The 72089-nt window shown below is 35.0% G+C and overlaps 3 protein-coding genes and 1 non-coding gene across 4 annotated transcripts; 1 reads left to right on the forward strand and 3 right to left on the reverse strand.

Moving 5' to 3' along the window:
• Nucleotides 1-17402: 17402 nt before the first annotated feature.
• Nucleotides 17403-17506, reverse strand: LOC112096523. The gene has a single exon (XR_002904426.1). It is a non-coding gene; the product is annotated as a small nucleolar RNA R71 (small nucleolar RNA).
• A 9262-nt stretch (nucleotides 17507-26768) lies between these two features.
• Nucleotides 26769-29244, reverse strand: LOC112096411. The gene is made up of 4 exons (XM_024179836.1): nucleotides 29071-29244; nucleotides 28390-28992; nucleotides 27010-27990; nucleotides 26769-26825 (listed from the first exon to the last, which is right to left on the reverse strand). The coding sequence occupies exons 1-4, from the start codon at nucleotides 29242-29244 to the stop codon at nucleotides 26769-26771; spliced, it is 1815 nt and encodes a 604-aa protein (XP_024035604.1).
• Nucleotides 29245-43558: 14314 nt separating this feature from the next.
• On the forward strand, nucleotides 43559-47931 carry LOC18035636 (methyl-CpG-binding domain protein 4-like protein). Its single transcript, XM_006423863.2, has 3 exons — nucleotides 43559-44665; nucleotides 47228-47424; nucleotides 47551-47931. Exons 1-3 carry the CDS (start codon nucleotides 43661-43663, stop codon nucleotides 47666-47668), a joined length of 1320 nt encoding a protein of 439 aa, XP_006423926.1. The 5' UTR covers nucleotides 43559-43660; the 3' UTR covers nucleotides 47669-47931.
• Nucleotides 47932-62227: 14296 nt separating this feature from the next.
• LOC112096412 (probable transcription factor At1g61730) lies at nucleotides 62228-62887 on the reverse strand. The gene has a single exon (XM_024179837.1). It carries the CDS (start codon nucleotides 62885-62887, stop codon nucleotides 62228-62230), a length of 660 nt encoding a protein of 219 aa, XP_024035605.1.
• Nucleotides 62888-72089: the final 9202 nt, after the last annotated feature.

The raw sequence follows: 72089 nt of genomic DNA on the forward strand, positions 1-72089 counted from the left end.
TGTTAGAAATCATCTCACCCTCCCTTAACGACAAATAAAAGAATGCAGATATCATTTACCCCTTATGTTGTTCAAAAATGAGATTACAACTAACAAAACTTAAGGAGATTTACAATGATAAAAATGTTAATGATTGCAAAAAATGTTAAGCTTCAAATTCATCCTTATTCCCTTCAACGACAAATATACCCTTAAAATAACTAAGAACCGTGTGTTATAGCCTTTAATTCTACCCAATTAGGCATAAAGCCTCACTTAAGTCATAAAATTGACCTCATTTAGTCTTGTGGTCTTGTCTCACTAGTGTCTGTATATGAATAAAAAAATAGCTCAAAAGTTAACCCTAAACCTTTTTAATAGTAAATTTACTGCTACAAAGACCCTAAATTATGTCTTATAGCTTTTTTTCCGTGGCCCAAACAGTCATAAAAGTTCTACTGAGCCAATTTGCTCCACATAGTCTCATTTCGCAAGTGTCTATGCCTCCCAAAGATTTTTGTGACAATCTAACACATTCTCTGTAACTTTTGAGAATATTTTCAGAAAATATTAGAAAATTATTATTTCGCTTTATAAATATTGCTTTATAAATACCTATTAAAAATTTATTTGGGCCTTGGAATCAACTCTCGCTTGATCTAATGGCCTTGTCTCACCATTGCTTATGTACATGCAAAAAATCAGCTTAAAATGTAAACCCCAACCCTTTTAACGATGAATACACCCTAAAATGGCCTAAACTATGTGCTATAGCACTCAGTTTTAGGCCCAAATGGATCTAAAAACTTACCTCAGTCGTAGAATTGATTCCTATTTGATCACCAATTTCTATTTATGTGCAAGTAATCAGCATTCAACCCCAACCAAATATACTCCTAAAAAGGCTAAAAACCTTATGGTACAACCTTTGGTTTTAGGTCCCAATTGTGCATAAAACCTCACTCTAGCCTCAAAATAGACTCTCATTTGATCATGTGGTCTCATTTAGCCAATTTCCAATACATGCAAAATATTAGCTTGAAATTTTTAAAATTCAACCATAAATCGCTTCTACCATGAATAAGCCCTTGAAAAGACCATAAAATATGTGCTATCACTTTTGGTTCTAGGCTCAAATGGTCTTATAAGCTCTCTTGGGCCTTCATAATCAACTTCTATTTATTCATCTGGTCTCATTTCGCTAGTGCCTTACCTGCCAAAGAGTTTCAAGCATCCAACAAGTTCTTGATAATCTTCATGAATTGTTTTGAAAATTATTGAGAAATAATTCTTGCGCTCTCGTAAAAACGTTGTAAAACCTTACCCGAGCATCAAAATCAACTTTTATTTGATTCTGCAGTCTTGTCAACCAACATTTACGTGTGTACAAAAAATCTGCCCAAAATTCAACACTCAGCCTCTTCAAATGCGAATACACTTCTAAAAGGCCTAGAACCATGGCTGTAGGCTTTAGTTTTGGGCCCAAATTACGCAAAACGACACTGAGCCTCAGAATTGGCTCCTATTTGATATTATGCTTTATCTCGCCAATTTCTACGTACGCGTAAAAGGTAAACCTAAAAGCAACCCTCAACTCCTTCAATGGAAAAAATGCCCTTAAAAAGGCCTAAAATAATGGATTATAGCCTTTGGTTCTGGGCTTAAATGGCTACTAAACCTTACTTTGGGCCTTACAATCAATTCTAAATTAATCTCGTGGTCTTGTCTTGCCAATGTCTATGCCTTCCAGAGAGTTTCAAGTAATCCAATAAGTTCTCAATGATATTCAAGAATTTTTTCAATAATTACTAGAAAATTATTCCTGTGGCCTTGTAAAGACCTTGTAAATACTCAGCCGGACATTAGAATAGACTCGAATTGACCATCTGGTCTCATCCCTCCAATGCCTATGTGCATGAAAAAAATCATCTCAAAATTCAATCCCAAACTCATTTAATAGTAAATGTGCCCCTAAGGATGCCAAAAATTATGTGTCGTAGCCATCAATTATGGGTTTAAATGGGCTTAAAACATTGGCCAAGCTTTAAAATCAACTATTGCTAGATCTCAAGGTCTCATATGGCTAACATCTACTTGTGTGCAAAATAGCAACTCGAAATTCAACCCTAGACCCCTTAAATAGCGAATACTCCCCAAAAGGCCCCAAATAGTCTACTATAGCCTTTATTTGTGGGTCCAAATGGTCACAGAACTTCACTTCACCTCATAATCAACTCTTATTTGTTTGTATGGCTTTGTTTTGCTAATGCCAATGCTTCTCAAAGAATTGTAAGTCAATCCAACAAGTTCTCGATAATTTTTACCAATTATTTGAAAATTACTATAAAATTATTCCTGCAATCTTGTAAAGGCCTTGCAAATTCTCAACCAATCCTTGAAATCAACTTTTGTTTTGATCTCTCACCAATGTCAATGTGCATTAAAAAAAATCAGCTCAAAATTCAACATAAACTCATTTAACCGTGAATATGCCCTAAAAAGGCTTATAATCACGTACAATAGCCTTTGGTTCTGGGCTCAAATAGCATACAACCTCCCCTAGGCCTCAAAATCTTACTCTTGATTGATCTTGCGATCTTGTCTCACTAATTTCTATGTACGCATAAAAAATAAGTCCAAAATCCAACCCACAACTCTTTCAATGGGAAATATGTTGGTGAAAAAGGCCCAAATAGTCTAGTATGGCAAATATGCCCTAAAAGGTATGGGCCCAAATGTCGCAAAACTTCACCTGGGCCTTATAATAAACTCTTATTTGTTTGTATGGCTTTGTTTTGCCAGTGTCAATGCTTCCTAAAACGTTTCGGTCCGATTTTTACCAATTACTGTAAAATTATTCTTATTGTCTCATAAAGACCATGTAAATCCTCACTAAATCCTCGAAATCAACTTTTGTTTTAATCTCTCACCAATGTTAATGTGTATTCGAAAAAATCAACTCAAAATTCAACTTGAACTCTTTTAATTGCAAATATGCCTTAAAAAATCTATAGAACCATGTGTGATAGCCTTTAGTTCTGGGCCCAAATAGCGTAAAGCCTCACTTAAGCCTTTGGAATCTACTCTTATTTGATCATGTGATCTTGTCTCATCAATTTTTATGTACGTACAAAAAATAGTGCAAAGTCCAACCCCCAGATCCTTCAATAATGAATATGCCCATGAAAAGACCTAGAACGTGTGCTATAACATTTTAGCCCAAATGGTTATAGAACCTTACAGGACCTTAGGTCAACTGCCGTTTGATCCCTGGTCTTAATCTCACTTGTTTTTATGCCTTCCAAAAGAGTTTTGGATGAATCCAACAAGCTCTCAAGAATTTTTTCAAAGTTATTGTAAAATTACTCATGTAGTCTTGTAAAGACATCATAAAACCTCAGCTGTGTGGCGCCTCGTAGGAATATAGGCACAGTGCCTACCTTCGATGCCTCATCACAAACACCAACGGTGCCAAAGTACTATTCTAGCCCAAAAAGTAAGTTGTCCACAATAATGACATTCCGAGTGCGGTCATAGGCATTAGGCTTTGGCACGTCAATGAGACGCACATCACTCAAGCTTGTGAAAGCCATGCTAGATGTGAGTGTGTGCTTGTACCCAACCTAATCCGAGTAGACTTCCTCCACTTCAATATAGATCACTTGTAACTCCTCTTACACGAAGCTATAGAGTTTAAGCAACTCATCATAAAATGATTGAAACTCCCCAGGAGGGTGTTAGCTTGGTCTTAGAAGAGATCCTCAGTGTCTACTGTAAATTTAACATACTCTTCCACAAGACCATTGACCATTTCCTCCAAACTTTCGAGGGTGTTATGTGCAGTGGACATGAAAGTTTTAAATGTGGCAGTACGAGGCTCCAACCCTTTGATGGAAGGGACCTTGGGCTTACTGCGTGACTTTGCTTCCATATGTCCCTCCTCGCGACTATAAGTTGGCTCTAGTGGCTCCACACTAATAACATCCTCTTATAATGTGCTGGAAGTCTGAGAGTTGGCCATTGCTCTAACGTGAGCTAGATTGCATGGGTGCAAACCTTAGCAATGATACCACTTGTCACCAAATTAGTGTTTTAGTATTAACTCGTACGACATTTAGACAACATCTAGGAAAAAATTGAACTTCTCAAACTAGCTAAGCAAAGATGACTATAGAAAAGCCAAAGAGAAGAGAGAGCAACATAGCTAAAGAGAATTTTATTACTCAAAAAGGAGAATATAAAAGAGCTTTATGATTATGTTTGAGTTGCTTGTACTTGGTGTGTGGTGTGTGGAAAATTGAAAGTGTCATACCCTATTTATAGGGAGCCTTGCCTATTCTAAAGTTTTCCATGGAACTTGTGCAACTTGCCAAAATATCTAGAAATTTACAAGTATGCACATATGTAGAAAATTTTAGATATATACAAGTTATTAAGATGTGCTAGGGTGTACTGAGAAATTCTAAAATCGAGCCAGTTAGCACATTTGACTCTGATTTAGACTACTAAACTTGAAAATTTAGGCTGCTCATTACTTAGCGCACCTCGGCTTGCCTCTTAACATATCTCGAGTTACCAATTCAATCTCCTCTATTGGAAAATTTGAGCAGCCCGTGATAATATGAATGTGGTCTTTTCCTAATCCTTTAAGGCTATAGGAATGATAATAGCCTCAGTAGCCATCAAGAATGTAGTAGAAAAGGTATCTTGCTGGAGGATTTAGTCTAAAAATGGAAGAGGAAAATGGTCTTTTCTTGTGGTATCATTTAATTTTTTATCATCAATGCACATGCGCCAATTAGATAGGACTTCTGCTAGGATATACTCATTTTTTTTTTCATTTTTCACAACAGTTGTTCCAAATGGTACTACTTGTGTTGAACTTGCCTATTTATTATCAGAGATGTGATAGGTATTCCTATATTTGGTAGTTTAAGGACCTAGTTCTTTACCCCTTCTTGCATATAAGGGTTTAGGCTTCTTTGCGGTTAATGGGTTGTTTTGGTATTTTCTTCTAAGTGTATTTTATGTGTGCAAATTATAGGATTATTGCACTTTATGTTCTTCAAGGTCTAACCAAATGCAGCTTTGTACTTCTTTAAAGCAGTCAATATCTTACATTCTTAAATTTTTCTGATCTCATACGTATACATACTTTAGTTCTTCTAGTAAGAGCTTTAATTCAAGCTTGAGTGCTTTTTCTTCCTTTGCCTCTTTAAGTTATCTCTTGCCTTCATGGTTTAATTGGCTCTTTTCATCTTTAGGCACCCACGAAAAATCAAGTATAGAGCATATATTAGCAGTACTACATCTCAATTTCTTACTTGATACAAATAAACTAGCAAAACAAATTTCCATAGAATTTGTAGAAATCTTATCATGCATGTGTTCCTTAATGATTGGATAAATGAGTTCAATTTCCTCATTCTCACTATCGTCATCTTCTTTGTCACGAGGCCATTTACACACATTGAATACATTGAGTTCCAATGTCATTTGCTGAAAGATAGATTCATTACTCAATTCTTGCAATTAATCAAAGCATTAGTAGTGGCTAGAAATGATCAACTAATATGATAGGTATTGTGCAAATTTTATTGTACTCGGAAGAGTACGAATCTATTATAGTATAAATTTGTGGTGAAGAGTGTCAATCCTACAAGTATGCGCATGGTTAATTTTATAAGTGTGTATATGAGTTGGTTGCAAGTGATTTTTTCTTTTTTATTTTAAAATAAAATGGTGGAAATGAATTAAAGATGAAAACAATGCAAATGAACGCTTGAGTCTCTGTATTCACACTCAACATTTCACCATTGTATTCACACTCAACATTTCACCATTAGCTTAATATTTCCTTTTGAGTTACAATTAATTCATGAGGAGGATATTTCAACTCCTCAAAATCCTCACTCTAATAAATATAGTATCAAGCGCTCAGTGTGCCAGAGGGTAATGATCTCCAATAAGTGTGGTTTCAAGAACACAATATGCCAGGCGATAATAATCCTTATTTTGACAACATGGCAAGACCGTCCATTAAATATCTTAGATGCACTCTCTGTCGATACTAAGTCAAGACGACCCATAAAATATTATAAGGGAATTTCTCTCAAATAAATATAGTACTAAGTGGTCAATGTACTAGACAATCATTAGGGAGCCGGTATACCACGCAAAATCTAGACAAGATATATTATCGGTCGACAATGAGACAAAACAACCATATAAAATAGATAGAAAAAGAAAATAAACTTACCCAATTAAGTCCATGGATCATGGTAAGGCTTCACCCTCAACACAAGCTTAAAACTAAATTAGCCATTCATAATTGAACTAGGGGTAAATTAGTAATTTTATTAAAATATGTATAAAATACAAGATGAAGCTCAAAAGTAAATCAATGGGTGTCAAATTAGGAGAAGAGCCCTCTATTTATAGATATAATGGATAAATCATGACCATCAGATGAAAACAACTCTGACGCTTAGGAATACGCCACGTGGCAAGTTTTGATTGGCCGAGTCACATCATCAGTCAACACCACATCAGCATTTCAATCCAATAAGATGCTGCCACATCATCGGTCAACGCTACACCAGTATTTCAGTCCAATAGCATACCGCTACATCATCTGTCCACGCCACATCATCAGTTAATGACACATCATTAGTCCAATAGGATGCTAACACGTCATCGGTCAATGTAATGTGATCGTACCATATATGTGAATAGTGCTATACTTGTGAATAGTACCATATACATGAACAGTGCCGTATATATTTTTATACTCCTCGTAAGGTTTTCGACCAGTCTGAGTTCAAAAATATCATCTGTTTTGTTGTTCGACTTCTCGTTAATCGTGAAATGGCCAAAATATCCCTAAAATACATAAAAAAACTTAAATTATAATAAAACAGAAATAATAAAGGCATAGAGGATTTAAACACGCAAAAGTGGAAATGTTAGCGAGACTTGGAGCATAAAATGACAATTTTGCCATGTATAAATATGCATTCTCCAGTACTCAATAATTGGAATATTTTTGCATTTATTAGCAAATGATTTAGTTTCCAAAACAACAAAATCCACAAGATATATGAATTTATCGACTTGAACAAATACATCTTTAATTATCCCTTTCAGTGTCTTAATCGACCTAATAGTAAGTAAAATAATACTAGAAGTCGATTTTAACTTACCAAGATTAGGTTTTCGATACACTAAATAAGGAAGGAAACTAACATTAGTACTAAGATCAAGTAAAGCATGTTTAATTATATGATCTCTAATAATGCAAGAATTAGTTAGACAACCAAGATCCTTGTATTTTAAAGCATTATCAGTTGAGAGAATAGAACTTACCAGTTATGCTAGAAAACCTTTCTTTTACACCTTATTGTCATAGGCCGCTCATTTTTTTCCCCAAAAAAGGCTAAATTAGTGCCACTGATGTGCTTAGAAAAGAACCAAGTGCGTTAAGCAATGGCTCGCTCGAGTCTCCAAGTCTGAGATCCCAAATCTAAGCCTAAGTGTGCTAGCTTGGCCCAATTCCGGAATGTTCTAGCACACTCTAGCACTTGTACATATCTAGAATCTTCCACACTCGTGTACACTTGTAAAATATCTAGATATTTAGGCAACTTGTGCAACTTGCACGGAACTCTTTAGACCTAGGTTGGTATATAAATAGGCCTTGGCACTTGCCATTTTGGCATCAAAATCTCAAGCAACTCAAGCACTCTTGTAGAAAGCTTTCTTGTATTTTTCTATTTTGAGTAATAAAATTATCTTTGGCCTTATTGCTCTTTCTTCTCTCTAGCATTCTTGCAAGCATCTTACTTGGTTAGCTTGAGAAGTTCTATAGACTTACTTAGCAAATTTTGTACGGGAAGTTGTCCAAATGTTGCACAGATTGCTATGCAAAATACTTATCTCGTGACAAGTGGCATTAGAGCTAAGGTTTGCACCCATGCAATCTAACTCACGAGCAATGACCAATCCTTCTATTCCTAGCACATTAGAAGAAGACATTGGCGGTGTGGAGCCACTGAAGCCAACTCGTCACCGTAAGGAGGGACGCATGGAGGCAAAGTCCCACGTGAAATACTAACTAAGCAACCCAAGAGGGGGGTGAATTGGGTTTTTAAAATTTAAACTAAGCAAACCACACAACAATTTAATCTAATGCCTTAATGGAATAAAAAATAATAAATTCCATAAAGCATAATAATAAGAGAGTAAGGGAAGAGAAAACAAACACAATGATTTTTATGTGGTTCGGCAATCCCCGCCTACGTCCACGCCTCCAAGCTCACCTGGTTTGAGAATTTCACTATCTAAGTCTCCCAAGGTTCAAGTTCTTTACAATTGACTTCCAAGGTGTCAATGGACCTTTACAATCAAGAGATTATCTTCACAATCTCTCCACCCCAAGTGTTTCACACACTTGTACACTCACAATTTGATGAGAAATGAAAATTACAACAAACAACTCTCTTTTAGAGTGGATATACAAATGATAGCTCAATGAAGATTTAATCTTTGATGATTTGCGAAATTGAAGCTCAATATAAGTTGTGTGCACTTGTTTATACTTGCAATGATTCCCAAAAATGAATTAGATTTGAGTTTATATAGTTTGAGCCCAAAAATTAGCCGTTATAAGCTTTTTGATGATAACCGACTTGCCACTTTGTGAATCCGGTTAGCCGTTTTTATGTTACCGTTATAGCAAATATTTGAATTTTAGAACATCCGGCATGCTGCTTTTGGAATTGGTTAGCCGCTTTTATTCCAGTAAGCTACTGCCCAAAATCCTGTCTACCGCTTATCAAATCTGGTTAGCCACTTGCTACAATGATTGCTACAGTGAATTATTTTCTAAAATTATAATTTTAACCTAAAACTTTATAGAATTACACTATGGCCCAAAAAGTTATAAAACTTTGTACAAATGTCCAATTTCAGAATTTCTAAATAATACTTATTATTCCTAAAACTTTCTAAAATTATGATATTGCCCAAAATACTATGAAACTTTTCAAATAAGTTCTTCTCCAGAATTTCAAGCAATACTTGTTGATTTCAAAATTTTCAAAACTCTTTCAATTAGACTATAAACTTGAAAACCACCTAATTTCATAAAATCATTTTTTATTAAATATAAAACCTTTATAATGTGAAAATAATGATTTATTTAAAATGTATAAAAAATAACTTGAACTTTTAAAAAGCTTAATCATTCTTAATTTTGTTTGTTATCATCAAAATCAACATTATAGATACATAAATGTTAACAATCTCCCCCTTTTGGTGATGACAAACTTTTCATGTATTTAAAGAATGATTGCACAAATTGCTCCCCCCTAAATGTAAGCTCCCCTTACAATTTGAGGTTAAAATATTAATCATTCTTAATCTTGTTTGTTATAATCAAAATCAACATTATGGAAACATATATGTTAACATCACGGAAAGTCCAAGGCCACTTCCGTTGACGCCTTTGAGTCTCGCATCGCCACGCTTGAATCTTCAGTGTCCATGGCTTAGGACACCCTCAAAAGTTTGGAGGAAATGGTGGATGGTCTCGAGGGTGAGTGTGGCAATTTTACAGTAGCCACTAAGGCCCTCATCCAAGACAAAGCGAACAACCTCCGAGGGGAGTTTCGAGCATTTCACGACGAGTTGTTTAATCTCCGTAGCTTCATGCAGGATGAGCTACGAGCGATCTGTGCAGAGGTAGACGGTCTGCTCGGATTGGGCTATGTATTGTGCAAATTTTATTGAACTCGCAAGTGCACAAATCTATTGTAGAATATATTAATGGTGACGAGTGTCGATCCCACGAGGAGGTGGAATTTAATTGTATGTAGAATTAATTTTGTATGAGGGTGGTTGGATTTGTGGTGAAAGTGACTTAGATTATCTTAAAATTAGAATTGAAATGGCGAGAATAAATTGAAGAGAAATTTATTGAAATGACGTACTTGGGTATCTAGATCCATATCAACATGCACCATGGGCTAAATATTCCTTATTACTGCCAATTAAATCATGAGGGGGGTTTCCACACCTTATGAACCACGCTCTAATCAATATGGTGCTAAGGGCTTATCGTGCCAAATAATAATAACCTTGTACTAGGGAGCCGGTGAAACCAGGGCGGTATCTAGACAAGATTATTATTATTTGTCGACGAAAAGTCAAAAAATTCACAAAAATTAGAGGGGAAGAGAAAATAAATTTACCAAATAAAGCCCATGGCACATGTTGAAATTTCACCTTCAACCCAACCTTGAAAGAAAATTAGCTACTCATAATTGAACTAGGGGCAAAATGGAAATTTATTAAAATACATAGAAAATACAAGATGGGGAAGGAATTACAGAAAATGGAGCTCAAAAATGGATTCAGAGATATCAAATTAGGGGGGAGAGGTCCCATTTTTTATAGATACATTGAGTAAATCATGGCCATCGGATTAAAAACAGTTTGGACACTCAAGATTACGCCACGTCATCAGTCAACAGTACGCGGTTTGACCACATGTTTTGAATAGTGACACGATTTAGTTGAAAATAATCCTGTGTATATGCATGTACCGTACGCGCAATTTTTGGTCCACTAACATACTGCCACGTCACCGATCAACAGTGCATAAGAATTCTCTCCAATGGAATCGTGACACCTCATCAGTCAATGCCACGTCATCAATCCATCTATGTGAACAGTGTCGTGAACAATAACGTAGACAATACCGTACATGTGAACAATGACATTTTTCCTTTTATGCTCCTCCTAAGGTTTTCGACTGTCCTGAGTTCAAAAGTGATGTCTGCTTTGCCGTTTGATTTCTCGTTCATTGTGAAATGACCATGATGCCCCTAAAATACATAAAATACTTAATTAAAATAAAGCACACATAATTAAATCACAAGAAACTTAAATACATAAAAGTAAGGGTGTTAGTAAAACTTGAAGTGTAAAATGACGATTTTCTCCTTTATAAATATATATTTTCTAACACTCAACACTATGCATAAGTGCTAACTCACATCTAGCCTGGCATCTACAAGCTCGAGTAAAGTGCGACGCATTGATGTGGCAAAGCCCAACACCTACGATGGTGCATACAACGCCACTATCATGGACAACTTTCTCTTCGGGCTAAAGCAATACTTCGATGACGTTGGCCTCCATAATGAGGAATCAAAGGTAGGCATTGTGCCTAAATTCCTACGAGGCACTGCACAACTATGGTGGTTGTAGAAGCATGGTAAAATGGGCAAAGGCATCTGCGCCATCAACACATGGGTAAATTTTCAACATGAGCTACAAAAGTACTTTGCCCCAAGCAACGCGAAAAAGGAAGTGCGAGCGCTTCTTCGCCGATTCAAGCAAATAGGTAGCGTCTGTGACTACATCAACCAGTTCACTATCCTTATGCTTGAGAACATTGACATGTCTGACAAGGACTCTCTCTTTCTACTTCTAAGATGGCCTTAAGATCTGGGCCAAGACATAACTTGATAGGCATGGCATACAATCTCTCGATGACGCCATTGCCATTGTAGAATAATTTGCCAACTACTCCACCTAACCCAACCCAAGGACAAGAGGCCTAATCAAGGCAAAGGTGGGGAAGAGGGCTAAAAGGACAAAGGCTACAATCATAAAAACTAGGGGTAGAAAAAGCCTCATAGTGGCTAGAGCGGGCAAAGTAAACCCGATGGAGAGAAAGATGTACCCACGCCTTGTAGCTCATGCTTCATGTATAACAGCCCAGGTTGGGTACACTACTGTCCAGGGAAGAAGTAGCTCAATGCCCTTACCATACAGTTCAAGGGCCATTCCACACCATCATCAAAATGAACCCCAGCCTAACATGGGTTCCCTCCAATGCCTCAGCGCACTCAAGAGCCCTCGTCTGTACCCACAAAGAAAGGGCTCAGACATGTGCATGCGACCATCAACGGCTAAGCTATTCGTGTGTTGCCAGACACTAGGGTGACATACAACTTCATTTCGGAAGATGAGGCCAAGGCGAGTGACCAAGGAATGAGGCATCATGAAGGCGGTGAACTTACCCACCAAGCCCATTAGGGGCACCGCACAAGGTGCGCATGTAACGGTCGAGACATGGAGTGGAGAGCTTGACTTCTCCACCGTGCCCATGGATGACTTTAAGATGGTCCTTGGCATGAAATTCTTTAACCAAGTCCATGCTTTCCCACAACCAGCCACCAACTTCCTAAGCATCATCGACGAGGGTAAATCATGCATGGTTCCGGTCGAGTATGCTAAATCCACGAAGAAGGCGCTCTCAGCCATGCAATTCAACAAGGCTTTCTCAAATGACCCAAGCTTCTTGTCTCTATCCGGGAGCTTAACAAGAATGAAGATTGTAAAATTACACCAAGCAAAGTCTCGCCACTTATACAAGAAGTCCTTGAAGATTCAAAGATGTCATGCCTCTGAAGCTTCCGAAGAAGCTCCTACCTTAATGAGAGATGCACTATGAGATCGAGCTAGAGCAAGGTGCTAAACCAGCAACCTTGGCGCCCTACCGCATGGCACTACCCAAACTTGAGGAGTTACAAAAATAACTAAAGGACTTGCTGGATACAGACTACATCCGCCCATTTAAGACTCAATTCACTGCACCAGTCTTTTTCCAAAAGAAGAATGATGAATTGCTATAAATTTGTATTGACTATAGAGCATTCAACAAGATTACTATTAAGAGCAAGCATTAGATATTGTTGATAGCAAATCTCTTCGACCAACTTGGCAAAACACGGTACTATACCAAACTCAACTTGCATTTTGGGCACTGCTAAGTGCCAAGTTCAGATCGCTGAAACAGACCAACTGAAGACTACATGCGTAACCAAGTACAGATCATTCGAATTCCTTGTCATACCATTTGGCCTCACTAACGCATGGGTCATGTTTTGCACTCTTATAAATAAGGTTCTTCAACGCTTCTTCGACCACTTTATCGTCGTGTACTTGTACGACATCGTGGTGTATAGTACCACTGTAACGCCACAAATTCCCATACATATTAAATTATGGAAATTGGGCTTTCATTGAGAATTATGGGTGGCCTATAACCCTTATTTAGAAAGGGGTACTAATTAAATAGAGGTTATTTATGAGATCATTTTGGAAAAGGGCTATTTTTCCTTATTGAATAGGGTTTCTTAAGATCCCCTATAAATACATACTTTTCCCCCTTCCATAACCCTAAGTTCACAACGTTTATTCTTCTTCTCTGCTGCTCTTTACGCTCCTACCCAAATCTTAGGATTCAAACCTTTGTTTAGGAGAGACTCAAAGCGACGGGTAAGTTCACAACGTTTATTCTGAACAGCATGAGTATCTCGAATTTTTAAAGCTATATTTTCTGAACGAATTTTCTTATAAAATTTATATTTCTGGAAACTAGACATGTAGGGCTTCTTGATTAAATTTTATTTCATTAAATTCAACTTCGTTTTCAATTTTATACGTATTTTGGAAATAGAAACCACTGCACTGGAAATCCACGATTCCAGTATTGTGATCAGATTCACAAGACTATTTGTACCACCAAATGAACTCAAAAAATTCTGAAAGTTTATATGTATGTTAATATATGTGTCTAGGATTCCCAGTTTTAATTTCATAATTTTCTGATTAGTATTTTATTTTATAAAAATCACGGAACCCGTTCTGTTTGGTTTAGATTATGTGAAAACAGTTTCGAATTTGCTGAGAAGTAAATAGTTTTTAAAATGTTTTTGATATCGGATCCTCTTGTAAATTTTACATGGGGTACTCATGGATGTCCAGAATGGTTCCATAGGATTTTATATCATTCTGAGTCTTTGATTAAGAGTTAAAATTCCGAGAATCAGACCTGTACGGGTATGAATTAGAAAATCAAATTCTTAGAATAAGTTATTGATTGTCATATCTTGTATTTGTTTAAGGTTTTGAAGGTGTTTGAGGCTCTTAGAAGCTTAGAGGTGTGTTAATCCAAGTTCATTTGTCGAGGTAAGTAACTTCATTCCTAATGTACTGGATATGTAGAAGTATTTTGATATTATTATTATAAGTATAAATGTTTTGATACTACTTAAAAGATTACTAATTTTGATAACAAAATTAGCTTTATGTAAATGTTTTCAAACCATTCTTTTTAACAAAGTATTTTATAAATGCTTTTTAATATGTAAATGATTTTATGACATGACAACCTTTTATGATTTTATCTTTAAAATGTTATACAAGCCTAAATTATTGTTATGAACTTTTATAAATCTGATACGAATGTTTTGTACCCATATATGATTTCAATTACTGATAATTGTATGAGATTCCTAATGTTTTGGCTCATTGTCCATAGTTATTCTGATTCTGATTCTGATCGTAATATACGATATATCTGTCTGGACCAGTACTGGGTTTCTGTTCTGAATGTGCACACGATATTCTGATTATGTTTCTGGCCGGGTCACCGGGACTATAGGTGACACTATGTGACATGAGCTAACCTGTTTGTTTTCTGTATACGTATTACATGATTTGCTTCGTAAGTAAATATGCTTTTGAATATTCTGAATTATTAAGAATTTATCTTATGTTATTGTGATATATCGTTTTATGAAAATTATGGATTATGATATATGCTTTAAACAAAAGAAGGCTTGCAATATTTTTGGTATCGATAGGCCTAGTGTGTTAGGAATGGTTTTACTTACCGAGTTGACGGCTCACCCCTCGTCATTACTTTTTGCAGATTAAGTTTCTTTTGAGAGGTGCACTTAGCTTTGGAGTTAGTGATTTCCAGTTTCCGTTTGCTATTGAATAAGAGGAGAATAAACTTGTGTTTCTATTTAGTTACTTTTATTATGAACGTGTAATTTGGAGTTTGAGACTTTTGTTATTATTTTTATATGTCCTCGAGAGAGATTATTTAGTATTTGACGTTTGGATTTATGGATTTATTTGAATAAGAATTTGAGGAATTTCAGTTTGAAACTTATGAGTAAAGATTATGATTTGTGAGTAACCTCCTTCTTCACGTGCTCCGCACGTGTTAGATTTGGGGTGTTACAACCACCCTTGAGGAACATGCCCAACATTTGTGACAAGTCCTCCAAGTACTAGGAGGGAACGAACTCTATCTCAAGATGGACAAATACTCTTTTGCTCAATGAAGTTGTAGTTTCTCGACCATAAAATAGCAAACGAGAAACTAATAATGGAGAACTCAAAAGTGCAGGCCATCCTCAAGTGGGAACTGTTGAGTGTTAGAAAATGCATATTTATAAAGGAGAAAACCGTCATTTTACATTTTAAGTCTTACTAACAACCCTTACTTTTATATATTTAACCTTCTTGTGATTTAATTACATGTGTTTTATTTTAATTAAGTATTTTATGTATTTTAGGGGCATTATAGTCATTTCACAATAAAGGAGAGATCAGACGGCAAAACGGACATCACTTTTGAACTCAGGACGGTCGAAAACCTTAGGAGGAGCATAAAAGGAAAAATGGCACTATTCACATGTACGGTACTATTCACGTGTACGGTACTGTATACGTTACTGTTCACGACACTGTTCACATAGACGGATGATGACGTGGCATTGACCGATGATGTGGCATTGACTGATGAGGTGTCACGATCCTGTTGGACTAAAATTCTTATGTACTGTTGATGGTGACGTGGCAGCATATCAGTGGACGAAAAATCTCGCGTACGGTGCATGCATCACACAGGATTATTTTCAACCAAACCGCGTTACTATTCATCCGGGTCAAACCGCGTTACTGTTCAAAGTCGAGTCAAACCGTGTTACTGTTCATCCGCGTGGTCAAACCGTGGACTGTTGACTGATGACGTGGCGCAATCCTGAGCGTCCAAACTGTTTTTAATCCGATGGCCATGATTTACTCCATGTATCTATAAAAAGGGGGCCTCCCCCCCCTAATTTGATATCTCTGAATCCATTTTTGGGATCCATTTTCTGTAATTCCTTCTCCATCTTGTATTTTCTTCGTATTTTAATAAATTCCCATTTTGTCCCTAGTTCAATTATGAGTGGCTAATTTTCTTTCAAGCTTGGGTTGAAGGTGAAGTCTCAACATGTGTCATGGGCTTAATTTGGTAAATTTATTTTCTCTTCCCCTCTAATTTTTGTGGATGTTTTGACTTCTCGTCGACAAATAATAATAGTCTTGTCTAGATAGCGCCTTGGTTACACCGGCTCTCTAGTATAAGGTTATTATTATTTGGCACGATAAGCCCTTAGCACCATATTGATTAGAGCGTGGTTCATGAGGTGTGGATTCCCCCCTCATGATTTAATTGACATTAATACGGATTATTTAGCCTATGATGCATGTTGATACGGATCCAGATACCCAAGTACGTTAATTTAATAGATTTTCTCTTCAATTTATTCTCTCCATTGCAATTCCAGTTTTAGAATTTATTCTCGCCATTTTAATTTAAGTTTTAGCATATTCCAAATCATTTCCACCATAATTCCAACCACCCATTTACAAAATTAATTCTATATATAATTAAAATCCACCTCCTCGTGGGATCGACACTCGTCACCATTGATCTACACTACAATAGATTCGTGCGCTTGCGAGTACATTAAAATTTGCACAACAAGTTTTTGGCGCCGTTGCCGGGGAGGTAAGTAATTTTAATTCATAGAATTAATTTTTGTGAACAATTTCTTTTAATTATTTTCTTGTAATTTTTTGTGTTTATCTTATTAATTTATTTTTAGTTAATTTATTTCACATATTTGTTTTTGTGTATTTTTATAATAAGGTTGTAATAGCGCAATAAGGTTAGTATCGTGATTTCTCCCTCTTCTTTATTTTTATTTGTTTTGTTCCCATCTTTATTTTCATTTTATTTGTTTTGCATGCATGGTCGTAGGTCATTATTACCTAATCTTGAACCTATAGACCTTGAATTAGAAAAAACACTTCGCACACAAAAGCACATTACAAATAAATTTGAAATGGATTTGCAACCACAAGAGAGGCCATTTAAGGACTACTTCAGTCCTTTAGCTAATTTGAGCACATCATGCATAAGATACCCTAATGTAGCTGCTAGGAGCTTTGAACTAAAACCTAGTGTGCTAAATTGTCTCCCCACATTTTATGGCCTAGAAAATGAGGATCCATATAATCATCTGAACGATTTTCATGCCATTTGTCAAACTTTTAAATATGAAAATTTTTCAGACGATGATGTTAAACTTAGACTATTCCCATTTTCTTTAAAGGATAGGGCTCGTTCATGGCTTAATACATTGCCTGCTAATAGCATTGCATCATGGGAACAAATGGTTACAAAATTTTTGAATAAATATTTCCCAGTACATAAAACCAATGCTATTCGCAGGGAAATCTCGGAGTTTACCCAGAGAGAGGACGAGCAATTTTTTGAAACATGGGAGCGATTCAATGGGCTACTCTTGAAGTGTCCACATCATGGGTACGAGAAATGGCACCAATGCCAATACTTTTTGGAGGGATTATTGCCGAATGTGCAAGAATGGCTAATGGCAACAAGTGGAGGAGAGCTAATGTCAAAAAGTGCATCAGAAATTTGGGAATTCTTCCAGCGACAAGCAGATAATTCCCAACAATGGAGTCGATCACTTAGGACTACTAGAAGAATTAAAGGAGTGAATGAGGTTCAAATTGGCGAATCAACTTCAGGAATCAAAGAAGTCAAGGAGATGGTTGAAGGTCTTGCTCGACAAATAGCATCGTTATCGACTGCTAAATCAACAGAACCACATGACCAAGACTCATACTCAGATCAAGCCAATGCCATAGGTGTAATGAGAAAGCCATCAAATTACAACCCATACTCCAACACATATAACCCTGGATGGAGAGACCACCCCAATTTTTCATGGTCTCAAGGATTCCAACAGAATGGACCAGCAGCTCCAGATCCACCAATGCAACAAATTCCTCAAGTTCCTCAAGCCTCTCAGCCCCCATTCAGACCATACAATCAGAACCAGAACTACTCTCAACCCAGACCATGGAGGATGCATTCCAAAATTTCAAGAATCTTACTCACTCCACGATTGAGCAACAGAATCGCATCATTGATGGACTACGAAATGAGTTGAGAGCAGGCTTCAATTCACAAGCCCAATCAGTTTCAAGCCTCGAGAAGATGGTGGGACAACTTGCTTCTTCAGTTCAGACCTTGGCAATGACCGTTGAGAAAGGTAAGTTTCCAAGTCAACCAGTGCCTAACCCTAAAGGAGTACATGAAGCAAGTACCAGTTCACCACAGCAGCAGGGAGAGGTCAAAGCAGTAATGACCTTGCGAAAAGGAAAGGAAGTCGACAACAAAGTGGAGATGCCGGTGACAAAAGAAAATCAAATTGTACCTGTGAATGTTGAGGACTCATCACCGGAGGAGAAAGAAGAAACTAACCCACGAGAATATGTTCCGAAAGCTCCATTTCCTCAGAGGTTAGCTAAAGGAAAAAAGGGAAAATCCACAGGTGAGATTCTTGAAATCTTCAAACAGGTAAGTGTTAACATCCCTTTGTTAGATGCTATTAAACAAGTTCCATCTTATGCCAAGTTTCTTAAAGACCTTTGTACTAAAAAGAGAAATATGCATGTTCAAAAGAAGGCATTTTTAACAGAAAACATTAGTTCTATACTCCAACATAAAATTCCTTTAAAATGCAAAGACCCAGGCTCTCCCACTATCTCATGTAGTATAGGGAACCACACAATTGAGAATGCTTTGCTGGATTTAGGAGCTAGTGTAAATCTGTTGCCTTACTCTGTATTTGTGAAACTTGGACTGGGAGAATTACACCCAACTCCAGTGGTGTTACAACTTGCAGATCGGTCCACAAAAATACCTCGTGGTATTGTGGAGGACGTGCTTATCCAGGTAGACAAGTTTTATTTTCCTGTTGATTTCATTGTAATTGACACTCAACCAATACAGGATTCAAGGAAGCACATCCCCATTATTCTAGGCCGACCTTTCTTGGCAACTGCGGATGCTCACATTCAATGCAGGACTGGAAATATGCAATTGTCTTTCGGCAACATGACTATGGAGCTGAACATCTTCAACATTGCCAAACAACCTCACAGTGCAGATGATGGAATTGTTGATGTGGATTTAATTGAAGCATTAGTTGATGACACTTTTCTTTCAAACCTTAGTGATGATCCTTTACAAACATGTTTAACTCACTTTGGTTTGGATTTTGATGTTGACAGATCGGTCGATGAGGTCAACGCCCTGCTTGACTCAGCACCATCTATGGATACTAATAAATGGAAGTCAAGAGTTGAACAACTAGCACCATCAGAGAAGCAACTCATTCCATCATCAGAATCACCACCGAAACTCGAGCTCAAACCATTGCCCAACACTTTGGAATATGCGTTTTTGGGAGAAGAAAGCACTCTGCCGGTAATCATCTCATCATCCCTCAATGACGAACAAAAAGGTAAGTTGTTAGATGTTTTAAAAGAGCATAAAGGGGCATTAGGATGGACCATAGCAGACATAAAAGGTATAAACCCAGTAGACTGCATGCATTACATTCACCTTGATGAAAATGCTAAAACTACTAGGGAGATGCAACGTCGGTTAAATCCTAACATGAAAGAAGTTGTTAGAACAGAAGTCCTTAAGCTATTAGACGCAGGTATCATTTACCCCATTTCTGATAGTTCATGGGTCAGTCCTGTACAAGTTGTCCCCAAAAAGTCAGGAGTCACAGTAGTTACGAATGCTGATAATGAATTGATACCCACTAGAGTAACTACAGGATGGCGTGTATGCATTGATTATAGAAAGTTGAATTCTGTCACACGTAAAGACCATTTTCCTTTACCATTTATTGATCAAATGCTTGATAGATTAGCAGGCCATGAATTTTATTGCTTTCTAGATGGCTACTCAGGATATAATCAAATTCCCATAGCACCAAAAGATCAAGAGAAAACTACTTTCACTTGCCCTTTTGGCACATTTGCATATAGGAGAATGCCATTTGGATTATGTAATGCACCTGCTACATTTCAACGATGCATGTTAAGCATTTTTTCTGATATGGTTGAACGATTCCTTGAAGTCTTTATGGATGACTTTTCTGTCTTTGGTGATTCGTTTGATCAATGTTTACATCATCTAACACTAGTTCTGCAGAGATGTATCGAGAAGAACTTGGTTTTAAATTGGGAGAAATGCCATTTTATGGTAAAACAAGGTATTGTTCTCGGTCACATCATTTCGAGCAAAGGTATTGAGGTTGACAAAGCCAAGGTGGATCTCATTTCTAATCTTCCTCCACCCAAAACAGTCAGAGAAGTAAGATCTTTCCTTGGGCATGCTGGTTTCTATAGACGTTTCATTAAAGATTTTAGCAAAGCTTCTAGACCCTTATGCAATTTACTTGCTAAGGATGTACCTTTTGTCTTTGATGATTCATGTCTTGTTGCGTTTGAAAAATTAAAGCATTTGTTGACATCATCACCCATCATTCAGCCCCCAAACTGGAACTTACCATTTGAGCTCATGTGTGATGCATCTGATTATGCAGTAGGAGCAGTATTAGGACAAAGAGTTGATCGAATTCCCCACGTTATTTACTATGCTAGTATGACATTGAATGATGCACAGTTGAACTATTCAACTACTGAAAAAGAAATGCTAGCAGTAGTGTTTGCATTAGAAAAATTTCGATCGTATCTCATTGGTTGTAAAATAATTATATTCACGGATCATGCTGCTCTTAAATATCTTCTCACAAAGAAAGATGCAAAAGCCAGACTAATTCGTTGGGTGTTACTTTTGCAGGAATTTGACTTGGAATTCAAAGATAAAAAAGGGACAGAAAATGTTGTGGCGGACCATCTCTCTCGTCTCCATTTTGACACAATTATAGAACAATTACCATTAAATGAGTCATTTCCAGATGAACAATTAATGAGTGTGGAAGTATTACCTTGGTATGCTGATATAGTTAATTATCTTGTTACAGGTAAACTTCCAGAGCATTGGACCAAGCAAGATAAGGCTAAATTCTTTGCAGAGATAAAGAATTTCTTTTGGGATGACCCATATTTGTTCAAGTATTGTGCAGACCAAATTGTTAGACGATGTGTCCCAGAAAGTGAAATTCAGAATATCCTTTCATTCTGCCATGAACAAGCTTGTGGAGGCCATTTCAGTGCTAAGAAAACAGCGACTAAAGTTTTACAATGTGGTTTCTATTGGCCATCTATATTTCGAGACGCTTACACTTTCTGTTCTTCATGTGATAGGTGTCAACGAATGGGGAGCATTACACGAAGGAACATGATGCCACTAAATCCAATTTTAGTGGTTGAGATTTTTGACGTATGGGGTATCGACTTCATGGGACCCTTTCCCCCGTCTTTTGGCCATCAATACATATTGGTTGCTGTTGACTACGTATCGAAATGGGTAGAAGCAATTCCATGTAGGACCAATGATCACAAGGTGGTGATAGCATTTTTGAAAAGCAACATTGTTTCACGCTTTGGATTCCCACGAGCGATAATCAGTGATGGTGGTGCCCACTTTTGTAACAAAGCATTCAAAGCTCTTTTGACAAAGTATTCAATCACACACAAAGTGGCAACTCCGTATCATCCGCAAACCAGTGGCCAAGTTGAGATATCCAATCGAGAAATAAAGCACATATTAGAAAAAACGGTGAGGCCAGACAGGAAAGATTGGTCATTAAGACTTGATGATGCATTATGGGCATATAGAATGGCTTTCAAGACCCCGATTGGGATGTCACCCTACATGCTAGTGTATGGAAAAGCTTGCCACCTACCTGTGGAACTCGAGCATCGTGCATATTGGGCCATCAAGAAATTCAATTTTGACATGCAGCAAGCCAGCTCAGAAAGAAGATTACAGCTGGCAGAACTTGAAGAAATTCGCAATGACGCGTACGAAAATGCCAAGATTTACAAGCAACGAATGAAAGTCTTCCATGATAAGCAAATTATGAGAAAATCGTTCACTCCAGGTCAGAAAGTGCTTTTATTCAATTCTCGCTTGCACCTATTCCCAGGTAAGTTACGCTCTCGTTGGTCTGGCCCATTTATTGTTCATACTGTTTTTCCACATGGGGCAATTGAAATTAAGGACCCAAAGAACGGTGTCACATTTAAAGTTAATGGTCAAAGATTAAAGTCATATCTAGAATACCAACCACATGGAGAAGACATCGAGATAAATTTGAGTGACCCACCAAATCTGAATTGATTTTTTTTTCTTTTCGTTGATTTGATTTTGTTTTCTTTCTTTATATTATTCTTTTGCTAATTGAAATTGTTTTTGCATAAGTGTGTTTATTTTACCATTAAGTTTTCTCTTATCATTTTTAATCATGAGTCTCATACTTAGACCGTTCCTCCTGAACATTCTTAAACCACTTCAACGTGTCAAAACTCATCTCAAAAGGCAGATTCAATTTTGTAAAACACAACGCATTTGGGCTCTACAACCACCAGAGTTAGTAGCCTATGTTGAGGGTTTAGAAAGCCAACTCAGAGACATTGAGAGAAGTGTTTACGACATCCAGTTGGAGCTTGAGGTAAATTCAATAAGAGGACGATTTTAATTTTCTTTGTGTGTTTTAATTTGTTTTTCTGTTTGTGTGCTTTAGTTTGTTACCCCGGTGAAGTGGCGGATAACGGTACTCCGTGACAATCAAGTCGGTTACTTCAGTTTCCCATAATAACTGATATTCTGAGGCCAAGGTATGGACAGAAACGAGATTCTAGTGAAGCTTCACAAGCGATTCCCTTCACTTCCTCAGAATGCCCTCCTTACGATCTATAAAGCTCGGTCCGAACGCATGCGATTACTCATGAGGAATGATGGGTGTCGAAGCCAACAAAAATAAATTCCTACTTTAAATAAATTGTGTATAGTGATTGAGCAGGGTCGTGTCCACAGAGATCGGTAATTATTTAAATCCTTTTAAAATGCAAAACATAAAATGGGGGTTTTGTTGACAATAATAAAAATCAAATTAAAATAATAAGAATGCAAATTAAAGTTGTAATTCAAATTGGAGAAAGCTCTGGTTGAAGGAATTAACTCAGCTTGATTCGACTACTGATCATTGATTCAAATATAGATTATTATTACTTATGAATAGACCGGTTATAGCTATTGAGACCCTCTAATAGCCAATCTCTCCTTAACTAGTCGATAACCAAGGTACGACCGTTGGTTATTTCCCTAATCAATGGACAACCCTAGATACGATCATAGGATTTAATCAATTGACAGCCTGAAAAACCAGAGAGACCCAAATCCTAATCAACACATATGATGATTCATTTAAATTAGATTGTTTATTCTCACAACACAACTCTCTGCTATGTTATTTGTCACAAACATTAAATTCTTCATACGATGAATCCTTTAATTGACAATAGATTAAGTTGATAATTAAATAGTGGCCAATTACCTAATTAACAAACATAATCATGAAACTAATTTAGAGAATAAACAAATACCCAAAAAGTAATAAAACAATTAAAGCATAAGAAAGATCTCACGGTAGTGATGAATCAAAGCTTCATTATCCTTCAACCAGAAAAATGAGTTTAGTTCCTCATAGAGAGAAGAGAAAAATTAGATCTAGGGTTTCTTTTTCTCCAATCCAAAAATCCCCCCTTTTTCACAATAGATTCCTCCCTTAAATACTCTCTCTCTCTTCTCTTTTAGAATTCTATTTAAAATAAAATACTAATATCTGAAATATTAAATTCGTAATTACAAAAATAACCAAAAATACAAAACACGTTAAACTAAAAAAAACTGCAGGTCCGCAGTTGACAGCACGCGCCCACGCCTTATCAACAAAGTTCTTCTGACGCTCAGAAATTTCTCCAAGAGAACAATCCTCCTTAAACATCATCTTTTAGCTCAATTTTATCATCAATCAATAGAATCGCACCTACAAAAGTAAAACACAAGTAAAACATTATTATTAAGTGCAAAACATCGATATTAAGGGAAGTAAACAATGCAAAACTAGTGCATAAATTGCACTCTAACAAATTCCCCCACACCAAGATGATGCTTGTCCTCAAGCATATAACTCAAGATTAATCTCAAATTTCCACTCAATTCTCATCTCAACTCATCCAAAAACAATTTTAAGAAAGCATACCTCAAGAAATTAAGTCGTTCAACGTTCGAGAGACAAGGATTTTAAAGCATAGAATTTCATAAGATAGAATAAGAACATTCAACCACCAAGAAGATTCGTTCAAAATTCAAGTGCAACAAGATGTAATAGCCCTCTCAATAACTTCACTCCATGCACTCAAAGTGTTTAGGGTGTCATTTATCCACTCAAATCAAATCAAAGAATGCTATTACCATAAACTTGCTCATAAATCACATCTCAATCCACAAAACATGAATAAAATGCAAAAATCTAAGGGTCTTAAAAGGGTTGTAATGGGGTTAAATGGGTTAAATGAAAAAGAAAGGTTTACGAAAGAAAAAGAGATCAAAATGAGAAGAATGAACTCATTGAATGAACTTATGATATCAAAATGCTTATTTCTACTCAAGTCACCAAGAATGTAAACATTTTTTTTTTCGATTTTTTTTTCAATTTTTCTTTTTCTTTTTTTTTCTTTTTCTTTTTCCTTTTCCTTTTCTTTTTTTTTCATTTTTTTTGTTTGTTTTTTTTTTTTCGAATCAAACAAAAGAAACGAACCTTGCACAATTGAATTCAAGCATAATGCTTGTTGATCTAATTGAGAAACTTTAATACAAGGTAGAAAAAGCAACAAAATATATCCATACAATGAGTCCAAAAATCTCCTTAAATTGAGGCTCAAAAAGAAGAAAAATGGTTAAGTAGACGGAGAGAATTAGATGGGTAATGGTTAAGGCTCAAACAAAGGTAGCAAATAAAGGTCTTCGGGTAAAGAAAAAGGAAAATGCGAGAATAGAAAAATGGTAAATGGTTTGCCCTTATCATTTTAATGCATAAAATCCTGTAATGTGGCTTCAACATGCATAATAAAGCAAGTTCTAGAATAAACAAACTAGGATTGATATTCACATAACAAAAATAATTAGAGCAAAGTGGTTGCTCATAGGCTCAAATCCTCACAAAGTTGGTAAATTTGCCATCAAATCATGTACACTCTTCAAATGAATCAATCATCAATAGTGGTGTAGAATGAGATGAAGGTATGAATGAGATATAAAAGGAAAGGTAAAAATGATAATAAACGAGAAAGATGTATGTAGTAAAAAAAAATGAAAGATAAAATGTGAGTGATGAAAGAGTATGATAGGAAAAAAAATAGATGTAAATAATTTGAGATAGATGGGAAAAAAGTAGTGAGAAAGAAAAGAAAAGAAAAAATAATAATATATAAAGCATACTAACTCCAAAATCATTTAAGGATGAGTAGAGTGAAAATAATAATTCCAGGCATCAATAATGCAAAAATCCCTCCCCCACACCAATAACTTACATTGTCCCCAATGTAAGATAATCAAAGCTCACATAAAAATTAAAGCGTAAGGATAAAAGATTAAAGGCAAAAACTTCCCTGAATTGTGAGCTTTGATCCTCGTAACGTCTATGGGCTTGGCGGGAATGGTGGGATAAATCCCACACTCTTGAAGTATGCGGCCAAATTCTGCTCCATCTTGTCACGGATTTCGATTCACGCGGCTGGAATGCAGGTCGTAGGCTGGTTGCGGACTATTGCTGCTCGACTGGAGCTTGCGGGTACACGGCTGGTGGTTCAGTTGCGCGCGGATGGGACTGATGCTGCGAACTGGTGACGCTGGATCTGCGTGCTGCGGCTGTTGCTGCGCGCTGGTGGATTGCTGGTGCGCGCGCTGGTGACGCTTGTTGCGTTGCGTGCTCGGCTGGAGCTTGCTGCGCGGCTTGGGGCTGGTTGCGCACTGCTGGTTGCGTGCAGGATGCTGTCTGCGTGGCTGCGTTGCGCGCGAGAGCTGCTGCGTGGCTGTGTTGCTGCGGGACTGTTGCGCGCGAGAGCTGGTTCTGAGTTGCGTTGCGGGGCGTGCTCGTTGCTGGTGCTTGCGTTGCGCGCGACTGATGCTGCATTCTCCGGCTGGCTGGTTTGCTGCTGGCGTGCTGCAAACGGCTGGAGAAGAAAACAATTTCTGGAAAATTAGGGATTTTGTGAACAGTAAAAAAATTTTTTTTTTTAACAATGATTTTTTTTTAAAAAAAAAAAATATATATATATATATATAAAAGAAAGAACAAAAGAAATAAATAAAATAAAATAAAATGAAATAAAATCAATTAAAATTAAAATTTTTTTTTCTTTTTTAGTGATGAATCACTTTGAGACACTAAAAATTTCAGAAGTACTTTTCTAATAAGCACGTGGGCACGCCTTAAAACTATTTTACTTTAAAAATTACAGAAGTACTTATTAGTTAAGACGTGGGCACGCCTTATCAAAAATTTTCTTCTGACCAAAATAAGCAAACACATTATTTAAAAAAAATTTGAATCAAAATTAAAAGAAGATATAACAAAAACCAAAATAAATAAATCACTTGGGTTGCCTCCTAAAAAGCGCCTTTGTTTTATGTCTTTGGCTAGACACATTTATGCATCAATCTCCATAATTTGGACTTTCGAGAGCCACATCCTCCACAATATTCACCGAAAAACCTTCATAAAAAGGTTTTAAGCGATGACCATTAACCTTAAGAACTCTGTCAGAGGTCGGGCTCCGAATCTCAACTGCACCATGAGGAAAAACATTAGTAACAATAAAAGGTCCAACCCAACAAGAACATAATTTACCCGGAAAAAGTTTAAGTTTAGAATGAAAAAGAAGAACTTTTTGACCAACAGAGAACTCCTTTCTCAAAATCATTCTATCATGAAATGTCTTCTTCTTTTCCTTGTAAAAAATTTCCTGCGCTATAGGGTTAATAACATCCACAGAAAATACCGAATGTTCCTCACTAGGATATTTCATGGCATCATTCATATTGAATTCTATAACCTCTCCATCAAAATCCATAGTGAGAGTCCCTTTATGTATATCCATTTTAGTCCTAGCAGTCTTAAGAAAAGGTCTTCCTAGCAAAATTGGGATAGAATTAGAGGAGTTATCATCTTCCATATCAAGTACATAAAAATCAGCAGGAAAAACCAACTCATTAACTTGTACTAAGACATCTTCTAATACCCCATCAGGATATGCATTAGACCTATCAGCTAGTTGAATTATCACACCAGTTTCTTTTAATGGACCAATATTCAAAGATGAATAAATGGAACGAGGCATGACATTAATAGAAGCTCCTAGATCTAACAAAGCATTTTCAACTCTAACACTACCAATTTTACAAGGGATAGTAAACATACCTGGATCCTTGCACTTAGGAGGTAGTTTCTTTTGAAGAACTGCTGAAACATTCTCCCCCATGTGAACTTTTTCATCTCCTCTTAATTTTCTCTTGGAGGTGCACAGTTCCTTAAGGACTTTAGCATATCGAGGTATTTGTTTTATAGCATCTAATAAAGGAATATTTACCTCAACCTTGCGAAATGTCTCAAGGATGTCTTTCTCTTGTTCCTCCTTCTTGGATTTTGCAAATCGGCTTGGAAAAGGAGGAGGTATCACAATAGGTAGGGGTTTCGCTCTGGTGGGTTGTGCATCTTGAGATTTAGGCATCAATTCATTCTTCTCAAGCTCATCCTCTACATGCTTTGTCACTTTCTTACTAGGCTCTTGCAACTCCGTCCCACTTCTAAGGATGACAGCACTAACGTTTTGCTTTGGATTCACCTCAGATTGTGAAGGCAATCTTCCTAATACTTGAGACTCCAGACGGCTTACTGTAGTCGCCAATTGACTCATTTGGTTCTCCAAGTTCTGAATGCTTGTTGTAGTTGCCTGCTGAAATTGTTGAGTGTTAGTCGCAAGTGATTTAACAATTTCTTCAAAAGATATACCTGACTTGGAGTTTGACTGTGGAGGTGTTGGTTGTCTTGGTGGATACTGTTGTGGGAATCCTGACGGCCTAACGCCATAGCTGAAGTTTGGATGATCCTTCCATCCCGGATTGTATGTTTGTGCATAAGGATCATACCTCCTCTGAGGCATGCCTGGAAATCCTCCAACTGCATTGGCTTGTTCAACGGGTTCTTCTTGAAGTGTAGGACACATATCAGTTGAATGACCCATATTGTAACAAATACCACAAGTCTTCACCTGTTGCACATTACCTACAACAAACTTTTCCACAAGAGAAGTGAGTTTATCTAAACGTTGTTCAACAGAAGAAATATTTACCTCATTCACATTCCTTAAGGTGGCATCTTGTCTGCTGCCAAATTGTTGTGCATTGGCAGCCATATTTGATATCAACTCCCTTGCTTGAGTAGGAGTCTTGTTCACCAACACGCCTCCACTAGCAGCATCTATCATACTCCTATCCATCAATGACAGTCCTTCGTAAAAATATTGAATAAGAAGTTGATCAGAAATTTGATGCTGAGGACAGCTGGCACACAATTGTTTGAATCGCTCCCAATACTCATATAAAGTCTCCCCAGGAAGTTGTCTGATCCCACAAATATCTTTTCTGATGTTGGCAGCTCTTGAAGCCGGAAAGTACTTCTCAAGGAACTGCTTCTTCAAACCATTCCACGTTGTAATTGATCCAGGAGGCAAGTAGTACAACCAATCTTTAGCTAGCCCATCTACAGAGAACGGAAAAGCACGCAGCTTAATCTGCTCTTCAGTCACACCTTGTGGTCTCATACTTGAACACACAACATGAAACTCCTTAAGATGTTTATGAGGATCTTCACCTGCAAAACCATGAAACTTGGGTAATAAATGAATAAGACCAGACTTTAATTCAAAATTTACCTCCAAGTCTACATATTGAATGCAGAGTGGTTGTTGATTCAAGTCTGGTTCAGCTAACTCTCTAAGAGTTCTTTCTACAGGTGCAGGTCTATCCATCACTTGTTCTTCTGAATCGCTAGATGATTCAACTAAATCAGGCACCGTATCTGTTTCAGAAAGCAAAGGCGACGAGGATCGTTGCTTAGCTCGCTTCGTCTGCTGTCTCAGCTGGCGAGCTGTCTTCTCAATTTTAGGATCAAACGAAAGTGTACCTGTACGAGAAGAACGAACCATACACCAAGTAAAACGTAAAAAGGATTAAATAAATGACACCAATCCCCGGCAACGGCGCCAAAATTTGATGGGTGTCGAAGCCAACAAAAATAAATTCCTACTTTAAATAAATTGTGTATAGTGATTGAGCAGGGTCGTGTCCACAGAGATCGGTAATTATTTAAATCCTTTTAAAATGCAAAACATAAAATGGGGGTTTTGTTGACAATAATAAAAATCAAATTAAAATAATAAGAATGCAAATTAAAGTTGTAATTCAAATTGGAGAAAGCTCTGGTTGAAGGAATTAACTCAGCTTGATTCGACTACTGATCATTGATTCAAATATAGATTATTATTACTTATGAATAGACCGGTTATAGCTATTGAGACCCTCTAATAGCCAATCTCTCCTTAACTAGTCGATAACCAAGGTACGACCGTTGGTTATTTCCCTAATCAATGGACAACCCTAGATACGATCATATGATTTAATCAATTGACAGCCTGAAAAACCAGAGAGACCCAAATCCTAATCAACACATATGATGATTCATTTAAATTAGATTGTTTATTCTCACAACACAACTCTCTGCTATGTTATTTGTCACAAACATTAAATTCTTCATACGATGAATCCTTTAATTGACAATAGATTAAGTTGATAATTAAATAGTGGCCAATTACCTAATTAACAAACATAATCATGAAACTAATTTAGAGAATAAACAAATACCCAAAAAGTAATAAAACAATTAAAGCATAAGAAAGATCTCACAGTAGTGATGAATCAAAGCTTCATTATCCTTCAACCAGAAAAATGGGTTTAGTTCCTCATAGATAGAAGAGAAAAATTAGATCTAGGGTTTCTTTTTCTCCAATCCAAAAATCCCCCCTTTTTCACAATAGATTCCTCCCTTAAATACTCTCTCTCTCTTCTCTTTTAGAATTCTATTTAAAATAAAATACTAATATCTGAAATATTAAATTCGTAATTACAAAAATAACCAAAAATACAAAACACGTTAAACTAAAAAAAACTGCAGGTCCGCAGTTGACAGCACGCGCCCACGCCTTATCAACAAAGTTCTTCTGACGCTCAGAAATTTCTCCAAGAGAACAATCCTCCTTAAACATCATCTTTTAGCTCAATTTTATCATCAATCAATAGAATTGCACCTACAAAAGTAAAACACAAGTAAAACATTATTATTAAGTGCAAAACATCGATATTAAGGGAAGTAAACAATGCAAAACTAGTGCATAAATTGCACTCTAACAAGGAATAACATACCTGCTGACATCCGTTGGTTAATCGAGGCTAAAGTACGATCGGCAGGTGAGTTACCTCCAAAATTTATTGCATACATGCCTGGTTGTGGTAAAGGAAATTATGCAAGAAAACGACGAGCTCGAAGAATTTCTGTTGCTTGTCATAAGTGTGCCAGAATGAGTTGCAATAAAAACCCATGTTCTTTAGGAATGATGTCTGATAACAGGGAAGATAAGATTCAATTCATTAGGGATGGCTTGAATAAGGAGTCATTGGATGATATCCTTTTGTCTCTTGAAACGCATCCCAGTGGATATGTGCAAGGAGCGATTCTCCAGTTATGGCCATTATTCCAGAAAGAGCATGCACGATATAGTCTCGGGAATCTGACTACGATATAGTCTCGGGAATCTGACTATAAACGACCCTGTTTGCCAGTTTATAAGAAAACTGGATAGGAAGCCTATCCTCGACCCATGTAAAACCAGAGGAAGATGTGAGCCACAGTCGCAACTACCTGTAAATATCCTTTTACTTTATTGTTATTTTATTTCACTATTGTTATTTTATTTCACTATTGTCTTATTGTTTGCATTATTGTCTTTAATAATTTTATTACTGTTTGCTTTTTCCTTTTTACTGTTTTCTTTTTGACTTGCGAGCCACGTGCTTTACGCGTTATTTAACACTGACATATTACCTCATACACAACCATGACCCACTATCACCAAGACTCTTAAATGTGATTTCTTTTTTGTCAAGCACTCACAAATTGTTTTTGAGAAGTATCACAATGTCAGCTACTCCCAATAGACAATTCAAGAACATTTGTGTGCTTTCTGGATTTACATATGGCAAACATAAAGAGTTCGTTGAGGCAGCCATAGATCTTGGTCGAAGCATAGCAGCGAGAAAATTACACTTGGTGTATGGAGGAGGCAATCGAGGGTTATCAAAAATGGTCTCAGAAGCAGCTTTTATCAGAGGAAGTCAAGTGTTAGGCATCATCCCAAGAGTCTTAAAACCATTGGGCAGTTCGTCTGACTCATCAACTGGAGAAGAGTTAGTCGTCTCAGGTATGCAGGAAAGAATAACTGAAATGCTTAATCATGCTGATGCTTTTATTTTCCTTCCAGGAGATCTTGCAACACTAGAGGCACTTATCATGCTAGCATCTTGGGCCCATCTCCACATCCACCAGAAACCCATCGGTTTGTTAAATGTCAATAACTTTTATGATGGCTTTATCGCATTTCTTAACCATGCAATAAAAAACTATTTCATTCCCGCTAATGTGAAAAAACTTTTTATTTGTGCTCACACTGCTAATGAGCTACTTGATCTGTTACAAGCTTATAGACCGGAGCCAGACCCCTGGACCCTCGTGTTGGAGCGTCCAAATAATGATGGTAACAGTAGCAGCAGTAAGAAGTACAAATTAGATTTAACTCTCCGCCTATAAATATTTTCTTCTGTGTTGCACCACCCAGGTGATGTCTTCTAAACTCTACTTCTTTCCTTTCAAACATTGAGGACAATGTTTCGTTCTGGTTGGGGGGAGGGAATAGTCGACAATTGTGGAATTTTGGTTAAGTTTTTACTAATTTTTGTTGTAGAAACTAACTGTTGCTAACTTTTTGTGTTGAAGATGGCTGAATATGGAGTGTAGTGACTCTAGAAACGCATCTTCATCGTTTATAAAAAAAAAAATTCAGACATTTTCTTTTTCTTTATTATGTGTTTATGTTTATTTTTCTTCTTTTTAATTTCTCCTCTATAAATATACATTTTCCAACTTTTGAGTCGAAGATGGCTGAATATGGAGTGTAGTTCCTCTAGAAACGCATCTTCTTTTAAAAAAAAAAAATCATTTTCGTTTTCTATCATTTTACGTGTAACTTTTCTAATTAGTTTTTATGCATCATTTTCACATTTCTGCATGCATATTTTCCTTTCATGTTTAGAATAGGTTGGGGGGTAGAATGATGTTTTTTAAAAAAAATGTGTGATTTGTTTTAACATTGGATGACATGATTAATTTCAAATTTTAGTATTTGTATTATCTTTGGTCTTAAGTGATGTTACGCTATGTTTGCTACTTTACATGTTGATGTCGGAGACAAATGTGAGTTGCTTGAAGGAATGAACATGTCATAATAAGTACCAAGTGAGTTTTTGAGCCTATTATTTTTCTTGGAGAATAACCCTTTTGCCCACTCTTTATACAGCTTAGCAGTTTATTATTTTATACACGATCTCTAAATTACTTTTGAGTTAACCCTTAAAAAAAAAATTGTAAAATAAAAAAAAAAGAAAAAAAGAAAAAGAAAAAAAAGTGTGTTGTTACATTTGGAGGCCCATCTAACTAGTAGATATGGAAGATTATTTAGAGCCCTAAAAGACGATGGAGAGGCCATCTTTGATCCGTTTGAGCCTTTCAAGCCATCCCTTTTATTTAATATCCATAGTTAACCCTTTTGAGCCTTTAAAAAAAAAAAAAAAAACCTTTTCTTTGTCAACTTATCATCTTGACCCACTCCGATTTGGAGTATTACCCGATATCTTATAAGTCCCATCACCTATTTATGTTTGAGAAAATGTAAATAATTATTTTGTTCAGTGAAGTTATGCCAAATAAAAGCAAAAAAAAACAAAAACAAAAGTTGTTGTTTCAAAAGAATAAAAATAGGTGAAATCCACCTTGCAACTTCCAAAAAAAAAAAAAAATTCTCTGCATTTTTCTCAAACATACACTTTGTTTTCCTTATTTCCCTTCTTTGTTAACCATGTCCCTAGCCTACGTTACGTCCTAATAAAAGTCCTTGATTTTAGGGAACTATAGTCCGAAGTAGAAGCTAGTTATATGGGATAAAAAGATGTAGTGATGCATAATTAAAAAAAAAAAAGATAAATAAAGTGGGTTGACTAACATTTTATTTGACTTGAGATCGTATTATTTCTAAGCTGAGGGCATATTTATTTCATCTTGGTGAGAGCATGTGATATCACTTCTTTATTATTTTCTCTCTCAATTACCATTCATTGGAGTGACTATTTTTATTGGGATTAATTTATTTGTGAGAGTGTCACTACTTCCAGTGAGATTTTGGGGTTTGACATGTCATTCTTGAGAGTAGCTAAAACAAAGTCTACTGGGCTAATTCATGTGGATGGTTGATGTGGGTGTGATGTTGCTTTAGACTGGAGATAATGTTTATACTTTTATTTGATTGCTATCATTAATCTGATGGAATAAATACGAGTGTTTCTATTAAAACAAAAAAAAAATTATTTTGAATTTGAATTTTGTTTTCGCTTTATTTGCTAGGGACTAGCAATAAGCTGGTTGGGGGGTGTGTTGAGTGTTAGAAAATGCATATTTATAAAGGAGAAAACCGTCATTTTACATTTTAAGTCTTACTAACAACCCTTACTTTTATATATTTAACCTTCTTGTGATTTAATTACATGTGTTTTATTTTAATTAAGTATTTTATGTATTTTAGGGGCATTATAGTCATTTCACAATAAAGGAGAGATCAGACGGCAAAACGGACATCACTTTTGAACTCAGGACGGTCGAAAACCTTAGGAGGAGCATAAAAGGAAAAATGGCACTATTCACATGTACGGTACTATTCACGTGTACGGTACTGTATACGTTACTGTTCACGACACTGTTCACATAGACGGATGATGACGTGGCATTGACCGATGATGTGGCATTGACTGATGAGGTGTCACGATCCTGTTGGACTAAAATTCTTATGTACTGTTGATGGTGACGTGGCAGCATATCAGTGGACGAAAAATCTCGCGTACGGTGCATGCATCACACAGGATTATTTTCAACCAAACCGCGTTACTGTTCATCCGGGTCAAACCGCGTTACTGTTCAAAGTCGGGTCAAACCGTGTTACTGTTCATCCGCGTGGTCAAACCGTGGACTGTTGACTGATGACGTGGCGCAATCCTGAGCGTCCAAACTGTTTTTAATCCGATGGCCATGATTTACTCCATGTATCTATAAAAAGGGGGCCTCCCCCCCCTAATTTGATATCTCTGAATCCATTTTTGGGATCCATTTTCTGTAATTCCTTCTCCATCTTGTATTTTCTTCGTATTTTAATAAATTCCCATTTTGCCCCTAGTTCAATTATGAGTGGCTAATTTTCTTTCAAGCTTGGGTTGAAGGTGAAGTCTCAACATGTGTCATGGGCTTAATTTGGTAAATTTATTTTCTCTTCCCCTCTAATTTTTGTGGATGTTTTGACTTCTCGTCGACAAATAATAATAGTCTTGTCTAGATAGCGCCTTGGTTACACCGGCTCTCTAGTATAAGGTTATTATTATTTGGCACGATAAGCCCTTAGCACCATATTGATTAGAGCGTGGTTCATGAGGTGTGGATTCCCCCCTCATGATTTAATTGACATTAATACGGATTATTTAGCCTATGATGCATGTTGATACGGATCCAGATACCCAAGTACGTTAATTTAATAGATTTTCTCTTCAATTTATTCTCTCCATTGCAATTCCAGTTTTAGAATTTATTCTCGCCATTTTAATTTAAGTTTTAGCATATTCTAAATCATTTCCACCATAATTCCAACCACCCATTTACAAAATTAATTCTATATATAATTAAAATCCACCTCCTCGTGGGATCGACACTTGTCACCATTGATCTACACTACAATAGATTCGTGCGCTTGCGAGTACATTAAAATTTGCACAACAGGAACCTCCCACTAAAGTACCCGAGCTTTGATCATTCCTTGGATTGGTGAACTACTACCGCTGATTTATCAAAGGCTATTCGGCAAAAGCGGCACCCTTCACCGACCTACTAAAGAAGAACCAAACATTGTATTGATCTGAAGAATGCCAGCATGCATTCGAGGACTTGAAGAAGGCAATCTTTGAGGACACCGTCCTTATTCTTTCAGACCACACCATGCCATTCGAAGTCCAAACAGATGCCTCCAACTTCGCCATTGGTAGAGTCCTCATACAAGAAAGCCACCCTATAGTGTTCAAGAGTCGAAACCTAAATATCACGGAACACCGTTACACGGTGTAGGAAAAGAAAATGACCGCCATTATTCATTGACTATGGGTGTGGCGACATTACTTGCTTGGCTCACACTTCGTGCCATAAGCTACTTTCCAACGACAAAGAAGCAGAGTCTTAAGTAGGCAAGACGGCAAGACTACTTTGCATAATTCAACTATCAGCTTGAGTATAAGCCCGGAAAGCCAACATCATTGCAGACGCCCTAAGTCACCAAGCGGAGTTGGCAACACTAAGCATGAACTAGTCAAAGTCTGACCTTATCTCATGGATCAAGGAAGGCCTCCAATAAGACCCACTTTCAAAAGATTTGTTAGGGAAAGTTCTCAAAGAAAAGATAAGGTGATTTTGACAAAAAGAATGCATCCTCCTCACCAAAAGAGATAGGTGTTAGCATACATGTGTCCATAATGTTGATTTTGATGATAGCAAACAAGATTAAGAATGATTAAGTTTTTAAAAGCTCAAATTATTTTAAATAAATCATTATTTTCATAATATAAAGGTTTTATATTTAATGGAAAAGTGATTTTATGAAATTGATTGTTTTCAATTAATGGTTTAAATTGAAAAAGTTTTGAAACTCTGGAAATGGACTTATTTGTAAAGTTTTATGACGATTTGGGCCATAGTATAATTATAGAAAGTTTTAGGGCAAAACTATAATTTTAGAAAATAATTTCACTGTAGCAAACGGCTAACCGTTTACTGAAAACGATTAACCGATTATTTCCAAATTGCTAACCTTGAACCGTTTAGTAAGAACGGTTAAACCAAATTTGTTTTGCAGGTCTCTGGAATTTAACGGCGAAAGGGTAAGCCTAAACGGCAAACCGTTTATTTGAAATTTGGCCCAACGGTAACTTTTGACCAGCCTAAACGGTTAACCGTTAATGGTTAACGGCGAACCGTTTTCAGGTAAACAATTTGTAACGGCTAGTTTTTCAGCTCCAACTATAAATAAGCTCATTCAAATTCAAACAAGATTGATCACAACACGACCATTGAGCTTATATTCGAGAATACAATCTTCATAGAGGTTTAAACACATTTTTACTTCATCTATTCCCACATTGGGCATTGATTTGTAATCTTAAATATTGTGTGAGAGAAAAACAATTTGTAATCTTTTACCTTGAGTGATTGTAAGTGTTGAGATATACTTGAGTTAAGAGATTAGGGATAATCTTTTGTTGTAAAGGTTTATTAACACCTTGGAAGTCAAGTGTAAGCATTTGAAGCCTTGGAGGCTTACTTAGTGAAATCCTCAAGCCCGGAAAGCTTGGAGGCGTGGACGTAGGCGAGGTTGGCCGAACTACGTAAAAATCTTCGTGTTTGAATCTCTCTTCCCTTATCTTTTTATATTGTGTTTGATTTAATTGTTATTGCTTTAAATTCATTTTAGATTTGCATGATATTTGTTTTAGAATTGAATAATTTTTAGAATCCCAATTCACCCCCCTCTTAGGTTGCATAACTAGAATTTCAATAGGTTGTTTGTGCATATGTGGGAAAACTTGTAAAGAGAAGTAATCAAGGAGTGCCACGATTTGAAGTAGGTTGGCCACCTCAGAGTTGAGCACACGACCATACTAGTCCAAGCCTTATACTTTTGGCTACATATGTAGAACGACATCGAAGCCTATGTGCGGACTTGTCTTGTATGCCAACAAGGCAAAATGGATGGAGCCCCTACCGCTAGCATTAAGGCTGTGGGAAAGTGTATCCATGAACTTCATTACAACCTTATCTAAGTTCGAAGGGGTGTAAAAGTATCATGGTTATTGTCGACCACTTCAACAAGTACGTACCATTCACTGCCGCACCTGCCGATTGTAAAGCAGATGAAACTATATGTCTTTTCATCAAGCACATTAGAAGATATGGGAAGTTTTGAAGAGCATCGTGAGCGATCGAGACTTATGATTCACTGGACACTTTTAGATAGAGCTCTTCAAGTTATTGGGAGCCGACCTCAAGTTCTCGACAAGCTTTTATCCACAAACCGATGGATAGACAAAGCACATCAACAGTCTACTCATGATTATTTGAGGTATTACGTGAGTGCTCATCAGCGAGATTAGGTGAAGTTGCTAGATGTTTCGAGATCGTCACGGGATTCTAGCCCATGAAATCCAATGCCATAGCCTCAACTCATGGAGGAAAATGCCCTATGGCTCACAAGCTTGCCTACGAGTGGCACGAGGAAGTAGACATCACACGAGCATATCTCAACAAAGCTATATGGAAGATAAAAATGGGCTAACATAAAGAGATGTCATGTCGAGTACAAAGAAAGCGATCGAGTCATGATCAAGCTCATACGTCAATAGTTCAAAACTTTGTGGGTAGTACCTAAATGGTTAGTGAGGTGTTACAAAAGGCCTTAACAAGTAGTACGACGTGTGGGCAACGTTTCGTACCAACTCCAACTTCTGTCAAGACTCAAGATTCATCCAGTCTTCTGCGTGAATCTACTCAAGCCATACCATAGAGGTGCAAAAGACCTAAGCCGTGGTAGGTCAAGACGTGCCCCAACAATTATTGTCACCTCTTTCGCCAAGGATGTAAAGTAAATCACTGCCAATTAAGTAATCTGAAGACGAGGTGCACGGGCTTACAACGAGTACTTGGTGAAGTGGAGAAGCCGCCCAGAGAGCGAAGCCACATCGGAATGTAAAGAAGACCGATGGCAATTCAAGGAGCATATCCAATGGTTCAAGCATGAGAGCGCAATGAGAACTTTGCAAGCAGATGTGAGGGAGAATGTCACAAGCCACTCAAAATTTTCCCTAAAAGAGGCTAAATTAGTGACATTAGGTGCACTTAAAAGCGAGCAAACGTGCATTAAGTAATGCCCCGCTCCAGCTTCCAAGTCCAAGAGCCCAAATCCGAGCTTAGGTGTGCTAGCTTAGCCCAATTCTAAAATGTTCCAACACACTCTAGCACTTATACATATCTAGAATCCTACACACTCATCTACACTTGTTAAATATCTATATATTTAGGCAATTTGCGCGGAACTCTTTAGTCCTAGGCAACCAACTCTATAATAAGCCTTGGCACTTGCCATTTTGGAATCCAAGTCTCAAGCACTCTTGTAAAAGGCTCTCTTTTATTTTTCTCTTCTAAGAAATAAAATTATCTTTGGCCGTATTACTCTTTTTTTTGTCTAGCATTCTTGCAAGCATCCTTTTCTTGGCTACCTTGAGGAGTTCTCTAGACTTACTTAGCAACTTTTGCACTAAAAGTTATCTAAGTGCTGCACAAGTTGCTATGTAAAATACTCAACTCATGACATTATGTTTCCTTTTTACAGTGCATAAATCTTTTAAAAATTTAGCATAAGATGGTACATGTTTAATGACATCTAGCAAAGCAATGTTGACCTTTACCAGTTTGAAAACTTTATAAATCTCACGATTTTGGTTTGATTTCTTTAGCTTGATTAGTGCTTGAGGAAATGGGGGTACATGAGAAGAGTTGGTTATCTCTTCATAGGTTAAAAGTTCATAAAACTCTTCCTTACTATCTGAAAGTGACTCCTTACTAATTTTAAGATGATTAAAAATATGTTTTTCAACAACTTTACCACCACGAAAGGTTATAACCAATTTGACTTAGCTCATGTGTTGGTTTTCTGTACTACAAATTGTAGAAGTTGTCGACTTTTGGGATTTTGTTGTGATTGAGAAGGAAACTTACCTTTATCCTGAACGATAAGAGCTGATAATCATTTTGAAGATACTATTTGTCAAATTGGCCAGATTTGTATGGTTTGGTTATTGATAGACTCTTATTTTTTTATGAATAAATGCAATGTATCTTTAAGATTTTTTTTTTTTTTTTGTAGTGAGACATAAGGTAGATCACTGTGGGAGTTTTGAAAATTCTGATGTAAATGAGGTGGTTGTGAAGGTTGTGTATAATTGTCATTTTTTTAGCTAAAATTTTGGATGGTTTCTCCAAATAGAGATATAGGTTTGTGAGTATAGATTAGGATTTGGCCTTTTAAAATTGTCTATGAAATTCTTTTTTTCATGCAAACTTTTTTTCAGAACCAGAAAATTCGAATAGTCCTACATAGAATGGTCAATGTAACTACAAACACTACATAAAATATCTTAAACTGATTGAACATGATCAATCTTTTTCGACTCTAATGCTTCAGTTGAAGGTCATGATCTTCCCTAAGGTTGTACATGCTTTCAATAGATGGAGATGATTGGGATTTACTTGATGACCCATAAGAATCAACTGTGTTCTAATGTTGTGCATTCTCTGTTATCTAGTTAAGATAATCTAATGCAACTTCAGGACCATTGTCATTAAACTCACCATTATGTATCATTTCAACAACATGTCTACTTTTAGATGATAGTCCCTTGTGGAAAAATGACACTAACCTCCATGTTTTAAAAGTTAAAACCATGGTGTGGATAAATGTTAAGTAACTCCTTGTACCTATCCTAACATTGGTAAAAGTCTCTCCTAGTTTTTAAGTGGTGATTTACCTTTTGAAAGAATTCATTTGGTGGGGTTGAAAAGACTTTTTAAAAAAATTGTGTTTGTATTGCATCTCAGATTATGATGGATCCTAACCTAAAGTTTTGTATCTATGTTTTAGCTTTTTCCTTTAGTAATGGGAGAAAATTAAAGTCTTGATTATATTCATACTACAATTTTGATTAGCACAAATGTTATACATTTCCTCAAATTCTCCCAAATGCAAATATGGCTTTTCAGACTTAAAATCATGAAAAATAGATAGAATCGAAATGATACCAGGTTTGAAATTAAAACTTGATGTATCGAGAGGTAAACTATTCATAATGGTCCTCATGTTCTAGTAGGATGCATGAAATCTCTAAGTATATTAGGTTGATTATGAAGATTATGTATACTTGGTTATCTCTTTTCTCTAAAAAGTTATCAACTTTGTTAATCTGCCACTATTTGTACGAGAGCAACGTCTCATACAATGTTAATGTGTGTTTTAAGTTAAAAAGATGATGTAGAAACAAATGAGTAATGCATGAAATACAAAATGAAAATTGCACAAAATAAAAATTAAATAAAAATTAAATAAGCAAGACATACATACATACATACATACATACATACATACATACATACATATATGTATATATAAGAATTAAAAATACTAATAATAAATAAATGCAAAATAAAAATTAATTAACTAAAAATAATAGGCAGTTACACCAGCCATATAAACAAATTAATTAAACATTCCAACATATTAACAAAATATTAACAATTTAGACGATATCATAGAACCAGCCGCTAATAATAATAAAGCATAAAATAAAATAAAAATAAAAATAAGGAAAAATGAAATTACGAGAAAAATAAAAAAATACTTACCTCAAGGGATGGAACTCATCTTTTTTTTTCTTTATGGAACTCTTCTTTTTTTCTTTAACAACTTTTAAAAATTATTTGCCAATTAGATAATCAATTTAAATTTCAAGTCTTGATGGTAATTTTAAAAGTCCAAACTCCAAAGTCCATACTCATTTAGTCCACAAAGTTCAAAAATCAAAGTTCATTTAGCCCTCAAGGTCTAAAGGTCGAAAAAATAAGCCATAATTCAACGATCCAAGTTCCAATCCGGTTCAAGGAATGTTTTACAAGAATTTTCTAAGGCAAAATGAAGTTTTCTTACAAGCTTTATGATAATATAGTGATTTCAGGAGAAAAAAAAGAGCTAACTGAGATCTTATGAAAATAATAATAAAATGATGAAGATAGAAATGAATGGCAAAATAAAGAAAAATAGACATCAAATTTAGAAAACTCCTTGACAACGACGCCAAAAATTTGACACGACTCAAAAATGTTGATTAGTCTCAAGTATAAGAGTGCTTAGTTGTAGTAAACATGATGAGTCTGGGTTCGAGCCACAGGAAATCCATAAATCTAGTAGTCACTTATTAAACAAAAATAATTATAAAAAAGAAACTAATAGAGATCAATTTAAAAAAAAATGCTAAGATTACGAGATTCATTCTTGGTTTTGAAATTATGGATATCATACTTTCTCTTATTTATATTTTGCATTTTTTTGCCAATAATTATTATGCTATTTAATTTTTAATTAACCTTTTATATGGATAAATATGAGATCAACTACTTAATGTGACACAGTTATATAAGAGTATCAATTTGTCAAAATTTCATATAGATCCAAAGAGATCTAGATATGTAAATTAATATGACATAAAAGTAAACATATAACAAATAAAATAAACTTAAAACTCACTTGAAAGAGTAATTAATTCTATGATTTGAATCTTTGAGCTTTACCTTTCACCTCAGCTTAGAAAATTTAACCACTCATATTTTAAAAAAAAAATAGTCATTTTAGTTGATAAACTTTGTGAAGTATAATACAAAATTAATAATAAAAGGAAATAAAAGAGATTTTCCCCTAAAATTCATTCTAGATTTACACCCAAAATGCTCACGCCTAAAATCTACCAAACAATTCTCTCTCTTTTTTTTCTTTTTCCTAAAATCTAGCACACCCTCAATTGCAAGTGCTCTTACTTGAGTGATCAAGTGTTGGTATTTACATAATATTTTGGTGAGTTTAAATCACAACCTTACAATGTGATACAATAATACAATCCAAGCGTCTTAAATTCAAATTATTGTGGATAGTTGGATTTTAAAAAAAAATCAATATCTAAAATTAAAGTCAAAGTCTAACCCTTCTTTTGCTCATTTGTCAAAGTAGTTGAACTACCAAATTTGATGTATTAAATCTTGTACAGCATAGTGCATTTGAGCTCCGACACATGGCACAATCTTAACCATTCGGCAATAATGCCATATCAAAGGGCTAACAAATCTCCAACAGCTTCTAAGTTTTTATAATCCAAATTTCACGTCTTTTTTTGGGTCTAAGTATCATGATTGTGGAATTACCTACAAAAAACTAAAAATTATGCTTTAAAATAAATAAAAATAAATAATTCATAAAATTGGTTAGAGATTCATAAATGTAATGAAATTATTAGTGTTATCAATACTGTGGTAAAAAATAATAATTTTAACCTTCATTAAATGTATATTTTCTAGTGTTAATCAAAATTTACATGAAAAAAAAATTGCATGAAACATGCAACAATTAAAGTAAAATATGCAAAGGTGGACATTAAACATGAGTACAACATAAATATGAAATAAAGTACAAGAAACGTATGACAGACGATGTTAAACATGCGATAAGAACTTCAAACATGAAACATGTGAGAAAAGAAACATTTGAGGGTATTTAAAATAATAAAGTTGAGACAAGTAACAATATATTTAAAAATTTTATTGTTAAATATGAGACATCGCATATAAAATAAGAAATAAATTTATATATTTTATTATATAAATTTTTTTCTCTTCATTTTTATAAGAATATATTTTTCTTTATTTTATATTCATTAATATTTTTTTACTATTAATATTATTTTTTGACAATTTTTAATTTAAAATTAAAAAAAAACAACCAATTAACAAATCGATTACATCAAGTCTTTGGCTACCAATAACTCCACTCAACTAAATAAGAAGTTGGTGATCTTATATCCACTTGTCAATTTTGTAAGCCCACCATAATCCGAAGAATAATTACAGAAATTCAAAAAAAAAATTAAAAATAAAGTATCATATATAAGAGCTCATATTTTTCTAGCAATTTAATTATTTTATATTATTAGAGTAAAATAATTGGATAAAATATATTTTAAAATAATCCTAATGGTAAAAAATGCCTAAAGAAAAAATTACAATAATAATTTAATTAATTAATTATAAAAAAATTTCGTTGACTTTTACATTTAAAAAAATAAAAATTTGTTGTAATTATTTTCCCAAAATACATTGGATTTACAAAAATAAATGGCCAAACCCGAAAACCGACTGGGGCGTCTCGGATATAAATTTTCGGTCCCACCATCCTTCGTCCCTCTGTGTCTATTGCTTCTAGAATGTAGATACGTATATGTTATTATATTGGGAAATTTTCACTTAGTCCTCTCCATTGTTCTGTAAAAGGTTGGAAATTGGAAATGGAAGAGGCACAGACCGGAGAGAATCTACAGAGAAGGAAGAAGAAAAGTAAGAAGAAGAAGAAGAAAGTTGAAGAAGAAGGATTTGCAACAGTATCGGATTCGGAGGGTTTGGAAATCCATAAGAAGAAGAAGAAGAAGAAGAGAAAACATAGCTGTGTCTCTGCTGAAGAAATACAAGTCCGACGCTCTCCGTATTTTCAGAAGATACCCGAAGAAAAGCAGCAGCAGAAGAAGAAGAACAAGAAGAAACCCTTAATTTCTGTGCCGCCAGAGGTGGGTAAGAGCAATGAAATTCTGCTGGATAAAGACAAGGAAAAGGAACCCTTATTAATTTCTGTGAAACCAGAGGAAGAGGAAGATCAAAAGAAGAAGCCCAGAACCCAGTTGTTTGTAAAGATTGAAGAAGCGCTTTCCAGATACGCCTACAAGCATCATTGTGAGACTCTTAGGAGAAAGATTGGTTTCTGTCCCTTGAAAAAGCAACCGCTATGGTACAATGCTGAAAAAAAGGCTTCCCCATACTTTCAGAAACGAAATACAGAAAATGATGAAAGAAAGAATCATGATATTGCTACTAGTAATACAATGGCGCGGCCGCATCATGTACAAGTTCCTAAGGTTAAGGTTTCTCCTTACTTTCAGAGGCAAAAAGCAGGAAATGTCGAAAGAAAGAATCATGATACTAGTACAATGGCACAAGCTCGAAAGGTTTCCCCTTACTTTCAAAATCAAAACTCAACAACACCAGCAGCAGCAACTGTGCAAGTACATAATCAACAACAAGAAGAAAAAGAGAAAGATATTGCAGTGAAGAAGAAAAGGAGTAGAAGTGTTACTCTAACTGCGGCCCAGAAGCGAGATGAGGCTTACGAAAGAAAGCGTCCAGATAACACTTGGAATCCTCCGCGCTCCCCAATAGTGCTTCTCCAACATGAACATGTTCATGACCCTTGGAGGGTTATAGTTATTTGTATGCTTCTCAACAGAACTACTGGTTTGCAGGTACGTCATCTCATTGATATGCATTCATGTGAACATACTAATTGATATCTCATTGATATGCATTGATATGCATTCATGCATTCATGATATTACCAATGAAGTGATTGTTATGGCAACTCAATAGCAATGAAGTGATTGATATGGTAACTCAGCTTAATTAAATATGAGGCCTTTAGTTGTAATTGATTTTTGATGTATTTGAGATGAGATAATAAGTCTTGGCTTTCCATTGAAAAAGCTAGTACAGGGATTAAATATTTAATTAATTATGGCTCAGAAGTTGGATTTAAGCTATAAAAATGGACTATTTGACTGTGTCTGACAGAGCAAGTGGTTATCTAATACTCTGATTCAATCATCAATAATAAAGGAGCACCAACCATTTTCACATTATATCTTCAATTCTGAGATTATTTTTTATCTCATTCTTGAATTTTGGCTTTATGATTTCTTAAATTTCGGCATTTTGTGTCTTCTTTTCTTTGAACTATATTTACTTGGTAAGGTCCATATGGTTTCATGTGTTTAACATAATTTAGTCATTGTGAAAGGTTCTTAAGTATGGTATCCATGAACTTAGCAGTGTTTCAACGAATTCTGGATCAAATTTTTGAATTGCTTCACTTTCTGGAGAAGTGATTGAATAATTTTTATGATATGTTTTTTACTCATCTTCTCATGAGGCACTTTGGATATTTTCTGTTGTAGCAGTAACCATTAGTGTTGAGTAAATTTTCTGGTTAGTAGTGAATTTGCTGCATAATGTTATTCTTGTCGAGTCCTCTGGTACATTTTCCTCTCGTTTCTTTGAACTATAAATTGCAAGATGTAGTCAAGTTGCAGGTTTTTATTTCTTATCTTTGTCAGTTTTTTCATGCCCTCAAGTACAAGGTCACAACTCGATAGTGGTACAAAGCTACTCTAGACCTAGGTTGCGTGGCTGCAGTTATTGAATTCTCTGGTTATTAGTTTTGAGTTGCTGTTAATTCTTTACGATTCATGTCTTCTAGATAATTTGCATCTGATTTGCTTAAAATATATCTGGCAAAGGTGAAGTTAATGTGTCGCTTTGTACTCTTGTTAGTCAATATTTCAATGTCTTCTAGTACATTATCACAAATTTAAAGAGTGGTACATACAACTCTATATTAGATTGCATAGTTGTACTTCATTGTTACTGGTTGCATGATTTATTGGTTTATTACCCTGGAGAGTGTCACTTAATGTGTTTAGGACATAATATGTTATATAATGTCAATAGTCCTAAATAGCCAGTGTCACCCAATCCCCGTTATGAAGTGATTCCTTTTTCCATCTTCATAATGTTTAAGTATGTTATTCCATGAATCAAATTATGAGATTTTCTATTTCGAGCATTGATTGGCTTTATGGTTTGGTCAATTTATTCATATTGCAATTTTTTTTTTTTGGGGGCACAACAGCTTCACATTCCAGTCATTAGAAGGCAGGAGTCATTGTGTAATGGAACCCACCTCATAGTGAATAGATAAAGGACACCCATTTTTGTCTTTAGGTTTGTTGGTCATTTGATAGTTTATTCAAGAGTTTATTGCTTTCCAAATCTGACCTGATTTGTTTGTTACTCCTCAGTTGCCTTAGAGGATTATTTTTATTTCAAATGTCAAGGAGCACTTATTGTTCCCATGCCACATGACTATGATATTTACATGAATTAATTGAAAAAATTTTCAAATATTACTCAGTTTTATTTTACAGCTATTCATTTTCAGAACATTGATTTTAAAGAATGTTACCAGAGACAGTCTTGGATATGTAAAATGCCAATTAATTTCAAAACCACGATCTAGGAAACAATGAACAGATGCACCCTTATGTCTGTACTTACCAGAGACATTTTTTTGGATATGTAAAATGCCAATCAATTTTGAAACCATGATTTAGGAAACAATAAACAGATGCACCATTATGTTTGTACTTACTGAGTTTTACATAAAACTCACTTACTGAGCAACTGAATGAACACTTTTCTGGTTACTCTTTTTTTCTGTTTTGAGGGGGGGAGAGGAATGTGTGATGCTGCAAAAAGCTCATGGAAGAATAAGGGTCTTCTTTTATGTATTTGTTTATTTCCTTTTCCTTCTTGGTTTTTCCCAATCAACTGGTCATGATTGAATTCTGGTTTGAGCAAAAGCATAAAATTTCCTATTCCTTATAAATATGCTGTGGATGAGGTGGCTCTGTTAAGAGACAAGGGAGTGTGATCACTCTCCCACATCAACTGTTTAGGCATGCTGTCGTGCTACTTCTTACAATGTTAGTTTTCGTATGGAATGCGAGTTAAAATGTATGGGGAATGCATATATTGTTGGACTGGTCCATTGATGATACGTAGGTTCTCAGACATACAAATTTTATGCTTTCTACAAAACCGTTGCTGCACGTAAAGTTATTTTTACTTTTCCTGTTTAGTTTTGGTGTTTCAAATAATTATATGCTACTTTATCAAACCAAAAGGAGGAGTTTTTATTTATGGCACAAATATATTCAATACGCCTAAAGGAGATTGCCATCTTATTGAAGGCGGGAAGAGTCATATCTGACCTCTTCACACTGTGCCCTGATGCGAAGACTGCTACTGAGGTTGATGCAGAGGAGATAGAAAAGATTATAAGCACTCTAGGTTTACAAAAGAAAAGGGCACCGATGATAAAACGCTTCTCACAGGAGTATTTGGGGGAGAGCTGGACACATGTAACTCAACTTCATGGCGTTGGGAAGTAAGTTGACTCTTTTTTTTTTTTTCGGTGTCTGTCAACATTTATAGATCCCGTGGTTATATTCCACTAACTAAAGTTGACACTCATGGGAACTGATGATTTTCTTTTAACTTTAAATTTGGCCAGATATGCAGCTGATGCATACGCAATATTTTGTACGGGGAAGTGGGATCGGGTGAGGCCTACTGATCACATGCTTAATTACTATTGGGAATTTCTTGTTAGTACTAAAGGGAACTTGTGATGGTGGTTTCTTTTTGTGAATTTTGATTAACTTAAGGGAAACGGATAATAGAGGAAAAACGGTCTCTTTGGGCGGGATGTTTCCTTCAGAAATTGATTATAAGTGGGTTGGATGTTGGATTACAAGTTTTAAGCTATAATGATCGATGTAAGTACAAAGCAGGCTAGCTAGATTTCTTTAGATCATTTTGAGCTGTTCAAGTGAAAAACTCCAGAGCTTATTATGAGAAATAGAGATTTTGTTATCAACTGTTTGGTGCTGGTTTAACAACATCCCTAATTATTGTTATTTACTATTATGCATTTCCTAGTAAGAATACAAAAAGTCCTTCCTCTAAAATGTGATACAAGCTCATGGAACAGTCATATTATAATCAAGGCAGCTTTTTCTCATTTAATTTAAAACGAAGCCAACTTTTTTCACTAAATTTAAAAGATTAAGGGAGACTACGAGAAGAAAACACTAAGAGAGGATCCTACTTCGCATCACTGTGATGGAAGTATCCTTGATTTCTTCAAGTTGAGCTCCAATTTCAAGATTTTAATTTCAGTCCGTTTCTTCTCCAAATCAGCCTTGTGTGATTTTCACTCAATTCAATCAACTCTTCAATCTTATCGTCATTCAACCCTTGCAAGTAATTGTTTCGAAATTGCAACATTTCTTCCACACAAAGATTGCTTCTTCCTGTTTTGGTTCTTGATAGCTCACTAGTAGAAAAAGGCCCTTGGTCCTTGGTAGTATGGGTGATGAGAGGACTTGGATGAGTTTGTATAATTAAATCAATGCGAACATAAACCCATATGCTTATTTATCATCGAAGAGAAGCCGTCTCTTTGAATTACCTAAGTCGAATTTATTTGATGTTGACATAATTACACTTTTACCAAACCAATAATTCATTAGCCATAATAAATAGAACGAAAAATATAAGGTTGCTGAAAAAATAATCTTGGCCATAATAAAATTTCAAATATTCTTGGCCAAAATTCCAACTTTTTTTCAGCAAATTCTAACTAGAATAGGACAACCACTAATAATCTAACAAGCATTCTTGATTTCAAGCTCACTTGCTACTTTTGATCATTGCATTTAACATAATTTGGGATTGAAATTTAACCAATTCTGCCCTCTTGACGCTGAGTTTCAATTCTAAAATCTGAATCTCATCCCACATTCTCTTAAACTCAATCCTCTCTGCTTCTCCTAATTTCTCCAACACTTGCTCAATCCTATTTTCTCTCATTAACTCACTAAATCTTTCATCCAAATCAACCATTGTGGTCTCACATTTAACACTTCTACACAGCAAAGATACATCAATAATTGGCTCAGCCACCGCAGTTGTTGCAGTAGGACAATTATCAATACCCTCACCCCATATCCTTTTAGACAACTCAAAAAGTTCATTTTCATGGGCAGTAGATGATGCACCCTTATTGCCTTCGGTCAGCTTTTTCTTCAACTTCTTTTGCGTATGGAGGATTTCAAGCTCATAATCTGGATCATCTTTTGCATCATCTTGACCAAAGGAATCTTCAACTTGCAACTTTTCATTCATCGAATCAGTTTCTTGATCGTCTGAACGGATCGTCTTTGTTCTTTTAGGAGCCATATAGTTTAGAAAATATAAGTACAAGAAGATTAGCTGTATAGCTATTCTTTTTTGCTTAGTTTAGATGATAAAATTAAATTCAAAATTGCAAATTTTCTTCTCATCTCCACTCACGAGGTTGGTTTATATATGATGGATTAATAATTTAATTAATTTTCTTCTTAGAATTGATGTCTTCCATAAATGTTATCCTCTGCAAAATTTTAATTAATTACTCACCATTTCTATTAGCAGTCAATTATAAAATATTGTATAGAATTTAATATTTGTTATCACCATATGTGTATATTGGAAATGAATATTTTCAGTATCCTAAATTATATATTGTCGGGCAACGTGAAGGATTTACCACCATATTTTGGAAAACAACTTTTTCTTTAATTTTTTATCAAATAGTGTGCAAATAAATTAGACTGCTAGGTATTAATTCGTAATTAAATAAGTTAGACTGCATGTGTCTCTTCAAAAGAATGGTTTTGAATTTTAAATACAACCATAATTTTCCAGCATTAGTTGAATGACCGTTGACTAATTAATCACTATATGCTTTCCCAAAGCGCTTGACTGACTAGTTAAAATTATAGACCTCATCACCTGCTTAGCTAGCTCCTTCTTGATATATTTGAAACTATCAATCTTCATTACATTAATGTCTATTGCTAAACAACAAGATTGTGATTATGCTTCTACTTCTGTGAAAGGTTTTGAGTGACCTGCTTTTGATACAAATACCCAAATTTAATGGACAAAATATGGGGATCATGGAAGAGGATGCAATGAAAGAAATGATGAAATTATTGGACAAATAAAAAGACAAGTGAGTATTTGAATTTGCTAAGAGAGGTTGAAGTCTTGCAACTCAAAGACAAGTAAAATGTTTTCTTTCTCATGAAATTTAATTAATAATTATTAATGCCTTTTGTTTTTATACCTCATAGATAGCTATCAGATGAAAATTACAAGTGATACGGATAAGACTATTGTCGTATAATCCAACAAATCTGCAAGTGTATGCGTATCAACGATAACCATTTTGATATATATTTATGTATGTATGTATATATATGTATGTATGTATGTATGTATACAGATGTAAGACATTTGATCATTTGATGCAATTCCAATTTGAGTAAAGTAAATAGTAAAATTTCCACAGATTAAAATTGTCTTAAAGGTTAAAAATGTAATTTGATAGGTTCGATTTCATACATTTTGTTAAATAGTAAATTATATTGTGATGGTGAAGTTGGCACGATAATGAGGAAGCAAATAAGAATATTTTTTATTATTTGCTTTATACAATAATTAATATTATACTCCTAATTTTTTTAGGTTAATGTCTATTTAGTCCCCGTATTTTTTAAAAATACCTCGAAATATCCTTGATTTAAATTATTGTCATCTCTATCATTACTTTTTATTCTTTTTGACTTGTTTGAAAAATATTATCCTCTTACGATAATATTTCTTTTTTTTGGGACATTAATAAAAAAATTAAATTATCAATTTAACTTCAAAAAATAAAATAGAAACAAAAAGAGTATGTGTTAATTTTAGTGGAACACTCTACTGAAGAGTTAATATATATATATAATTAACGTCCAAAAAAATGGGTAATTTTTTTTTGACATACTCGATCTTTCACAAAAATTAATATATATTCTTTTTTGTAGTTAAATTAGTAATTTAAATTTTTTCTTTTTATTAATATCCAAAAAAAGAAGCATTATTGTAAGAGAGTAATATTGTAAAAGTAAACCAAAAGGAACAAAAAATAACAGCAGAAGTGTCAATAGTTTAACGATAGGGATATTTTAAGATACTTTTAAAAAAATATGGAATAAATGGGCACTAACCTTAAATTTAGGGATTAAATGAGTTTTACCCTTTAAAATAATTATTTAATTTACAAAATTCATTTAATAATTATATAATATTGATCTATTCCTTGTATTCCATATATAAAGATCGAGAAACAGTTATTACTTTCTTTATATCTTGATTCCTATCTCATATTTTCTTAACCGTTTTCTTATTGTTCTCAACAAAACACAGACATTAATTTCCTATTCTTCAAAATTATCACAATTAGTAAGTATATTTAACCACCCTTATTGTGTGTAAAAGTACACTAGTTAGGACTAGAGGGTTGACAAATGGTTCTGTTTAATACCCAGACTCCTTAGGCATATATATATATACACATATATATACATGTGTGTGTGTGTGTGTGTGTGTGTGTGTGTGTGGTCTTTGTTACATAACCTTGTAGTGCACTTAAGCTACTAATAAGGCTTTTATACATTTATCAGAAGTCTGCGATAATAAATTGAAACAACAAAGAAATAGCAAATAATTCAACATTATATAATAAGAGAAAAACATAAAACTTGAGGCATGTAATTATACAGTGTCCTTAAAATAGATTCATCACCTTCAAAACAATGGTTGAATTATACTAGCATTTGTCTATTAGGATATAACGGATTTGAAAAGTATTGGCAGCATAACTTCACTAATCTATTGAATTTGAAACAATTGTTTGAACTTTATCACATTGAAGCTTCAAACTAGAGAGTATTTTGTTATGGCTGCTCAAACTTTCGAGCAGAGGCAGCTACATTGGCGAGTTAAGGTGCGCTAAGTAATGGGCCGCCCAAAATTTCAGCCCAAGCACCCAAGATTTGTGGCTTAAGGGTCCAAATCCAAGCCTAGCTTGGCTAGATTTTAGAATTTTCCAACACACTCTAGCATATCTCACCACTTGTACATATCTAAAACTTTCTACAATTGTGTAAATTTAAAAATATCTAAATATTTTGGCCAATTGCGCAAGTTGCATAGAGTTCTCTAGAATGGGCAAGCCTACCCTACAAATAAGGCACGACACTTGACATTTTGCATACAACTCCACAAGCAACTCAAGCATACTTGTAAAGCTCTCTTGTACTCACAACCTTTCAAGTAATATATTTTCCTTTTAGCTATATTGCTCTCTTCTTTCTAGGTTTTTCACAATCATCTTTACTTAGTGTAAGAAGTTCAATTTGTTGCTCAAAACACTCATCTTGTGGTAGATGGTAGGGGTGGGCAATAATCGGTTCTTAAGAGTATGAACCGAACTCGAACCGAATTTAGGAACCGAACCGAACTCGAACCGAATTTAGGAACCGAACCAAAATATTTCGGTTCGGTTCGATTCCTAAATTTGGTTCGAGTTTGGTTCGATTCGGTTCAGATTTTTCAATTGAAATTGAAATTTAAGGTTAGGGATTTGAGAGAGAAATTTTTTTTGGTTTATATATTTTCAATTAATATATTATAATTAAATCAAACCGAATAGATCGGTTTTTCGGTTCGGTTTTAAATTAAACCAAACAAAAACCAATCGGTTCGCCAATTTTAAAACCATTCGGTTTTTGTACATAGAACCGAACCGTTTGCCCACCCCTAGTAGATGATTTCAGAGCTAAGGTTTGCATCCACACAATCTAGCTTACGTTGAAGCAATGGCCAATCCTCCAATTCTTAGCACATCACAAGAGGGTGTTGTTAATGTGGAAGCACCAGAGCCAATTGGTGGCCACGAGGAAGGTCGCTCGCAGACAAAGGCCCATGGAAAGTCCAAGGTCACTTCCGTTGATGCCTTGTGTCATAACTTGCTTGTTCCCTTGCTGAATTGTGCACATATCATGGCCTAGGGCGTCACACTTGGCACATCGTATCGCCATCCTCAAAACGTCAATATCCACTGCATAGGAGACCCTCGAAAGTTTGGAGGAAAGGTTGATGGTATTGAGGGCGAGTATGCCAAATTTATGGTAGCCATTAAAGCCCTCATCCAAGACCAAACCGACATTCTCCGAGGAGAGTTTCGAGTACTTCATAATGAGTTGCTTAAACACCTTAGTGTCCTGCAAAATGAGGTACGATCGATCCATGTAGAGGTAGAGGGAGTCTGCTTGGATTGGCCCATGCACAAGCGCACACTTACATTTAACCCAACTTCCTTAAGCTCAAGTGATGCACACATCGTTGATGTGCAAAAGCCTGATACTTACGACGGTACTTGGAATGCCACTGTCATTGACAACTTCCTCTTTGAGCTAGGTCAATACTTTGATACCGTTGATGTGTGAGATTTGACATCAAAAGTAGGCATAGCGCCTATATTCCTATAAGGCACCGCACAACCATGGTAGTATCAGAAATGTGGTGAAGTGGGCAAAGGCATCTACGCCATCAACACATGGATAGATTTCTAATGTGAACTCTAAAAGCACCTTGCCCTGAGCAATGCTAAGAAGAAAGTAAAAGCGCAGCTTTATCAGCATAAGCAAATGGGTAGCACTGGGACTACATCAATGAGTTCACTATCTTTATTCTTGAGATTACCAATATGTTTGATAAGGACTTTATCTTCTACTTCTAAGGTGGCCTCAAGGATTGGGCTAAGGTGGAGCTCGATAGATGTAGTATCTAATGACACAATTGCCTTTACAGAATCACTAGCCGACTACTTCATCGAAGCTCCAGACAAGAGGCCTAACCAAGGCAAAGTTAAGGGAAAGGATTGTCAGGACAAAGACCATAATTGGAAATATTGGCAGCAGAAAAAGCCTCCAAGTACAAGATTGGAGAAAGTAAAATTGATGGGAAGAAAGAACTGTCAACACCTTAAAGCCCATGCTTTATATGCAATAGCTCATGTTGGATATATGACTGTCTGGAATAGAAGTCATTTAACACTCCAACCACGTAGCTCAAAGGCAACTCCACACTGTCAGTGGATGAACCCTGACCTAGCATGGGTTCACTCTAATGCCTCAGCGCACTCAAGAACCACCCATTTACACCCGCACAAACGAAGAATAGGCTCATGTCTGTAAGTGCGATAATGGAGCATCACACAACTTTGTTTTGAAAGGTAAGGCCAAGAATCTAGGTCTCAAGGCAACTAAGGAAGGAGTACTATAAATGCGATAAATTCACCCCCAACCCAATGTGGGCACGGCTAAACACATACATGTAATGCTCAGAATGTGGAGCGAAAAACTCAACTTCTCAATCATGCTTGTAGATGACTTTAAGATGGTTCTTGGTATGAAATTCTTTGACCAAGTCTATGTCTTCCTGCTGCCAACCATCAACTTTTAAGTATTTTCAATGGAAGTAAGGCATGCATGGTTCCCACCGAGCACGCCAAGTCTGAAGAGAAGACGCTCTCAACCATATAATTCAAAAAAGCCTTTAAGAAGGACCCTAGCTTCTTAGTCATCATCCGAGAGTTAAATAAGGGAGAAGATTGTGGAAACTTGCCAAGCCAAGTCCTTTTACTCATGCAAGAAGTGATTAACGAATTCAATGACATCATGCCTTACAAACTTCCGAATGAGCTTTCACTTTGACATGGGGTAGCTCATAAGATTGAGTTAATGTAAGGCGTTAAACCTCCAGCCTTACATTAACTCACTTAAACTTAAGAAGCTATGGAAACAACTCACGGATTTGTTGGACGCTGGTTACATCCGCCTGTCCAAGGCTTCATTCGTTGCACCAGTCCTCTTCCAAAAAATAAGAATGGCTCTCCTCGTATGTGCATTAATTACCAAGTGCTCAACAAGATCACTATCAAGAATAAGTACTAGATTCCATTAACAGTTGATGCTTTCGACCATCATGGCAACGCATAGCAATTCACCAAGCTTGCTTGTGCTCCAAGTACTACCAAGTTCAGATCGTCAAGGGAGATGAACCAAAGAAGACATGTATCCTTCAAATTCCTCATTATGTTGTTTGGCCTCACCAACGCGCCAGCCACATTTTGTACACCTGTGAACATGGTTCTCTAACTATTATTAACTATTTTGTTGTTGTATACTTGGACGACATCGTGGTGTATAACACCACCTTCGAGGAGCATACTTAACATTTACGACAAGTCCTCTATGTATTACGAGAACATGAACTTTACATTAAGATGGAGAAGTGCTCATGTGCATTGTAAAAAGTAGAGTTCCTTGGCCATAAGATCATGGAAAAAAAACTTCCATCATCAAGTGGGAGCTGTTGTGCAAATTTTAATGTACTCGCAAGCGCACGAATCTATTGTAGTATAGATCAATGGTGACGAGTGTCGATCCCACGAGGAGGTGGATTTTAATTGAGTGTAGAATTAATTTTGTAAATGGGTGGTTGAAATTGTGGTGGAAATGATTTAAATTATCCTAAAATTGGAATTGAGATGGCGATAATAAATTCTAAAATTGGAATTGTAATGGCAAGAATAAATTGAAGAGAATTCTATTGAAATGACGTACTTGGGTATCTGGATCCGTATCAACATGCATCATGGGCTAAATAATCCGTATTAATGCCAATTAAATCATGAGGGGGGAATCCACACCTCATGAATCACGCTCTAATTAATATGGTGCTAAGGGCTTATCGTGCCAAATAATAATAACCTTGTACCAGAGGACCGGTGAAATCAAGACGGTACTAGACAAGATTAGTATTATTTGTCGACGAGAAGTCAAAACATCCACAAAAACTAGAGGGGAAGAGAAAATAAATTTACCAAATAAAGCCCATGACACATGTTGAGACTTCACCTTCAACCCAAGCTTGAAAGAAAATTAGTCACTCATAATTGAACTAGGGGCCAAATGAGAATTTATTAAAATACGTAGAAAATACAAGATGGAGAGGGAATTACAGAAAATGGATCCCAAAAATGGATTCAGAGGTATCAAATTAGGGGGGGGAGGCCCCCTTTTTATAGATACATGGAGTAAATTATGGCCATCGGATTAAAAACAGTTTGGACGCTCAGGATTGCGCCACGTCATCAGTCAACAGTCCACGGTTTGACCACGAGGATGAACAGTAACACGGTTTGACCCGGATGAACAGTAATGCGGTTTGGTTAAAAATAATCCTGTGTGATGCATGTACCGTACACGAGATTTTTCATCCACTGATATGTTGCCACGTCACCGTCAACAGTGCATAAGAATTTTAGCCCAACAGGATCGTGACATCTCATCAGTCAATGCCACATCATCGTCCGTCTATGTGAACAGTGTCGTGAACAGTAACGTATACAGTACCGTATACATGAATAGTACTGTACATGTGAATAGTGCCATTTTTCCTTTTATGCTCCTCCTAAAGTTTTCGACCGTCCTGAGTTCAAAAGTGATGTCCATTTTGCCGTCTGATCTCTCCTTTATTGTGAAATGACTATAATGCCCCTAAAATACATAAAATACTTAATTAAAATAAAACAAACGGAATTAAATCAAAAGAAGGTTAAATTCATAAAAGTAAAGGTGTTAGTAAGACTTGAAATGTAAAATGACGGTTTTCTCCTTTATAAATATGCATTTTCTAACACTCAACAGGAGCCTCTCATTAAAGTGCCCAAGCTACAATAGCTCTTTAGATTAGTGAATTATTACCAGCATTTCATTAAAAGCTACTTAGCCAAGGCAACATCGTTGACCAATTTTTTTGAAGAAAAACCAAACATGGTATTAGTCTAAAGAATGCCAACAACCATTCGAAGATTTGAAGAAGGCAATCTCCAAGGAATCTGTCATTGTTCTTCGACCACACGAAGCCTTTCAAAGTCCAAACGAATGCCTATGACTTCGCCATTAGCAGAGTACTTTTGCAAGTAAGCCACCCCATAGCTTTCAGGAGTCATAAGCTAAGCGATATGAAATGTCACTACACGGTGCAAGAGAAGGAAATGACTGCAGTGATCCATTACGTACAAGTGTGGCGACACTACTTGCTCGGTTCACATTTTGTAATCTTAATAGACAATGTAGGCACAAGATACTTTTAAACACAACAGAAATTGAGCTTAAAGCAGGCAAGGTGAGAAGACTTTCTTGCTGAATTCAACTATTAGCTCAATACAAGTCAGAGGAAGCCAATGCTAGTGCAGACGCTCTAAGCCATAAGGCAGAATTGGCAACACTAAGTATGAGCCAACCAAAGTTTAACTTTCTCAGGCATTAAGAAAGACCTCTAATAAGACCCCTTAGCGAAAGAATTTTTGGAGGAAGTTCTTAAAAGAAGATAAGATAATTTTGACAAGATAAAAGCATCCTCCTTAAGAGATCGGCTGTTTGTGCCTAGGTGGAAAGATTTTGTAAAAAGAAGTTATCAAGGAGTGCATGACTCAAAATGGGTTGGTCACTCTGGAGTTGAGTGCATGACCGTACTAGTTCAAGCCTCATATTTTTTGCCACACATATGAGATGAAATTGAGGTGTATGTGCAAGCATGTCTTGTTTTCCAATAAGACAAGGTAAATTACCAACTTTCGACAGGATTGTTAGAGCCCCTATAGCTAGCATCAGGATCATTGGAGAGTGTCTCCATGGATTTGATCACGAGTCTACTTAAATTCGATGGGTGCAGAAGTATTATGGTTGTTGTTGATTGTAACAGTAAGTATACGACCTTCATTGCTGCACCAATTGATTGCAAAGTTGATGATAAGACACTTTTTCATCAAGCATATCGTAAACCTATGGTGAGTTTCGAAGAGCATCACAAGTGATCGAGATCCACAGTTCACCGAACACTTTTGAACGAAGTTTTTCAAGTTGTAAAGGATTGATCTTAAGTTCTTGATGACCTTCCACCCACAAAGCAATGGACAAATTGAGAACATAAATAACCTCCTCGAGATGTATATGAGGCATTACGTGAGCGTTCATCAGTGAGATTGGGTAAAATTGCTAGACGTGGGCCAATTCTCGTATAACCTTCAATGATGCGAGGCTACTGACAAGAGTCTATTCTAAATCATCATAGGATTTCAGCCCATGACCCCCAATGCCATAACCTCGACATACAAAGAGAAAAGCCCTAAGAATGGCATGAACAAGCGAACATCATATGAACTTATCTCGATGAAGCTGCACAGAAGATGAAAAAGTGGGCAGACACGAGGAGACACCACGTCGAGTATAAAGAAGGCGATCAAGTTATGATCAAACTCATATCCTAACAATTTAAGACTTTGTGAAAAGTGCACAAGGGGTTAGTGAGGCATTACGAAGGGCCTTTCTCGATTGTCGGACATGTAGGCTATGTCTCATACTAGCTCTGACTTGCACCAAGAATCAAGATTCATCCGGTCTTTCATATAAGCCTTCTCAAGCCATACCATGGAGAAAAAGGAGACCCAACTCATGGCACTACAAGAATCAGAGCCTTTAGCAACATGTTTTTTTAGTGACAAAATTATTTTTGTTGCCTTAAGTGTGTTATAGCAACATAAAAAATATTTCACTACCAAATATTTAAAAAATAAAATTATTAATTAATTAGCATTTTTAGCGATGAATATTTCATAAATAAGGACATACGTTAGCAGTGAATTAACTTTTCATTGCTAAACTTTTTACCCCCAAACTGAATATGTTAGTGCTAGAAGGTTTAATGATAGAACCCTCATCGCCAAATAGTTTTGTCATGAGAGAGTGACCAATGGCGACAAAAAATAATTTGTTGCCAAATCTATATAGTTAGAATTCTAAATTTAAAGATTTAACTTTTTGATGCATATTCTGTTAATGTGACAAAATTGAATTTTGTTGCTAAATGCATATTTGTTATAGTAACAATTCCAACTTTGTCAATCAAAGTAAAAAAATAAAAAATTTAAATCGTTTTATTTCTGCTAAAATTTTTGATTTTTTGACAAAAGATGAAGTTTTTCAATAAATATATGCTTTTAGCAACAAATGTAGAATTTTGTCGTTAAATAATTTAAAAAATTTTAGAGTAAAAGGCTGGTGATTTTTTGCCAAGTTAAGTTTTAGCGACAAACATTTCAATTTTGTCACTAAAAACTCTATCTCTCTGTTTATATCTCATTTATTTTATTTATTTCTCTTCCACATTCTTTCATTCTCTAATTTCTATTTGTAATTCTCTCATCTATAAGTTTCTTTAACTTTCATTCTCTCATCTCTAATGTACAATTCTCATTCTCTCATTCTCTAACTCAATCTCTATCTTCTTATCTCTTCTACTTTTCTTCAATATGAAGTATTTTTTTTTATTTATCTTTTTTTAGTACAATCTTACCTGATTATTATATTCAGAAGTTAACTAATTATTGCTTGTGTCTTTTTGTAGGAAATATTGAAGTTCAATTACACCACGAGATGAAGAAAATCAAGAAATTGATATTCATTTGTAATTTTTAAAAATAGATTTACATCTTGTAATTATTAGGCATTTGTCATCAATAATAATAATTATTTTGAATCAACTAGTTCTCTTGTTCTCAAAATGGTCTTAATTATCATTGTATTTAATTTTGAAAATTGTGATATAATAATTTTGTTGTAAAAGAATTTATTTCTACACAATTATTTTATTGTAAAATTATTTATTTTATTTATTAGCAGCAAAATAATTTTGTTGTAAAAAAATTTAGTGGAAGGGCAACAAAAGAGTTTGTTGCAAAACAATTTCGTAAACAAGTTGGACACTCTTTTACTACGAACCTATTTTGTTGCAGAAAGATGTTTAGGGCAAGAAAACTTTTGTTTTGTTGTTGAATATAGAGCGAGACAGTGCTATACTGACGACCTTGACAACAAACATATTTTTTTTTCCCAACAATCTAAGGCAACAAAATTTATGCTTTGAGCAACAAACCATTGTTGTTGCAAAAGGTCTCTATTGTTGTAGTGTGGTGAATCGAGATGTGCCCCAACAAACATTGTCACAGCATTAGACAAAGATATGGAGTACATCCTTATTGATTGAGTAATTTGAAGAAGGGTTGTACCGGCTTACAATGAGTACTTGGTAAAATGGAGAGACATCCCTAACACTAAAGCTTGCTGGGAACGCAAAGAGAATCTAGGGCAATTCATGGAGCACATTTAACATTAATACAAGCATGAGAATGCGACGAAGACACCACAAGATTAGGTGGGGAAAGATGTCATAAGCCGCTCAAACTTTCTAGTTAAGGAGGCTAAATTGGTGGGCTAAGGTGCGCAAAGTAACGGGCCACCCAAAATTTCAGCTCAAGCACCCAAGATTCTAGGCCCAAGGGCCCAAATCCAAGCCAACATGTGCTAGCTTGGCTCGATTCTGGAATTTTTCAACAATTATAGTACATCGCACTACTTGTACATATCTAGAACTTTCTAAAATTGTGTATACTTAGAAATATCTAGATATTTGGCAAATTATGCAAGTTGAATAGAGTTCTCTAGAATGGGCAAACCTCCCTTATAAATAAGGCATGGCACTTGCCATTTTGCACATAATTCTCAAGCAATTCAAGCATACTTGTAAAGCACTCTTGTAGACACACTCTTTCAAGTAATATACTTTGTCTACGACTTTGTTGCTCTCTCTTCACCCTAGCTTTTTCGCAAGTATCTTTACTTAGCAAGTTTGAGAAACTCGACAGGCTTACTCAGCAATTTTTGTGCTAGAACTTCATCCTGTGACAATTTACTTGAGAGAAGAAAGATTAGATAATCACTTGAATTCTAGTGTGGTTTGCAAATGAATTTGGAAGCCAATTTATAAGATTTGTGGAGTGCAATTTGATCTAGGAAAATATGCACTGGATCATAGAATTTAGAATTCTAATTTAATTTTTGACATTTAAATATGCAACAATTGCAAATATTTGCAATGTTTAATCAATTATAACAATTCTTTAAGCTGTATTTTCCTTGAAAGCCAGCCATGTTCATCCTCATAACAGCCTACTAATTCTTACTATAATACTTTATCAATTTATGTAACAACAGCTAATTGATTCAGTTGTCATACTCTCATATTTATTTTCATTCCAATTCATTATAAAAAGAAAATGGCAAAACCAAACTAAGACTTGCTGGCTCAAATTTTAACGGCATTCGTGGATGCGAGACATGCAAGTGTACATAAGTCAAGCCAAATTGATGAGCAATTTGCACCCTTGTATGGGCACGCGTCGAGAAAGCCTTTATCCATAAAATACTTACCATTTATCACATGTGTAAGTAAATATAAAGCCTTTAATTCTTAGTTACTTTTCCAACGTAGGATTTGCCAATTTTCCTTCATTTTTTTTTCAAACTAATGGGTGCTCTTTGATATCTAATTTCTCGTTCATCCACAAACAAATTTTACCATTCTATGACTTGTTATGAAAAGCTCACGAAGGAAATTCCAAATGATCTATGTATATATATTTTATTGATATTCATCTTTCACAAAATTGGCGTCAAAAAACCATATTGTGCTATTTTTTCCAGCACTTACTTCTGTTAAAGGGGGCTCTAGGTAGTACATATATGTGTGTATGCTTTGCAAGATCATTAATTTGCCGCCAAAAGATAAAATTAAGCAAAAATCTAATCTGCTCTCAAACTCAAAAATTAATTGCTGCCCTGTTTTTCCTGTCAAAATAATACTTTCAAATATGCAGGAGATGTATAATTTTATATGGATCCGTCTGAAACAAAAGGTAATAAGTCCATTATCCACAGTCACATGCCAAAAATTTTATAGCAATGGGCACAATATATATAACTGCTAAAATAAATCCTCAATTATGGCAAGGCTTAATTCTTTCATAATATTGAAAACAATGACAAAAATCAATCAATTTAATCATATGGTGCCAGCGCATGGAAATTGTTTGAATTATTTAGCTCAACTGATCAAATCCACATACACTAAAACCCACATAATTATAGAAGCAATCAAGAAATATGAAAATAAAATTCAACTAAATTAAAGATGCAGCTGAAGAGAGTTATTACAGCACCCAAAAGAAAATAAAAATAAAAATACAAAAAGCTAGCAAAGAAGTCGATTCCCAAATTTTGAAAAACATAAACAAACAAAAAAGGTAGAACTTACGATAAAATAAAAACAGCACCGCCTTCAAAACATAATTAAGAATCACCGAGAATTGATTTCTTCATGGCTTCAATATGGGCACGAGCTTCTTCATTGACAAGATCATATTTTGAGATCAAAAGCTCCAACTCACCTTTTGCCACTTGAAGCCATTTCTTCTCCAAATCTTCACTCATCTCACTTGAAACCAAATGAGCATTCTTTATGACCAAATCAGGCCCCAAATTCAACTTAAAGAACTCAATAACTTTTGAGCGAACAGAAGTAGTAGAAATATCACAGCCAATGCCTTCAGTTTTTCGAGCAACCGGTTCGTTCCAAATAATATTAGAGAGATCAAACAAAACTCGATCATGATGCTTCCACATTGACTTCCTATTATTTTTTGCGTTATTAATGTACTTTGTCTTCAAAGCACGTAGTTTCTCTCTTATTTGAGTTCTATTAAAATCTCCTTGGAGAGAACCAGATACAAACCTATGAAACCTCTTAAAATCAGCATTAGGCAGAATATGTTTCTCCTCCCTGAATTTAATTGCTCCTTGTAAAACAGCTATCTCATCAGAATCGCTCCATATCTTTACAAAGGCCTTTTTAGACTCATTATGAATAACAATGGCGTTTGAATGGTCAGCTTCAACCATTTGAATCTCTTTCCCTTTGCAGCTTTTGATACTTTGGAATTTAGAAGACATTGCGTTACATATGTGACTAAAAACTAATTGGATTTTGTCAAATGAAACTCAAAATTGCAAATTTTCATCTCATCTCTGTCTCTACTCACAGGGTTGGTTTGGTTTATAGGTATAAATGAGCGTGTCAAGCATGCACACGATGACGAACTGGTTAATAAATTTTGCTTTCTTGATTGTCTTTTTCGAATTGATGTCTTCAATAAATGTTACCTTTTTCTAGAACGATTAATTTTTCTGTTGACCAACTAATTAATTAATTAGATAACGGGTTACTTAGAAATTAATTCGAAAATAAGAATTAAATTTGATTGCTAGGTATTGAGTTGACTGCCTCTTTAAAATCGTATGGTTTTGAATTTTGATCACAGCCATAATATTTCAGCATTAATTTAACCTACCAATTGTTTTAACTGGCTTCTACATCCACTAGGGAAGACTAAAATATTAAATAGACCGTCTTTGAAGGATAGTCATGACGGCTCACGTCCAGAATGAAATAAACCGTAGAATTTACTTGAAACACCTTATTATTTCATATACCTATCTATAAAATTTAAAAATTAACTTTTACTCAGAAAACCCTTTTAAATGTTAGAGAATCCCACTTAAATATTTTTTATTTACGCTAATTCTCTTGTTGATAAAAGCATAAGACAGTTATAGTAAAACGAAATGTTAAAATATTACCCTTTAAATTCCAAGTTTTTATTTACCAGTGTTGTAAATTACAATGATGTGTTTATATCATTGAAGAAAGTTAAGGAACCCAAGAGGTGTCAAGAGGAAGAATGCGATCTTTGATGTCTTACCCATGTTGCTTATACTAGTAAAATTGAAAGGACCATGTAGTGCCAATAGCCCAAGAATTGTATTAGAAAACGATTTAAGCTAATTAAAGTGAAGATCCTCTCAAAGAAATAAGGGCCGAAAAAATTGCATTACATGAGACAAACAATATGTGCTATATTTTTCACATAATATCTCTTCACTCTTATTCTTGATTTATAACACTAGAATTACTCAAATGTTTTATAGAGAAATCGATTAGCCATCAGTTTTTTTTGTTCCCCGTAAAGATATATATGTTATTGTGCTAGTTTACTCTAGGTATCCCATCATTTATGCCACAATTTGGATCCATGTTTATGTATCTCTCATTATAAGATAAAAAATTTCATATCTTATAAAATTACTGAGTATTTTGTTTTATCATCAAATGGATGAATGTTATATCAATTGAGCTGAAGAAAGAAAATACTTAAAATAAACAGTCACTCATCAATGACAACAAAACATAAATATAACCAAATTAAACAACCAACAATTTTCATGCTACAGTTATTGTTATAGTTAATTTCCACAAATAAAATTAAGGAAAAAGCCCTTTACTCCAAAAAAAAAAAAAAATTGCCAGAGTTGGTGCCTGACCAGGCTAAACTCAAAACGGTATGGTAAATTTACTGCTTTCTAAGCAAGGGGCTTGGCTTGCGCGTTGCGGTGACAAAATCATACTTAGAATTATCCAACTCGCTGAGCTTTCCAAATTTACTTTCATATCCACCCAAGAGCTCGAACCTGAATCATATGTAATTTTAATAATATATAATATAAATGGTTTAGCATATGATACATGCTACAATGCATGCATGCATATAGAATAATAAATGAAAATTTAATTAATTTGTTATTTTCTTTAACCAATAGTCAAACTTAAAACGTAGGTACATACCAATATGCTAAACTCTGGAATGGAGCATACTGATCGTAAACCTCTTTAACATCTTTTCCAACAGTTTTTCTGTTGCTTTTCATTGAATGTGCCTGTCAAAAATATAAAAATTGAAATAATTAATAGTAATTATGGTTAATCTATTAATTAATTTAACATAATTATTATAATATATTATTGTAAGATAATCATCTGCAAATTAATCAAAGTATACATGAGTAAATTAACCTCTTGTAAATGCCTGATGGTTTCAGTATCTGTTGGAACCTTGTGATAAAAACCAATGCAAGCCAGCACATTGGCACACACAAATGGACCAAAGCCTTTGTTCTTCATCAACAATTTATACACTTGCTCCCACGGTGCTTCTTCCAAAAATTGAATATTGAGTTGGCCACGCTCAATTTTTCTAGCAAATTTGAGAATATAATCTGCTCTGTATCCAAGATTGTTACGTAATTCTCTCATCAAATCCTTATTCATTAGATTGGTTAATTCTCTTGAGGTTGGAAAATTTTCCACAGATTTTGGTTTGGATGAATTTGAGTCATTATCATCATCTTTTATTAATTCTGGTTGAAGCTTGCAAAGTGCTCGAGCCATGCTCAATGTCTTCGTCCACCTATATGTTAAATAAATTTATTATTAGAGAAATAATTATACTGTGCTAGCTCAAATACATAAAATCTTGACAATTGAAATAGAAACATTTTAAGTAAAAATAATATATTTCCCCAACTATCAAGGTTATTAGTAGTTAAGCACAATAAATGCGTCCATATTAGCTCGTTTCGGAGGGGTAAGGCTTGTTAGGTCACCCCTGATTAAGAGTCATCTGTCCTCCTTTCCTAATCAAAGCTCCTCTTGTACCATAGAGTTTACAAAAGTAAAAACTCATGTGTGCGAGCGCGCGCGCACACACACACACTATATATATATATATGGTAGTTGAATGTCACATTCAATTATGCATGATAAAAGCAAAATCACACATTTTTTATTTTTGGGAATAAACATATCTTTAATGGGGAAAAAGAAGAATGAATAGTACGTAGCACATGCAAGTGTAAATCAACTTCTTACGAGGAGTTGCAAAGGAGAATGGACTTGACAATATCTTCAAAAAGAGAAGGAGAGCGAAAGAGTCGACCGAATCCTTTTTGCTTTGCTTGTTGATGAATGTTTTGAAAATCCCTCACATCTTTTTCATCTCTCTCTGTTAATCTTAACATTCTTGTTATTTGTTTTCGTATGACTTGTCGGCCTGCGGCTGTAAGTTTGGACACAACTTCATTGACATCATCATCAAGAGCACGAGCAATGAGACAATTTTGTTCATCAATAGAAATGGACACATTAATAGATTTTGTAGAATCTGAAAGACGCAAAGGTCTTTGGAGAGATTTTGTTGAAGGGATCCAATTATTTGGAGACATCATAAAAAATCCATGATTGCAAATAGCTTCTTCTAAATTGAAGGTCGAACACCACTCTCCTAAAGGCAAATGGAGCAAACATGTTGGCTTTTCTTTCATGGATATTATAAAGATATATGAAGTGAAAAAAGTTAGTAAACTATTGCATGTATGACATGAAGATAACAAATGCGCAAAAGGGAATTGGCTTTTGGCTTTTGGCTTTTGCCCAATTAAATAGTGTTCTTTGTTTTATAAGCAGAGTTTTATACAATTTTTTTCAATTGTTTTCCTTTATGGTTATATAAATGTTTAAAGAAAATTCCAAAACCTATTCAAACGACCGTTAGACTTTCTCCTTGGAATAGTACAACTAAAATTATTATTACTTTGAAATTCTAATAAAAGCTATTAAAACTATTTATTTTTTCTCACTCGTGCTTCTAAAAACACATTAAACTAGAGAAATTCTTAATGCCGTTGTCACGCACGCATACTTGATCAACGATAAAGTTAAAAAATTTATAGATCCTTGGAAATATAATATGCATGGGACCTTCCCATTCCTTAAAACTTTTCTATAATCTCAATATTAATTTGATTGACTACAAGGTCCTTTTTAATTTGACAATAGCTATTTCTATGAACCTCGATATTTGGACAGACCACAAAATCTGTAGTGCAAATCTAATAACATACAATTAATTAATTAATTATATAATGACAATAATATTATATCAATTACATAGTCTGATTATTTAAGCTAACAGTTTGATTACTGATCACTGGTAAATGACTCCAAACATTTTACATAATATGAAATCTGGTCGTAAATCTTTCAAGATCCCAAAAGTTTTGCTTCAAGTACACCAAACACAAATACAAATAACAACAATAATAATAATTACTGAAGACGACCTTAAATATTTTTCCCTATTTTGAGTACAGTTTGAATGATAAATTCATTACTATTATTTTTTTAATGCAAGCATTACTATTATCATTCAATCTTACTCAAATACAAGCAATGATTTTTTTTTTTTTTTTTGGGTGGAGAGTTGTAAATTATGTGGGAATTAAACTTATAAATTATATATAAGACCATCTCCAAAAGACTTTTTAGATTTTACTCTTCAAATATCAATTTGCTTACTGATGTGGCAAATAAGTGGATGGAAAAATACAATCTCCTCCAAAAGACTCATCAAATAAGAATAAGTTAACATTATTTTAATCAAATCTTTCCACTATTAAATTGAATTGTTGTTATGTTTTTTAAAGGAAACATAAATAATAATTATTACAGTCTTATCTTTTCAAAAAATAATAATAAAATATTAATAGAAGAGGGAGAAACTCACTCGACAATATTAAAGAGTGAGAAACAAATTTTATTTGAAGAAGCTAAATTAACGTGTCTTTTGGAGTGTTTAATATTGTAATGACTCTTCAAATAAAAAGTAGAATTTTATTTGAAGAGTTTTTTGGAAATGCTCTAATTGCTGGTTAAAGGAACATTCACCGTTTATCAAGACATTGACGAAGAGGAGCTTTACTTTCTATATCCTCTTCTATAGTACTCCTTTTTTTCGACATTGATTATCAAGGTTTTACACCTTCATATATCATTACGAGAGGGCCTGCTTCACCCAGAGAAATGAAGAATGGGAACAAGGCTACCTAGACCGCTAACTGGGAAAGCAAAAATGGTAATAGAAAATAACAAGAAAACTAGTCTATTGTTGAATGAGAGGACGATGGATTGAACTTAATATATTTTGAATTTTATAAAAGTTGAAGGGGTATTTAGAAATTTTTTTAAGTCAAAAGCTTATGAGACTGACCTATACTGGATTCATCCATGCTTATGAGTGTCATTTAAAAAAAAAATACCGATGCTCATGAGATGGGTCAATACAAAGAAGCTCAATCTGAAAATCTCTTAGATAGGCAAAAACACCTAATAACTCATGAGTGATAGGTGAAAGAGGTGATGATATTTGACCTCTTCAAATTATCTCATCAACTCTCAACAATCACTTTTATCATAATTCTTTTTTATTCATATATGAAATTACTAAAAAGGATAATTATTCTAAAAGGATGAGAATCTCAAATCAGCTACGTACGACCAACCATGAACTAGGAGTTTATTGTGGAATTATGTAGAATTTCAATCAAACTCTGATTTCCTCATACAAACAATTCCTTGCTTCAAATTATTTGAACTCCAATTGATAATTATGCAAATGTCCTTATATAAAATAGGGTTATTGCCAACAAGGTTCTGCCATGTGTTTTGAGGGACCGAAGGATGCCTTTAACAACCCTACTATATAAACCAAGCTTGAATCCTTAGAGAAGGGCTTCTTCCTTTTAGATTTCTCTCTAACTTCTTCTCTTTCTTCATTCGCTCTAAAATGGAGGTCTTTTAACTCTCTCAGTTCTCCAAAAGCTCTTTACCTCTTCCAGTCTTAAAGCTTTCACAACTCAACATCACATACCATACAAGTCCCCTTCTCCACTACTTATCTCTCCATAAAGAGATCGTCTTCCTCACTCTTTATCTCGGTCCTCGTCTTTCTAAGAAGCAATAGCTACTTATAAGCTTATCCATGGTAGATAAAACACAACTAGTCTCCCACTTATCCCCTACACATAAGGATATTCCTTAAAAGTATCTCTAAGGATGAAAACTAATCTCCTCTTAAAGTCCTAAGAGGTAGAAGCACTATGAAGACTCTTTTAATGATCTTTATTACCTGTAATATAAAGACCCTTCTAAGATCATATTTTACAAAGTCGATAGGTTGTTGAGCTCATAGATGTAGGCCATAGGCAAATCATGTAAATCTTGTCTGTCTTTTACATTTATGCCTATGAATGCTTTGTTCTTCCTCAAGGGCACCCCAAAGTTCCCTAAGAGCATCCTTAATGATCCCTAAAGCTTCCCTAAAGCTTCCCTAAAGACCCACTAAGCCTTCTAAGACTCCTTGGTCTCTATGAGCCCTATATAGTGCCCCTGAGATCCCTTAAATATAGTTTCTTAATCTATTTAGAGCATCATGTCATCGTCCCCATCATTAAGTAAATTGTAATATCCTTCGGTGCATACTACTAGAATAAGCAAAACATGAGTCGAAATAGTATCATATCATGTAAAGACTAAGACTAACAGTATTGTTGGATTGTTTATTATTTTGAATTGATTTTAACTTAGTCCAAAGCATTATTAGAGATTGACAGAGGGGTTTCTTTTTTTATAATGGTGTAGGCTGGTTCATTTTAAAACAAGCTTTGGGGATGAACTATAAGGACGAACCAAAAAATAAAAAGAAAGATTCATTAAAAATGATGCCAGCAGAGGTCGGCAACGATACTCTAATGACCAAGTTATGTAAGTGTTGCAGAAAGTGATGGGTTTCTAAAAAACCTTAAAACCCATGAAAAACTAAGAGTGATGAAGAAGATGTCGAGCATGTCTTTTTGGAGTTGACTTCACATTATATAGAGAGTGCCCCCGAGGGAGTCTTAATGTCCTCTTGGACATGTGGTGAGTTGTAATAAGTCATCCTCAGATAGGGGCATTTGGGGTAATTTGATTATTTAACTTGAGTCCTTTAGTATCTCTAGGGCTGAGCACCTGTAAAACAATGTTTGGTGCATTCCATATTTAGGTCGATAGACTATCCTTAGTGATAGCAAATGTTAACCTTTGATTAGCTGTAATGACCCCCGAACTCTGAGGTTGAATCTAATTACAATTCACATATTTACTAAAATATCTCTTTCCAATCATTAAAAATTTGATCCTCAAACATAATTGTCAAACTACAGTAGAAGAACTTAAAATTTTGCCAAACTAGCTACCATCCTTAATTTAAGTCCTTCTCCTTACTCATCACAAATCAATCTTGAATTTCTAAGAATCACAATAATCTATAATGAGTACAAGACTTAGGAAGCAAACCAGTTATTCATACAGCAAAATACATACATACGTACATATCTTTTGAAAACATTGTGAAAAAAATTCATCAAAATCTTTCTCTTTGTCATATTCAAGCTTCACACTTCCTTTGAAGTCACTAACTTGAATTACTTTAATTTAAGTACTGCTCAAAAGGACTTTTACTTAACTTTAACAACTTTGGGCTTCATGTAAACATCCTTCACCTAACTTATCTCTTGAACATAACATCTAAAATGTCCACTAAGCAAGTAATGAATTCAAGAAACCAAGCAAAATGGAAAACTTACTTTCTTCAAATTCAATTTGCTAAAATCAACTTTCTCATTTCATAGAAAACAAAATGCATATTCATTGTTATGCCAATGAACTTTTACTCATATTTTTGCCATGTACATAAATGCTCTTACACATAACTATACATCATATAGTCATATAAATCTATATTCGTTTAGATCAAAATAAGCTTTTCAAATATGTCAAACATACACATATTGTTCATTTGTTCATCTAAAAGTCTAGTTTACTTACTTCTTGGCATCCCTATGTAACAAATGCGTATTGATATCATCAATATAAATCAATAAGAAAACTCTCGTAAGATATAATCAGATCATGATCATAACTGCTCATGTTTCTAACAACGGCCTCTGGTCATTTTCTTGCGACAAGAATGGTTGGGTACTAACCATCAGCTCTTGGGGTTCAATTTGTGTCCTACTACACCAATGATGAAGCTGAAAATGGAAAATGGTGACCAAGTCGAATTTACGTTTGACTCGGTTCAACTGTGCTATCTCTTTTTCTCTTTCTCTAGTCACTTTCTTTCTTCTTCTTTCTTTCTCAACTGATATCTTATTATTATTTTTTATACGAAGGGTTACTAAAGAGCAAAAAGACTAAAATACCCTAAGGAGAATTTGGGGTATTACAATTTTAGCTTCTTAAAAGAATTTTGTCCTCAAAATTCAATTTTAGTAATGTTTAAAAGAAGCTACACCTCAAAATTACTTATGACTTGAAAATTCTTATAAAGACCTAAATAAAATATATCATGCTTTTGCTACACTACTCTAATACCTCAATTATATATATTTATTAGCAATAAAATCACAATGCTTAAAGATTTGGCATAGACCTACTTCTAATCATTCTTACGACATCCTTTCCAAGCTATAAGGGATACCACTAATATCCACACATTTTCGATTAGGAATTGCTCTAGTACCATCTGTAATGACCCACCCTAAGCTTGGAGGGTGAAACTAACTATAACTCACATATATATTTAAATATCTCTCTGCAATCATTAATAATTCAATCCTCAAACACAATTATTAAACTGTAGTGGAAGAATTTAAAATTTTACCAAACCATCTACCATTCTCAATTCAAGTCATTCTTCTTGCTCATCACGAATCCACCCTGGATTTTTGAGAATCACAATAAACTATAATAAGTACAAAACTCAGTAAGCAAACTATAGCAAAATACATATATACTTATTTATAATGCAAATGGATGACATGGCATGGTCTTTTGAAAACATTGTAAAATAAATTCATTAAAGTCTCTTTCTTTGTCACATTCAACTTCACACTTCCTTTCAAATTACTTACTTGATTTACCTTAATTCAATTACCCCTTAGTAGAATTCTCACTTAACTTTCATAACTTTGGGATTGACGTAAACTTCCTTCACCCAACTTATCTCTTAAACATAACATCTAAAGTGTCCATTAAGTAAGTAACAAATTCAAGAAACCAAAAAAAAGGGAAAACTCACTTGCTTTTTTTAATTCAATTTGCTAAAATCCACTTTCTCATTTCATAGAAAACATAATGCATATTCATGATTATGCCAATGAACTTTCACACATACTTTTGTCCATGTGGATAAACACACTTAATACATAACAACAAATCACATAAATACAAGAACAAAATCATATAAACTCATATCCATATATATTAAAATAGTCTTTTCAAACATGTCAAACATGTACACATTTTTTATTGTGATTCATTTAAAAGTCTAGTTTACTTACCATTGACATCTACATGTAACGAATGCTTATTAATATCATC

This window comes from Citrus clementina, unplaced genomic scaffold (genome assembly GCF_000493195.1).
Source record: "Citrus clementina cultivar Clemenules unplaced genomic scaffold, Citrus_clementina_v1.0 scaffold_8, whole genome shotgun sequence".
Lineage (NCBI taxonomy): Eukaryota > Viridiplantae > Streptophyta > Magnoliopsida > Sapindales > Rutaceae > Citrus > Citrus x clementina.

Bases quoted from the DNA above. Each gene is read 5' to 3' on its own strand.
- LOC112096411 (XM_024179836.1), bottom strand. From the start codon at position 29,244: ATGGTTCGTTCTTCTCGTACAGGTACACTTTCGTTTGATCCTAAAATT. The intron at 28,993-29,070 runs GTGATGGATAGA...CAACCACTCTGC, and splicing joins CTAGCGATTCAGAAGAACAA to ATTCAATATGTAGACTTGGA. The intron at 26,826-27,009 runs GCGCAGGAAATT...CTCATGGTGCAG, and splicing joins TGGATGTTATTAACCCTATA to TTGAGATTCGGAGCCCGACC.
- LOC112096412 (XM_024179837.1), bottom strand. From the start codon at position 62,887: ATGTCTTCTAAATTCCAAAGTATCAAAAGCTGCAAAGGGAAAGAGATT.
- LOC18035636 (XM_006423863.2), top strand. From the start codon at position 43,661: ATGGAAGAGGCACAGACCGGAGAGAATCTACAGAGAAGGAAGAAGAAA. The intron at 44,666-47,227 runs GTACGTCATCTC...ATCTTATTGAAG, and splicing joins ACAGAACTACTGGTTTGCAG to GCGGGAAGAGTCATATCTGA. The intron at 47,425-47,550 runs GTAAGTTGACTC...AAATTTGGCCAG, and splicing joins CAACTTCATGGCGTTGGGAA to ATATGCAGCTGATGCATACG.